The sequence below is a fragment of the Micropterus salmoides genome, unplaced genomic scaffold (assembly GCF_014851395.1).
Source record: "Micropterus salmoides isolate LMB-PRFRI ecotype aquatic unplaced genomic scaffold, ASM1485139v1 Ms_hic_scaffold_22, whole genome shotgun sequence".
NCBI classification, from domain to species: Eukaryota; Metazoa; Chordata; class Actinopteri; order Centrarchiformes; family Centrarchidae; genus Micropterus; species Micropterus salmoides.
Window position 1 is genome coordinate 23,973,937 of NW_024041373.1, and position 60,948 is coordinate 24,034,884.

The following is a 60,948-nucleotide window of genomic DNA, read 5'->3' on the forward strand; positions in this document are numbered from 1 at the left end:
CCCAGATTTTACCCGGGCTGTTTCTCCTCTCTCTCCCCCATTATTACCCCCCACCCCCCATCCCTGTGGCCGTTCCCCAGGCGGTTGGGTGCGGAGGGCGCTGGCTGGCGGGGTGATGGATGACCATTAAGGGAGCTTATTGGAAACAGTCTGATTTATGGGCAAGCGCTGCCTCGGCCTAATGGCTTCATTTCTTTCTGCCGCCACATGATGTCACAGCCAAGGTCACCGCGGCAACGGCCCCCCTTTGTTGTGGTTTCGCTCGCTGATGACCTGAGAGAGATGGAGGGATGGAGAAAGAGAGAGAGAGAGATGAAGGAGGGGACAGAAAGGGGGCTGTGAGGTTTGTTTGTGAAAGCACAGAGTTGATGAATGAGTGTGTGTAGGTGAAATAGGTTGCGTTTGCAGAAATGTTTTAGTACAAATTTTGTTAGGTATAGAAAATGTGTTTTTACTGCTTATCCTTCACCTTCTTTCCTAAAAGTCTCTCTTTCTCCTACTCGCTCACACTTCCTCTCCTTTTTCCCCTTGCTCTCCTGTGCTCAGTATATTAAAAACTCCATCTCTGCCCCTCTTCTCCTTCCTCTCTTTCTCCTTCATCTCTTCCTTTCCTTCCATACCCCCAATGACAGACTACGATAAAAAACACACACACACGCAGCTTTACGGTCTTCCCTCAGACAGCTATTACTCACTACTACTTTAAATGAGCGCCGTCAAATATATGGGGCCTGCCATTAAGAAGCCGATCAATAAAAATGCCATTAGGAGTTGAGTAAAAAACGCTGATATTAGTGAAGCTCAAAACAAAATATTTGATTTTCCCTCTGATACTTAGCAGAGGGTGCTCTTGAATGAGGCTTTGGGCAGAGGCTTGGAGGCATGTTTTGTGTTGCAGTCATTTATTTACCCAGGGATGTTTATTTGAAGCTCTGATCAAAATCGATCTCAAGAGTTGGCAGTCTGGTTGGCAGATGATACTTTTAGCAGCAGTTGTTTATTATACAATATTACATTTTTGAGCAATATCTTTGTTTAACCTACAAAAAGTCTTGTGGTGCAGTGCGGTGATATTTTTTATCTTTACTAGTGAACTGTAGAAGTTCTTTAATACAAGTAATAATCCAAAGTGTCATCTAATACATGCCCTAGTTGAAATCAAACGCCCAACCTAGGCTTGGTATAGATTCGGTTGAGTTGTCACAGGGAAGGGTTTACCACCTCCTCAAACTGAAATGTACCTCTACACATGGCTGCTGGAATTTAGAATAAATCAGAACTGAAGAGAAATGTACAAACTGTCTTCTCAACAGCAGTGAGACAGCTGGACTCACTGATGTCAGATCCACTCCCTCGCTGGTATCCTGTCATGTTACATGATTTCTGGGGTTAGCAGTTTTAAGGCTGCCACTACCGCAGCTGTTTGTGATTTGGCTTTGCCTGGATGAATCAGAAAGACAGCTACAGGTTGCTTGTGAAAGTTAATAATCTAATTTTAAAGTATGGCAAAGCTTGTGGCTGCTATGATTTCAGATAAAAACAGGATCATAACAACAGTCTTGTGCACATTTAGGGGCAGGGGACATGAAATGCATATTCCTAACCCTTAAACCTTTAAACTGATAAGACCAAAGAGTGCCAGACTTTGTGGTTGTTGCTGGGAACACCAGGGGCACAAATGTCCTGTGATCATGGGAGGGATTGCAGAAACTTCAAAAATCTTTCATAAATGTCATTCTATCTCCCGCAAGATGATAGATAAGTGTGTACAAAGAATCAAAGCTTTGATTTGATCTAAAATTGGTACCTTTATAGCCTAGAAAACAGCATTCCCCCACAGTCCACCAGCCCAAAGTGTGCACACTATAACTGTAATCATGATTGCTTGATCTTAGAAAATCTTATTTCATTACTTCAGCAGCGTAAAGTCATCACACCTGTATCAAACCAGATGGCTTCTCCTTTTCAAAAGGGTTAACTATTTCAGCATATGCAGTATATTAGCCTATTTTGTTGATTGCTTTTTGTGATTTTGTAATAATTTTCTTAAATTGTTTAAACAAAGTGAAAAGTTCAGTTTTAAGAGGACGTATTTGAGTTCTCTATGTGTTTATGCTTCTCAGTGCTCCGTAAATGCCTATGTGTGTGTGTGTGTGTGTGTTTTCTAAGAATAGTTTAGCGTTTGTCCATTTACCCGTGTGTACCTTCCAAGTACACATGTGTGTGGGAAACCTTTTGCACTCATTTGTTTTGTTTAGGTTCGTTTAAGCGCCTCGGCTCGTGAGTTTTAATCACTGTGTAAATACAGGAGTCTGACTTCATCTGTGATTTATTTATTGACAACAGACGTTCAGTGTGTACCACTGGGTGCTGGGAACCAGACATCCTCAGCCTGTCCAACATTCAGACTCTAGTGTGTGTGTGTCATCATAGATTCTTTGTTTTTGACTGACCATGGATGCAATGAAAACTCGCCTCAGCTTAGTTTATGTACCTTTTTATGTGCAGAATAGAGTTGGCTCAACTTGTGAAGTTGAAATACAGGATGATGAAGAGTATTCTTAAAATGTCAATGAATCATTTGTGGTGATGAATACATTAATTATTTCAATTGTTCAGTGTGCAGGCAGGTTTTTGTAATGTTTAACAGGAAAACTTTGGGTGAATCAATAGGGACATACCTTATGGTTTATGGTCAGGTCACCTTTTCTCTTTTATATCATAAAAATATATTTCTATGTTTTATGTTATTTGCATTTTACCACAGTTATTTCACACCATTTTACATTACTGGGTTGGCATAAGCAGATATAGTCTTATGCACATAAGAAAAATTACCTTTGATTTGAATCATACAAACTTAAAACATATCTACAGCCTGACACAGAACACCATGTTTTAACCCTCACACACACATTTGTAACCTTCTGCAACACAATCAGATCATGCAGGCATGACCATCACATACTCCCCATACACTCTTACTTTATCATTCACATTCACAGTAGGTGCAGGGATCACATACACAAACACACATGTATTAAACCATACAGTAAAACTTGGTTGTCATCTTTTCATAGTAGTCACATTCCCATCAGATGTGTGCATCCGCACACACACCTTACTCTGCTTTTTGTGCCCCGCCCCAAACCTTCTGCCCAGCTCATGTTTGTTTAGTTGCACTGATGGCTGGAGTCTGTCTTCCTCTGCTATGTTTTTGGCCACCTTTTTGTGAGCTTTACCCGCTTTTTGTCTGAAGGTCTGTCTGGCCTTAAGACCATGCTCAAGACATGAGAAACTTTCCAGAGTCTCTACAGCATTCCCAAAGCAAGAGCAGTTAGAATACCACTGGGAAAAAGACACCACTGTACATAGGCCTAAACTGCTGTGGTGTATGCGCAGAAGTAGCTTCTAGGATTTGTGACTCATGTTTTTTTTGTCCTGTGGGCTAAATGTTGTGTATGTACAAAGAAAGGATGTGCCACTTCAAAGGTTACAATACAGTGAGAAAACACTAAATCATCCTTTTTATAATGTTGTAATTTTAAAGACTTAAAATACCACCATTATGTAATTTTATTATCAATCCACCAGCTTTTGTTGAGCACACATGCACGTTGTCATTGTAGCTTGAAAAAATACTTTAAAACAAAACTGAGATGCTTTAGATACATTGCCAAACCACCTTTTGTGCTTTCTAAAGATGGGAAAGAAACAAAGTCCTAGTTTTATGGTCTCTTCCTCTGAAAAACTTTTGAAACAGTGCGCCAAAATGCAGAAATTTGGGGTTTCATGACTAATTTACCCCAGTTTACAGCTGGCTAACAATAAATAGACATTTGTGTTGACAGCTGTAATTTGAATCTGTTGTTGCCCTATTCAGCTTTAAGCTGTAACCTGAAGAGTAAAAAAAACTAAAAATACTAATATATAAAATATGTTCTGGCACATTTCAGAAATAAGTCTGGTATATAAGTAGCATATAACAACTCACCACAAGCAATGCACAATGTTTTAAAAGAATGCACATGTAAATACATTGCTTTGGTGACAAAAGAGAGCTACAGAAAAAAATAAGCAATAACAAAGACTTTTCCCCCTACACTGTCAGCTGATATGTGTTGAAAATAACATATACCTCACAGGAGAGTAGCTGGTCGAGGTGTGGCTGCAGGCTGGGGCTCCAGACTAGGCAACAACACACTCCTAAATCTCAGTCTGCTGCCCACCAAGCAATTCTCTTGGTAGGCAGCGCTGCATGCTTATGATTTATGACGAATCCCTCTCACAATTTGTCACTGATGACAGGAATGTATAATTCAAAACATTTTCTATTTTGCTGTGTCTTGGTTCCATCCCTCCCCCCCAACACCCCACCACTACCACACACACACACACACACACACACACACACACACCAATACCAGCACCTCTCTTGTTTTATTAATTTGCTTCGCAGGCACAAAAGGTAAATACGCAAAATGAGACATGTATGTTCTTGACTAAAGACATGCTAGAAAATGACACTGATATGCGATACATTGTTTTTGAAACATGACAACATTTCTCTTCTTGTTTATTGTGAAGTTAATTTGTCTTTTGCTGAAATGTTGCCTCACAGTGTTAGTGTGTGTGAATAAGCTGCATGCTCTGTCTTCTTGTTTTGCATGTCCATTTACAGGGACACATGTCTGTTCATGCTTATATGTGTGTGTCTGTATGAGAAAGAGAAACCCTGTCTCCTAGAAATTTTTTATATTCTTTATATTCTGCAAATTTGTAACAGCAAAGAAACTTAATGCTACCTGAATACATGTTTTATTGATGAAATAGTAAACTTTTTTAATGAATGTATCTACCAAGTTGCAAAATGTATCTAGAAAGTGTAACACTGACATGGTGTTTCATTCATTTCCCCTAAAATATCTCCTGGTGGAATTCAATATCTGCAACTCAAGCATGATTACTATTTTTCGCAGTTGTGTTTAGGTACTTCCAGCACTTTGTTAAAGTTAGCATAAGATTGTTATCTTGGTTTAATGCGGACAAAGTCAACAGTGACGTCAAACACAACATATTTATTTTATTAACAACGAACCACAGTCTTTGCTTAAGCAAAGTGCTTTTGTTGCCTTAACCTATTTATTGTTATATTCGCCCTCCCACCCCTGCTGATAGCAGCAGCCAGGCCTTATCCCAGTGGTGAGGTAAAGATTGATGCTGCTCATCTGCTGGAATGGGGCTGTAAAAGACAGCGCTGGACTGTACACTTGCCCTCCAACTCTTCCTCTTCTTCCCCACTCTTGCTCAGTGCTCATTCTTCCTGCCTTTTCCCACTGTGATGTACACATGTACACAGTCTCTATCTCTCTATCTATCTATTTATCTATCTATCTATCTCTCTATCTATGTATCTATCTATCTATCTATCTATCTATCTATCTATCTATCTATCTATCTATCTATCTATCTATCTATATATCTGTCCTCCCACCACCTTAGTTGCACTAAGAGCTGCAGTAAAACCAGACCCCGTCATGTTGCAAGGTGAGGCCTGATCTCATACTGACTTGCCCCCTTCGTTAACACTGTACACCCCCACAACCTGGGACATTCTCCTGCAGTGTTAAGTGCTCCTCCGACCTCAGCCTGTAATCACCCTCTAACCCCCCACCCTCTCTGTTCCTCATTACAGACTTGTAATACTTGTGTCTAATCCTTTCTAGCACTTGGTGTATTAGTTGTAATATTTATTTACTGAGGAAAAATTTACCAAATATTTATTGTCTTTTTTGTCAGAACTACAGATTGGAGACCTCAGACTTGGACTAAAGTCACAAAAATAAGGATTTTAGACTGAGATTTGATTTTCGATGGGACTTAACTTACTTAAGACTTGATTTCCTGGAACAAAAGCACTTTATGGCGACACACCTTGGATATTTAATGATATGACCTGGGCACTAAAACAATTTGGCCTCATAGAGCTATGTAAAACACTGTTGTAAATGTAACACATCTTTGAAAAAAATCAAATGCCAAGTCATTTAATCTAGTATAGATTTATAGTCAGTATTGGGAGACTTTAAAGACTTACATCTTGACTTGAAGTTTGCTTATGAAGAGTCAAGAACATGAGACTTGACATGGGCATGCGCGTGCCAGTGTAAACATGAAGCAGATGGTCTATTCCGTAGTTACAGAAGATTTGGCAAAAGAATAAAGTAATGCAGACGTAGAATCAGACCAGATTTTTTTTGCATGGACCAATAACGAGTTGGGACTGTTACTGAATGTAACACAGGACTGTGGCGACGGAAAACAGACTGGGAGTCGTTGCAAAGTAAACGGCGACATGCATGCATGTACAATTGTGGGCAGATAAGTGTTATTTGCACGGTACAGAATATTTTAATAAAAGTACCAAGTCAAAAACTCAGTAGCATTGTATTTCTGCTTTGCATGACTTATAAGACCCAATCAGAGAGCCGAGCATGAGTGTTGGCATCATCGTTTTTAAAGTCCTCCGTTTTTGCCCGTCTGCACTAAAACGCTCTCAGGAGTTTCAAAATGGAAAACGTGGTCGGCAGTGTTTTCAAACTTCTCCGTTTTAGGTCTTCGTTTTTGCCGCTTTAGCCTGAACGGAAGGTGCAAGCGTAGCAAAAGGTCTCCGTTTTAAAACGAAAACACACTAGTGTGGACGGGGCCTGTGTGTCGAAGTGTTCTTGGGCAAGACAATGAACCCCAAATTGCTACTGATGGCTGTTCCATCAGTGTGTGAATGAATATGAATGGTATATTTGTTCTGATGAGCAGTTGTCACCTTAGCCTCTGCTGAATGGGTGAATGAATGTGATGTAGCTTTGAATGGAAAGAAGACTAGAAAGGCACTATACAAGTACAGACCATTTATCATTCATGCCACTGAAATGTCAGCGTCCAAGAATATTTGTACCTTTATTATAAAAATGAGTCCCACGGTTGCCATTTTGAATGTGCATCACATTTGGGGTGGGAAACAAATGGTCAATGAAAACAAATGCTGAACCAAGATAGTTGGGATAAAATATCCAGCGGTTTTGCTGTTGTTCTGCTTCAGAATTGTGCTGCACTTTGATCATTAGTATTTTCTGAATTGCTAATTAGTACCTCAAATCCAAATTTCTGTTCAGGCTATTGTTTCACCACATTAAAGTAGTGACCATTTATTGTAAAACTCTTCCCAGAGTTTGATGAGATTGTAAATGGTTGCCATTGTAATATGGTCAATATGTCCACCGTCCCCTCTGGTTGTATAGGTATCCCCTGTGGATGGCTCATGGTCTAATGGAGAATTAACATGTTGTGGAGTAAGTGATGGATAGGTTAGGTATGAGAAACAATATCCAGTGGTCTGCGTTGCGTTATTTCCCATGGTGCCCTTGGTAGGTCAGTCACCAATGGTGCTCCAAGCGCGTCCTCACTCGCAAACTAATTTTGCATCCTTTAATATTGCATGGAGCTCATTTAGAGGATGTGTGGTTGGAGCACACGCACGTTCACATAAAAGCATGCAAACACACTTTCTCCATTGTAATTTTCCCTCTCACTAGCTCTCAAGGGTGTATTTTGGGATGTTACAGAGGGTTTTGGATTGATGTGGTTACACAAGTGTATGTGTGTGTTTGTGTGTGTGTGTGTGTGTATGATTGTTTTTGTATCATTTGTGTATGTACTGTATATATGTGCATGGTAATATATATGTGTGTTTGTTTACATGCATATTCCCTATCTACAAAAAAGGGAAACAGCCTTTCTGCTGTTCTCTGAGTCATCAATCATGCTGCCACTTTAATTTATGTGTGACTTCTGGTTGCATTGTTGTTCATTTTGGGGGAAAGAATATCACCCTTGCACAGCTCTGGGGAGAAGTGGCTTCTGTTTGCAGCATACGTTTAGTTTTTTGACCATTTATGGGCTAAGAGAGATTTACTGCATACTAGCAAAAAAGTAAAGTGATATATTCTGTAGAAATGCTTTTGAAACAATATACTGATTAAGTAATTGTAAAATCAAATCTTAACATATTTTTAAATTAATTTTCCAAAGCAGCGTATCGAGCAAGGCTTACAAGAGCTAATATGGCCAGTAGGTATTTTATAGATAAGTTGAAACAAAAAGATCTGAAATTAGAGATACTGTAAATGTCGGTAGCTTATTCTGAAAATAAATACCTAAAATCAGATGGAAGCTACATAAAGACAAATGCAGCTGTTTCATAAGAATTTTGACCCCCTTCTGTTTATGTATTGCAGAATCAGGCATCAGAGTTCAAGGGTTATAAGTTAAGGGGTCATGCAATTCATGACTGGATGAGGTCAATGTGAGGTTACTTCCGTTTGGGGATTCCAGACTATTCCTGTCCATCACATAAGGCAACCTATGAGACCTCTTCCAGCCGGTGCCTCTGCCCGAGTCCCTGCTGTCAGAGTGATGTACAGCAGAAGGCAATAGATGCTGAGGGTGCAAGAGATTGAAGTGAGCCTGTTGGGGGAAAATGTGCACACACATACACACACAAAGATGTACATGCTCACACACACATATATAGCTCTTTCTGCCCTTTTGAGATCACACATTCCACGCAAGGTTTGCAAGGTTATTTCCCAAATGTATGTTATTAGCTTAAACTATATTATATATATATATATAGCAATGAACTTTAATTATTTTTTCATCACTTCACAAATGTAAGAAATAGGATTAAATCGTCCCGTCAACAGACAACAGAGTGAAAAGTCCTGATGTGACTTATGATGTTAGTCAGCAATAATAAGTAATGTTAAATCTTGTTAATTCTTGTCTGTAGTTTACATTCTATTTGTCTTTTTTAATTTTGTTGTTGTAACTTATAATTGCTAAACTGAATGGTAATGATTGCATCAATTCTTCTTATGTTATATTCACATGTAAACTTTTAGATTTTTCTGCAAACTGCTTTGGCAACATTATTTAACCTACACATTCATGCCAATAAAGCATATTGAATTTTGTAAGTATAATTAAGTATTTTTAAAAAAATAACATTTGGAGTCAACATTTTTTCACAGCAGACATTTTTTCTTTTAATAACAATTCAACACATAGGTGAAACTATTAACATTAATGATGGGTCTGTTCCGTTTAGGTGTATCAGTAAGCCATGACCCTGATAAGATCATATTGATTCAATTATTTATAAGCATGTACATTAACATTAATATTTGTTTGGTACATAAAGGGGAGGTTGGGTTGGTGAAAGAAGCTGAGGCAGTAAACCGCAATGACATGAGAAGCAACAGGTTATAATGGCTGTACTATCATTGCTGGTAGCCGTGAGTGAGCCACTGATGGTGAAGCATGAATGAAGCAGCTGCTACCAGTCAGCAAATGCAAGTGCAGCTTCAGTCTTTGTCGCTCTGTTTTTATTATAACAATCAAGGTAAACTATTTGTAGCAACATTACAAATGTATAGATATTATGTGTGTCTACACATAATGAACCCCCACTACATCCCAAAAAATCCAGAGCCAAGGCTTTTAATATTGTATCTGTAATCTTCATAGTGACAGCAAAAAAGCAATGCGATAGCAGACATTCTATGGTAAGGAAACCACGAGTGCAGAATTCTTGTTGCTTACTCAATTAGCAGAGCTTTTACGGCTAAATCTAACTGTATAAACACGTTCTATAAATGGCCAATTCCTTGATGAAAGTGGCCATAGACAGTAGCAAGAATAAACTTTATTCATGACTTTCCCACACAAATGTTCAAACCGTGTGTATGTGTCAGACTTTATCACACAGACACAGTAAGCCATCCCAGCCTGGAAGGCACTCTTTATGAAAGCACTTGTGTTATATTGTGACAGTTTAACCTATGTGAACATCGTGATGCAATAAGCCAACCTGCTTTATTGACTATGTGAATCACAGTCAGCCTTGATTCAGTGTATCTACCAGCTAAACGCTACATGCTATGCGCTAATCTCCAGAGTATAACTTGATACAGGTGGAGCAGATATCTCCACCCTGCTCCAGGGATCTTTATCTTTGCAACACGATTGAATTATTTCTCCTTGCTCAGCAGGAGGAATTGAGTTACAGTGACTATAATGCACAAGAACAGACTGCCTGTGTCATAGACCTGTGTCAAGAAAATAAGCGCAGAGCATATAGCTAGATGCTAATTTAGCAACAAGTTAGGGCCTACACTCCTTCTGACTATTACAAGGAAATCAGAGTGACACAAAAAAAACAAGAAGAGAAGAAAAATATTCACCTTATTCTTTCAACAAAGATATTTTCACAATGGCTTCTAAAGTTAAAAGGATTGTGTACAGCCTTATTGATTTTTTTGTAGCAGTGTCCGGGAGATGGCGCCGAGAAAATGAGGTCTGGCTCGAAGGTTTATGTCCTGCCACAGTTAGGAGGAAACGTGAGCCGAGGATTCAGCTGGCCTTTTATTGTAAATGTGCTCCCTCTAGATGGACTTAAAGTGTCTGTTTTCCTGGCTATAGGAGGGGAATTAAATATGAAGGGTATCAGTAAATGGGCAGGAAGACTCCAAACGAGTGCTTAGGGACAGTTTCCCATTATTGTCATCTATTATCTTGGACAGATAGTGATGTCGGCCACTGAGTCGTCGATTGCAATCCACTGCGCATTGGTGGCAGGCAGACAGGTTATGGCTTATGTGAAAACAAAGTAGCTCAGTTAACTGTGAAAGAGATAATTTGGGCCTACTTTGCAATCAAATAGAAGACATTCATAATTAATGCAGGATGCTCGACAATATACCAGAACAGCACAACAGAGCTTCCAGTTCATGACTAAATAACCAGCTGATGTTAAACTGCTGTTGTATGCATACTGTTATACAGTGCATGAAACCATATTCTCAGTTATGGCAAACGTGACACATCATTGTAGCAGGGATAATTGGGTATTATTTCAAGCAAGTAGAAAACAGAATTCAAAACTGTGTTAAATCTGACATGTAAATCCCTGTCTAGTGCCATGAGATTATGTTGCTGAAACATAAATTAAAGCTATATGGCCGCATATTCTTGTCAGGCATTCACCACTTTAGCACCACGTGATATCTTACTGTAGTATTCTTATGGGATGTTCAACTTGTGTCTGATACTAGCTTAGTTTTGGACTCACCTCTGCATAGCCACTGTAAAATGCTGGTCTGTACACAGACAGTCACTCTGAATAATAGGCCTGCAAGCTATAAATGTCAGCCCTTTAAATCACACACAGGCCAGCGCTGTGTCCCAGAGAGAGAATGCTTCATCACCGCTTAAACTATAGCCTCCCATTTATTATGTGTATGTTTATAAATCACTAAGGAGACCTCGCATTCCTGAAGCCTGTAAAAAAGAGAGGCTGAGAGGAGAGGAAGATTGGAAAGAGAGGAAGAATAGGAAAGGGGGACTGAAGTTAAAGATGTGTGAAGAGTGAAGAGTGGTCAGAATGAGGAGATGCAGTCAACGTCATGTGTCATTGTTTCGTATTCTGAATAATGATGATGAATATTTTTGGTAAAGTTCAAAAACATGCCTGTTGTTGGTAGCAGAGCCAGAGGATTATTTCATTTTGTGTTGTGTGTGTATGAGGTCTCTCAATTCTTTGGTTACAAACACGTGACTACAATCAGTAGATACTAAAGCCTTGAGACTTACTACTAGTCAGTATATAAAAGATAAGGAGGCTCGATCATTCTCTTTCATAATGTTGCATGAGATATAACTTCATTCAGCTGTTTAAACAAAGCATATGCTAGCTTTGTTTTATCATAATACTGGACAGAAATCTTAATGTGCACTGTGGTATGAAGTTTGATTTGACAATCACATTTGAGCCCAGTCAGACCATATATGAGTGTAAATGAACTATAAAGTCCTGCACAGGGTCTATATAGTCAAAGTAAAAGACGTAACACATGTTTTACTGTGTGACCTATAACCGTAGACATACACAATGTACACTCCTTCAGCCGTGATATCATACCGGTGTCTGCGTAGTGTCAAGCTACGCCAGCTTTCTCCTCAGACTAACACTCTTTTGTTATGGACAGTTAATATTAACACTCGACTGACAGTGAATTCCCCAGGTTCTGCCAGAAATGTCTGTCCACAGGCAAGAATAACTCTTCTACAGAAGATCAGTCAAAATAAGCCAATCAGGTCTTTCATCCTGGCTCTTTTACAGTCTCAGCTCAGAGATTTACGAGTCACAGTGAGATGTACAGTTATCCAATATATGTATATACATGCTTTTTATGAAGCAGAGTGCTTTTACTCTCTCCATTCCCCCTCATAAAGGATGGCACATTCCTAGATTTTACTCAACCAGTGGTCCCTTTATGTTTGACTGGAGGGTTTGGATGAAGGCCGACTCTTCTTTTCTTTGTTTCTCTCTAACCTGGTCTGACTTCTGTGTCCACGTAAGACAGAAAAACTGGTAGTGCCAGGTAGATGCACAAAATACTTAAATCATATGATACATTGACATTTTTTCTTTATAATACACTTAAAAAAACACCTGTGCTTCACAATCTACCGACGTTTTTTGAGTTTTCTCTGTTTTTAAATTAAATTAATATTATGATTCATTGTACACAAGTGTAGTGGCAATATATGCTTTTTTAATTAATATACAGTGCACATTGTGTTTAAATTGATGGTTTATGTTTATCTTTCTGAACTGATATCAGTGAATTTTTAAATCTACAGTAAGTTTATCCTCTGACCACACCAAATGCTTCAGTTTGTGTTGGACTTTCACTGGCATTATGGACAATATCAATAAGATATATACAAAAAAACAGACAAATCTAGCATTTTATTTTAAAATAAGAATTGTCAAAGACTGTCTTAAAATCAAACTTGTACAGCCACACTAAACAGTATTCCATTCACACTCACTGTATAGTGCACCCCTCCTTTGAACACACAATCACTGGCCCACTTTCTCTTTTCCCAGGCTGCTCTGTTTTCCCTCAGGTGCTGTGGGGAGTTTGACAGCAGAGACTGAGGAAACCACATCTCATCAGCTGCTTGGATCCAGTGGGCTGCACTGGGACACACTTCTAGCTGTGCCCTCCTCAGATTCCAGATTCAGGTTATTCAAGTCTATTTTTGTCTAGAAGTTGTGGCTTTGACCCTTGAACTCGTTACCAATGGGTGCTTGTGAACTTGCCAATCTAGGACGTTTCCCTCTGTCTCTAAAGGAGCCTCTGGAGAAATGGCATAAAATTATTATGTTTGAATACAACCACAAATCCCCAGGTGCAGTTAAATATGGACCCATATTGAGTTTTGTCAGGATGGTGTTGTGTGCGCATTTCATACTGTATATGTTGATGTTGATAACGGAAATGCATTCTATTACTGTACTGGGAAGGGAAGAAATAGCATTAAACAGTCACTTGAATTAGGGCACCACTACATTTCACACGGACATGCAATCAGAAGGTGGAGAGTTCAGGTTAAGAGTGAGAAAAGAAATGGGATGCAGTATGAATATACTTTCTAAATGTTCATTGTTAAACTACTGAAAATGGGAAATGTTTAGCTACATACCATTTTAAAAGTGTTTTGTTTTTTCTAGAAACAGAAATTTAATGGATACATAGAAATAAACTATTTTAAATCTTCACCAGACATTCCTTTTGAATGTCAGCTTGTACTTTTTGACTGTTGCCTTCAGTGCTACTCGGCTACTCAGCCAGTCCACGTACAGAACATGTCAATACAGACCCTTGCCTGCACTTAATTGAGACATATCTGTATCGAGCAGCCAAATCTACAACTCACTGAATATGAAAAATGGAGTATGGGGGGAGAGGGAGAGGTGGGAGAGAGATCAATGATATGGATCTGCATGTGCAGACTGAGCCTCCATCCTGTGTGTGTGTGTATGTGTATTTTATGTGTGTTGGGGGTGCTGCAGCATTATTGGACATCTGAATGAATAATGATGTCCCAGACTGGGCAATTACCACCAGCGCTCGTTTATTAAAGAGGCGATGGAGAGATGGAGGAAGGAGGATAGTGGTTCTGGTGTTGAGGAAACAGAGGATGAATAGGTAGGAGAATAGGAGGAAATGACAGAAAGGAACAAACGCAGGAAATTCTACATTTATTCCATATCATTTATTGAATACTACACCCACGCCCATATGTATGTTTTAGCTAAAAGACATGGGGCCATATAATCTGTGTTTTTCTAAAAGGAACTGGAAAGATGTGGTTGATTTATGTACCTTTGTTGTTGGGGTACAGCTAGTAGCTAGATGCTGTATTCCCCCCAATACATTTTGATTGATTCTGAGTTTAGATCATTAAGCATGTTAGCTAACAGCTATTTATATCAATGTCTTGTTATAAATATATCCTATTAGCACAGAAGCTAACAGATCAAGAACCATTAATTAGCACTAGTAAATGCAAGCAGTCCCATGTTAACATCAGCAAAGGCAGCCCATTGTCATTCCCAGGACATAAAATACCTACACTTTGTCACATCCTTTGTTGTCTGGTTCCAATGCACATGGCAGCCTTTACCACCATATGCAACGCACTGGGGGAAGCCCTTTGGCGTCATTGTCCAACACTGAAGATAGGCCTAGTAACATAACAGAATAGTCCAAGTGAGTATGTAGTTGTGGTGGACGAGCCAGAAACTACATTTTCACCCAGGAGACCTAAGTTTGTTTGCTGTGTGACACAAAAAGTCAAAATTGATTCTTTTTAGTTATTACATAAGTAACAGTTTTACTTTGAAAGTGTAACCAGATGTTGCATATGTATTATTATGTGACCTGATATTACATATTTATTCTTGCTGACTGCGGAACCGTACACGTGCAGAAATTACACTAAAGGTTATTAGGGCATTAAAAATTAGTAATTTTTGAAACTTTTTTGAAAATGACCTATTTTGTAATTTTATTATAAAGACATATTGTCCATAATGGCTGCTTGAAGATGTGTGATGCCATTGCAAAGCCTACACTCATTCATTTTCATAGACCGATTTGGTTCAGAGATTCCTAACATTTTGGTCAAATATCTGCCAAAAAACTATCAAACTGTAGCTGTCCCCATGTTTCTGGATAGCACAGAGATCAATCCCCCCCTCCCACACACTCTTCCCCTGCCCTTTTCATTCCATTTTGACTTCTCTTTCCCACTTCTCACCTCCTCTCTTTTCTCACCCTGTCTGTCTGCATGTCTGAAATGCTAAGAAAACATTGTGGCTATGTTGGCTATGCTGCGAATCAGTCAGCAGCTGCTTGGTGATCAATGGGAACGAAAACAAATTGTGGCCAAAGGAATTTGGGTTTTGAACTTTCCCCACTCTGTTCAGAAACGGTGCCAGGGAGGGAAACCAGCATTTGACAAATGATAGTTGATGTAGATGGTGTGTGTGTGTGTGTGTGTGTGCACATGTACATTCACACACACACACACACACACGTACATGCATCCATCTATCCACACAAATGTGAGTATGCAATATATCTGTGTCTGCTACCTGTTTGTTGTGGACCTGTCTGCTTCTCTGTACCTGCCCGTAAGCTCAATTATGCTGCAATAAATATTTGAACTGTACCAGTAATCCTGTTTTGTCTGCGTTTGGGTCCAATCTTAGCTGTCCGGCATAACCCACTATGACAGTGTGTCTGTTTATGCACATTTATATAGTGTGTCTATGCACATTTTTTTTCTCAGAGAGAGAGAGAGAAATCATAAGGAGGGCCTCATTTGCCCTTGTCCATTTGAACCACATCCTGCCCCGAAATCATCCCCCCATCCTCACATGAGTAATCGCACAATAGTACACCCCTTCTGTTATGTATACACACATTCATAGATTGGCAAGGCGTGCTTGACTCATGACTCAACCCCAGACACTCGCCAATGCCACTGTGTAGGTCTAGTGGTGCCACAGCTCTCGGAGCGTCCTCGCTCTTTGCCTGCCATGTCACGAACTCACATAGAGGGTATATTGTTCATCAGGCTTGGGAAAGACCAGAGTTCAAGGACATTAATAGCTACAATGTGTAATTTCCCTCCTCCCTCCCTCCCTCCTGCTCCACATCCTCATTTGGTTTTAAGGAAATTTGGTTTTTGGAAATGGGGATATTTTATCTGGGAAAGTACCATTGCCAAAATGTGACTGTACTGCTGAGAAGATACTGTTAACTATTAAATTACTGAAATGCCAAGGTTTGTGTTTGTGCAGCTTCACCACTTGAAAATCCATCACTTAAATGTGAAATGAATAGGCCTAAAAGAATAAAAGAAAACTCTGCTTATGACACCGCTTTAAAATATATTTACGTAGCATGTTTGTCTTTTAAATAATTTGGCATGCAATAACCAGACTGACACAATCAAAGTTAAGCTTACATAAACACACTTAAATAAATAAACACAATTATTTTAGTACATTTGACTTCATACATAATGTTCCTCACCTGGATTTGTTTTATATGTTTGTCAATTTGGCAAACCTCTAGCCTCTACATTTAGAGAGATAACAACTTTTTATGTGCTGAAGAAGAAACCGAAAAGTAGTTCATTTCCAACAAGTTGCCCCCTCCCCCCACTGTGGTGGGTGTGCCACTATGTACGAGCATCACATCTTACGTGCTACCAAGGAGCAGGAGATGATTAGCCTGAGCTTGTCTCCTATGTGCTAATTGCCAAATGCAGCATCACCCTCGCTATGGTCTAATTAGTCTTAATAACACAACCGAACACCAATTAAAGTGACCAGATCAGGGCTTGTTCTCTGCTGTGTGGTTAAAATACCAAAACTTCCTTAGTGTGCACAGATGTTTTCTTACACTGTTACAAATTTACCTTATATCAGAAGAATATAAATGTTTGAAGTCTGTGGATAACGCAAATGTAAGCTGTACTGTAAAGAAATTAGAAAATCAATCAATTAAACTTTATTTGTATAGTACCTGTTCCTACTGACCAAATGTGACTGACAATCTAATAATAGACAGCAGTAATATAAATAGTAGACTCAAGACCAGTGCACACAAGATGAACGTCATGTGAAAATGTAAATAACGTGATACACATAAAAATGATGAAAGGAAAATTAAAAGAAAAATTAAATAACGACAAAACCTACAACTGAACACTCTAAAGTTTATGTTTAGATAAGATATCAAAATCATTCCTTTTCCTGCTGTTTTCCAGATTCTTAGTCACACTGAAATTTTAATTGGCCAAATACCACAAGTTCTTCAATGTAATTTTCTTAATGAAATAGTTTTCATTTTGAAACCATACCATTATTGTGAAAAACAGTATTTATTTCATTTGTTCAAGAGACATAGTAAGACATGAGAACACATGCAGATATCCTCATTTTCACAGGCCAATGTATGCACAGATACCAGAAATACATGTATCTACATGTCTATAAGCCTTGAACTCCCACATATAAAGACATAGACCAGTGGCCTCTGTTTCATTAGAGGTGTCACAAACATGAATTTTAAATCAGAATCCTCCTTCACCTCAGTCTTCAGGCTTTTACTACCCCCTTCTTCTTTTATTTTTATGTAAAACACGTTGTGAAAGGTCAGTGGAGAGAGGCAGCAGAGAAAAAGCGAGAGCATGAGAGAGTTGGGTGTGTGTTTCTGTGTATGTGTGCATGCATGCATGTATGTATATATGTATGTATGTATATATATGCGTGCATGTGTGCGTGCATGTGTGCCTATGACTGAGTGTCATTCCTGTGTGTGAGTGTGTGTGTTTTCAGCGTGGGGGAAGCTGTGTCTCTTATACACGCTGTGCTCATTGAGAAGTGGTGTCTTGCGCCGGGGGCCTGGGGGACAGGCGCCAATGAAAGAGGTCACATCCATATTCATCGCATTGGACATGCACATGTAAACCACTTTTAATATGCCGTGACAGGGGAAAGTTTTGTTGAGGCGGAAGGAGATAGAGAGGGTGAGGGAAAGGCAGTGATGGTGACAAATATGGAATGAAGAGTTGTGAGAATTGTCCACATGTGTGTCTTCATTGGACCCTGAGTGACTTTCTGGTGAGTATGAATGACCTACAAATTGCAATGATCAGAGATAGGCAATTCTTATAGTTGAAAGAGGAGAGAGCCGGTGAATCCCAAAACGTTTTAATTAAATTACCATTAATAGCAGTAAATGGTAACTTTTCTGGAGTATTACTGCATATAAGTCATTCAGAAAAAGTCAAGTGACTGACAACTACAGTAATTAAGTATTTTTCACTTACTTAAAAGACTGAACCCGGTTAGTATGCACATACAACTATTGTAAAATACTTTATTGAAGTATCTACAGTACATAGATATGCAGCTAATTCCAGCAAGCACTTGACATGCATAGAAAGACTGGGAAACAAAAGAATGCTTGCTATAATAGAGCACTTTGAGGTCAGTGAGGGAATATCGTCTTCACATCATAACGGGGGGCCCAGGTAGCTAGTTATGACAATGTGGCATTATGTGGCAGTGTTTGAAGTTGGTCAGTGACAGCGTCTCACTGTAACCGCCCGTCACAAGCCCCTGCTTTGAAGTCAGCAGTGGAATGAAAAAAGAGGGAAAAAGAATAAAAACAATTAATCAAATTAAGAGGTCAAAGCAGCATCTGACAGACTTGGAGAAGGTGGGATGATTTCTGTGTGTGGTGTATCTACAGAGGGAAGGACTCTGAAGGAGGACTGCAAATCTATTAAGTGGTGGGATGACAGTTTAGATAGAACTGGAAGAATAGGATCTCTTTGCAGGACACTTAACCTCCTGATACCCTGTTGGCTGGCCCTTTTGACAATGGCACCACTTACTGTCTCGCTGTCATGAAGCGCTGTGTTCCTTACCTGTATGGGCCTACACTGGACCATCCCTGGGGTGGAAAAGGGTCACGGTGGGGGTCGGACTCAAGGGATGGGATTTTCTGGTAACTCTACTCCTGACTTTTCAGACAACACCGGGGTCCCCTGGGCATCTCCACCCTCTATGGGCCTTAATTCTAACAAAGGTTTAGTGGCGACAGGAGCTTCCCTAAGCGGACAAATTATGCTATCGGTTTCCCCACTCTTGTTGGGGAATGAGAATGTCTGGGTTGCCTTAAACTGGAAGAGAAGTTCTCCATCTGGAAATGTGTTTGGAGTCAATCAAATCAAAGTTAACCTGCATTTGCGAGCAACATTTTTTTCTCTCATAAGTATTTAAATCAGCTTTGATCCATTGTGTTAAATGGATGATAGTCCGTTTTATTCCAAGTGTATAATACTGTACCCCTGGCATTGGTTTTTTTGGGGGGGGCTGGAAGACAGGTTTATCCTGTCCAGCAGAGCAGTGTGCAGTGAATCTTTCTGGGCTCTAACCTCCAGCTTGCCTTGAACAGTGGGGAATCCTCCTCAATCACTATGAGGAGGTCCTCTCAGCCCCACTCATATTTTAACCACCAGCCCCTCACCATGGGGCGCTGTGTAACGGCCCGTCAGTGGCTGTAACCTAAGCGCCAAAATTGCTTTTTGACGATGTACCTGGTGTTGTTTTAAGAGCCCTCGTCTGTCGTGCCCAGCCCCCACCCACACAAAATATGATTTAATCATTTTTCTCACTTACTCTTCCCAGCATGGGAGCAAAGAGAGGGAAAGTGAGAGGGGCTGGGGGAAGGCAGAAAAAGGCATTCCAAAGTGGTGAAGAAGGGGAGACGTTACAGCAGTTATTTCCGTAGCGAAGAGCAGAAAACCTCTTTGCAGTTCTTAATAGGATCTGGTCACCGAAGTTGAAGCCAAGCTACTCCTTGAGACGTCCTCAGGGTGAAAATCTGAGCAGGCTTTTAATCAAGAAGCAGCGGACGTTATACAAACAAGAGCCTGTGCTGATGTCATTCTGAAAATTCTCCTTAAAAGTCAGACCTCTACTCCATTATTTACATTGAGTTTTTTTCTGCAGTGTAAATTACAGATCATATCTCATACAAAATAACTTACCAATCTGAATTTACCCATTTGTGCCACTCAAAGTTTTCCCGAACTGGACACAAATTCACTTTAATTGTACTATATTATAATAGAGCATGACTGCAAAATATCACACTAAGGACGTACAACTCCATCACAAATCTAACCACTTTGAAGATGCCAGCATCCATAAGCTTACTATAAACAGGTAAGAGAAAGATAAGAAAGATTTCTTGCATACAGAGACATCAAACCAAGACACATTGTTGATATAAAATAAAGTTTCTCTCAATAAATGAATGAAATGAAAAAGTTTAAGGCAGATGTGGAAAAATGCTTTAAAGTGAAAATGCTCAGAAATAGAAATATTAATATATTATATTTTTTTCCATTAGCAAAATTGTGAGTGAACATAAGAAAAATCTAAATCAAATCATTATTTGTTGTGACCCATCATGCTTCCCTTCGCAATCAGAAGATGTCCAGGTGTCATCTGCTCAAAACTGGCAGAAAACAGTGGGACCCTGGAACACATATCTATTGTCCAGAGAAGTCTGGTCAGAAGTGGCCATCGTGAAGACTTGCAGCCAAAAAGCCATACATCCAACATGGAAACGAGGCCAAGTAACTCAACTATGCAACAGGTGCCTTGGATCGATATATTGAAAATCTGAAATATTTGGCTGTAGCAAGTTTGTTTGCCGAAGGACTGGAGAAAGATACATGAACAAGTGTCTGCAAGGCAACAGTGAAGCATAGTGGAGGTTCCTGCAAGTTTGCGCTGCTTTTCTGCAAACGGAGATTTGGTCAGAAGTAACGGTCTCCTGAATGCTGAAAAAGTACAGGCAGATACTTATCCATCATGCAATATCATCAGGGAGGCATCTGATTGGCCCCATTTGGTATGGTCCCCACAGAGCCCTGATCTCAACATCATTGGGTCTGTTTAGGATTACATGAAAAGAGAGAAGCCAACACAGTCTCACTCCCTACTCGTCAAATGTCGGACGCATGGTCAAGGCCCTTTGTCGTCGCTTTTTAAAGACTTGGGTAGCCCTTTTGCATCAATTATTGACGTTTAGGGATCCACAATCAAGTTAGCAACGCTTAGCAACAATAAATATGCAATATCCGGTTACACTTTCAAGATAAAACGTAACGTTTCGATACATTGCCATGTTGAAACGCGCATAATTAAAGTCGTGAAACGTTGCAGTTTCGTTAGGTTTAGGCACAGAAAGTCCTTGGTTGGGTTTAGGCAACAAAACTACTTGGTTAGGGTTAGGAAAAGATCATGGTTTGGGTTAAAATAGCTATGTATGTCAATTAAGACTTAAGTTAACTAACGTTAATGTCAATTTACCTCACTCGCCTAAATAAAAACATTTAATGTTTTGTTTCGCACGGGACACAAACCCTGTTCTCCTGCTTCAAGGTCCAGGTTCTGGCCCTCTATCCACCCCAATCACCTCCTTACTTCGTCTTTTCTCTTAAATATCATACTTGCCTTTACCATCAAAAACTGACACAACAGGGCTTCCCTCAATACGTCGAACTATGACATCAAAGGGATCCCTAGTGCGTCACAAACTGACGATTATGGCTCTTGACCAAGCGTCCATATGTGACGACTTGGGAGTGAGACCGGGTTGGAGAAGCAACTGAAGCTGTCCAAATCCACAAAAGAACTGTGAGTAGTTCTCCAAGATATTTGGTCCAACCCACCTGCCGAGTTCCTTCCAAAACTATGTGGGAGTGTACCTAGAGGAATTGATGCTGTTTTGAAGGAAAAGGGTGGTCACACCAAATAATACTTTTATTTAGATTTTTCTTCACTTTGCATTGTGTTAATTGATAAAAATTTCCAAAAATATCTGCCATTTTTGCTAGTTTGCTTGATGTCTGCCTTCATCCACTATAACCTGACCGCAACATATTAATTCTGTTCAGATGTTTTGTTTATAACATTTGGATTTATTTAAGAAAATAGTTTTTGCAGAGCTGAGAAGGAGTAGGGTCAACTAGAGCAGATGACAGTAATCTATTAAAATATGAATGAGTCAGCCTGAGCCCTACTTCAGTGAACAACCAACCACTCATATGTTTCAAAACCTCAAGTAACCTCAGACTGTTTAAAAGTTGGAATAGCAGCCATGCTTGCCAACACCCATGTCTCTCATCTCTCTGTACATTTATTCCCATCCTACTCTCCTCCTTAGGAACACATTGTTCTCATAACCTGCCGGCATCAGTGGTTGACACCCACTTTAGAGCTCTGAAGCACTGTGTACATATGACCACAAGTGGTGTTACTGTTACCAGGGATCACCTTACCCACTGCCATCAGTTATATATCTGACAGAAATCCAGTGTGGGTTAATGGGGGGATACTGTGGTGTATTCATCATCTTCACAATTGTCTGCTGTGTCTTGATATATGATTTCTGTCGCACAAGTAAAATAGACTGATAAGTTGCCTAGAAAGCAAACATGCTTACATTTTTGTAGATAGATCTAGAAATATTACATTTGTGCCCTCATTGTCTAACTTTACTGTACTCTGTAAGAGCTTTAATTAAATGTGTGTTAATCAGTTTTTGACTGTTAGGAGGGGAAAAGCATAAAAACATTGACAGAAACACCACTATATCAGCAGTTAATAAAGTTGTTTTGGCTTTGTGGTGCAGATTCTATTCCATCTCATGGTGCTGTTTGTGCAACATAGACAGATTCATCCATCTGCAGTTTGTGGGAGTTTTGGGAAGTCAGTTTGACTGAATGGTCGGTTTCTTCTTCTTCTTCTTCTTCTTCTTCTGTTTCTTCTTCTTCTTCTTCTTCTTCTTCTGTAGCTTTTAATGGCATACATTTGTATTACTGTCACCTGCTGGATTGAACAGTTTCTCCAGTGTGCCATATTTACATTATCCAGAGTAATCCCATTCACAATATTGCCTACTCTATAACTCAGAGTCAAAAGTCTGAGTAGGTGCAAATCCTTCCCTCAGTGTAATGTCTAGCTCTCTCTTCTGATATGTCCACAAAGTCCAAGAATCTCCTTGCAGCATCTAACACCATCCTAATACTTTTCTTTGTATTTTCATATCATCTAGTTTCCTATTTCACTGTCCAATTCCGCGTCTGACTCCAAATGCATGTGCGTTTTCCACTAGCTCCTCCCATTCCTTCCATCCAAAATTGAAGGGTCTGCTGATCTTGTGTTTGTGCATACCTCCTGGTTGCACCATGTTTGAGGAGAGGGGGGAGAGGAATTGTGTGTGTCTTTTGATGAAATGTGTTTTCCTGAAGTTGGTGGTTACATGGATACCTGTTGTAACTATAATCAACAAAAAAGGGCCAAATACAATGTGTTAGCAAACAGTTGCCTAGTTACACATAAAGTGGACAAACCACAACATTAGCATTCATTTTCACTTTAGTTGCTAAATACTTGACTGTGTCTACCAGCAAGCTGCTAACTTTGTCTGTAATGTACATAGTATGTTTGTCAGAATATTATTGCTCAAAACTACTTCCTACAGTATATTTGACTCAACTGCACAGTGAAACAATGTCCTAAACGTGGCTTAAAAGCCTGTTTAGCAACAGAGTTGGGTGTAATATTTGTTTAATCATAGCAAACCTCTCACATTAAGATTCAATATCAAAAATTTTGATTAATGCAAATTTAAGTTTCGCAACTTTGTACCTTACGTAATGTGTAGCATCCGTTGAACTCTTCTGTCTGTAACGATGTTAAATGAACAACAGGTAAAGGTCAACACATAATAAACTGTACTGTCTTTACATTAGTTTGCCTGACATTATCAAGAAGAGAAAAATGAATTTTCATTGATCTCCAACAATAGGTCACAGACTGATAGTTTGCCTCAACAGGCTCTGTTCTGTCTGAGGTGAACTGTTGCCATTTAGAAGAATAATATTCGTACTTTATTCGTCATTCACATCAGTGGTTGTTCCGGGACTGAGACCTGATATTGCCATTGCTTGCTTCTTGGAAACCTCATTTGGATGGAACACCACCACTCTCACTCTCTTCACATTGGAGAGACATGTATCCTTTTTACTTTTGTGGGTCATTGCAAGAAAAAGAAAAAAGAGCATTGGTGTCAGTGTCCTTTCAGCACGCCCTTGCCCCTTCAGCACGCCCTTGCCCCTTCACACTGCACAGTGTTTCACCCCTTTAGTGCATACCCAACCCGTGATAATAATGACGAACATCATTTATGCAAATGTAATTAGGCGGAGAAACATGATAGTGGAGCGCTGGGCGCCAATGGAAATTTATCACTGAACACTCAGGCTCTAAACATTCAATTAAAATATTGAATTTCACCGGATTTAATCTAAACGTAATAAATTAAGCAGTAGAAGAAGGGTTTGCAGTAGAGGAGTCTGACATTTGGCTGTCAGTATCACACTTGGAGTTGGTCATTGATTCCACTACCAGACTCCTAGATGCAGACTGGTAAACAGAGTACCACGAGAAAAAGTGATGCCCAGCCTTCACATCTGTCTCTGGGTCAGTGTTTTGTCTATAGCATTCTTGGCGAGGAAAAACAAACAAGTGCACCACTAAAAAGAATTCAATAAATGTGCAGTTAGGTGCAGTTAGAAATGTATGTGTCTTGTCACACAAACTTTGTGAGGCCACCAAGCTTGACTTGAGGTGAAGAAACAGACACTATAAATGAAGAAGAAAGTCTGGTTTTCAGGAAGGCATCCATCACGAGAGAGCAGAAGTGTCAGGGCAGTTATCAAACAAGGATCCCAAACAGGCTTGGATGAGATCAAATCACAGTTGGAGCTTTTGTTTGTACAAACATTTATCAGAGGAAGAAATAACTTAATTTTTCAATCTAAAGAGCGAAGTTTGTCTGCATGACAAAGTAATGTTAGACTGCAGGTGGAGGTTGACACCAAGTGCTCCTGTGCTAACAAAAAAGCAATCTCAACATTCTTAGCATAGAAGGCCTTCCATTTTTGAACCATGTGACCTCTCCTAATAGTGTGACACTAAGTCAGACAGTGATACTAAAACAACTAACTAACCTGTGTGCTACACAATCTGACAGTGACTGTAGCCATGTGCAATTGTCAAGCGAATATTAAGTGAAAATTTGAAATGTCGCAAAAAGAACAAAATAACAAAATGTGAATTAGGCACGTTTCCATCAGCTGGTTTAGAGCAATTAACCAGACTACGCCAAGTGAAGTTGCGTCAGAAGTAGACATTACTCATGGCTCTAATAAACAAAAAGTAGAGGATGCAAACCAGAAAAAAAAAACATTTGCATGATTTGGATGAACCTAAAGACCATGGATCTCAGAAAAATGGAGAGAGGTCTTCAGAAATGTTTTTTAATTGGGCAAGTTGCTACCAACCATGCTTCTGTACATTATGGGAATATCTGAGAAGACGGCGACAGCGACATTGAAAACATTTGTTAGAATTTTGCCAGTTCCACAAAATGTGCATAAAAAACGTTGATGGAAACACAACTTGTATCACAGCATCTGGAAACGAGGTTGAGATAAGATTGGCAAGAGTGAATCAAAACAGTAATGTTATGGTAATGGTTTAAAAGATTACAAAACATTTCCATAGAGCTGAGAGGAAATGCTGAGTCGGGTGGTAATTCTTTGTGGGTTTATTACTACGACTGACATTTTTCACATTACAATTATTTGATCCATTTTTGATGAAAAAAGTTAAATCCAAAGTCAGCTACGTTTTTGTACAGCTGACTTTGGTCTCTTTGCACTGCACTGCTTTTCTCATGGATTACCATGATAGTAACAGCTGTTTGGTAAATTAAGTTAAACCCACACTGAAAGGGCTTGACAATGGTCATATGTTGCAGTGAGCATGTGTTTGCTTTCATCTAATTGGCTATTCCTTTGTGGAGTGGGTAGACAGTAAGAACGTGAGATGTGTTGCTTCAGGATGTGTTTCCAAGGTGATAAAACTTTCACTCTGAAGGTGACGAGAGGTTGGTAAATTGTCAGAGTGGCTCACACTGCTTTGTGTAAGTTCATATCCACATTTAGACACACACAGTAATCTATACTAGAATTAAATGAGAAATGTTTGAAAAATATAACTTCTGTACTTTGCCACAGTATTTGCTGGTTGGACAGCTTCATACCTGCACAATAATAATAATAATATGTTTACATTTATAGACAAACAATGTCAGGTGAGGTGAACTGTGTAACCAGCTGGATACCCCCACCTCTCTGTCTCTGCTTAATGTAGCGTGAGTGCTTCTTGAGATCTGATCCTCACTCACTACTAAAGCTACAATGTCAGCCTCTGCTCATACAAACAAACTTACAAGCTGTGTGAATACAGATCCAAAGAATTGCTGCACTCTTGAGAGCTGCACTCTCAGTGCTGGCTGTGAGACGTCAGAGTTTGCATCTTTTAATGTGTTCTGCTCCGTTCGTGTTTACATACGGAGGACATGGCCGCCTGCCTGCCCTGGCCTCATGTTAATAAGCTGCCATTGTCCCAGTTCTCTTAATATCACATTAGAATTTCATCTCAAGGGGAGGATTGACTGCGAGTGTGAGAACTTTTTATGTTTAATGAATAAGACAGGGGGAAAGAGTCACTTAATCGTTGCATTAATGCTCTTTTTTGTCCCCCTTCCCTCTGTACATATTGTGCATAATATCAAACATGACCTGATTCTTCCTCCATTTCCATAATGCCCCTCTGGATCTTGGTGGTATTTTGTCTCATTTTGTGCTGCATTTGAAAGCAGATGACAATGTTAAATGAGGTCTGTCTATGAATCATTGCTACAAAAAACTATGGGATACAATGCAGAGATGTCCTTCAAAGATTCTTTTAACGCATACCACTAATAATGTAAATAAGCTTTTTAGAGTGGATATTTTCCACAAATAAAACGTGTTGATTTTCATCCAAAAAACATGTTTTTTAGGCTTGGCACACCAAGTCTAAATGTGTTTTTTTTTCTACCATAATGTTTAAAATGATGACAATAATGATAATGTTACCCATGCCAGCTTTTTACTGTTTGTCTAAATACTCTATGTGACCATGTATATGGACATTTTTAACCTGGCTGCAGTGATTTACTCCCCTTTAGCCATAAGAGCATTAGTGAGGTCAGCCACTGATGTTGGGTGATAAGGCCTGGCTCAAAGTTGGCGTTCCAGTTCATCCCAAAGGTGTCGTATGGTGTTGAGGTCAGGGCTTTGTGTTGGCTAGTCAAGTTCTTCCACACCAAAAAATGAAAGCTTTTTCTTTATGGACCTGGCATTGTGTACAGTGGACAGTACAACTGCAAAGGGCTCTGTTGTCACAAAGTTAGAAGCAGATGGTTTGTCTAAAATATCATTGTGTTCTGTGAGATTCCCCTTAATTGGAAGTAAGGGGCCAAGCAAGGGCAGCTGTGGCTCAGGAGGTAGAGCAGGTTGGCCGTTAATTGGAAGGTCGGCAGTTTAATCCCGGGTCCCCCAGGCTGCATGTCGAAGTGTCCTTGGGCAAGAAACTGAACCCCGAATTGCCCCTGGTAGCTGTTCCGCCAGCGTATGAATGTGTGTGAATGTTTGTTTCTGTTTGAGCATTTAGGCTCAGTTTGTGAATGATGAATGCAGATGTAGTGTAAAAGTGCTTTGAGTGGTCGAATAGACTAGAAAGGCGCTATACAAGTTCGGAGCCTTTAAGTAAAGTATATCAACAAACTCTTAAACTGTATTAAGATTCATGTAACCTTGTCATGCTAGCAAGCATTAACAAAGACTAGACGTGTTGTTAGCAATGTAGCTGGATATCTGCTGTGTGTACTATGAGCACTTGAACCAGTAGTCTTCCATTATTAACTTTAATTTGGACCTTGCTGTGTCTTAGATCTCCCATCCGACACCAAACACCAGCTCTACAGCCACCGATAGCCCACCATGATTTATTTATCACTAATTAGCTGCTTTTCATTCAAAATCATGAAACTATAGACTGGAATAGACATAACTCATTCCTGCATCTAGGCCAGTGTTTAGTCTGGGATACTGAGGTTGATCCACCTCTCTGTATTTGATAGTGCCACAATCCATTATTTACTAAAGATCAAGTTTTAAAGCAGGGCTGGTGTGCAGTTTAGTGGGCCAAGACAAAGATTTCCCGATAAGAGATTTTTTCATGCTCTCTTTCAACTAGTCTTACTTCATTTTAAGGAGTTTAATCCATGCACCGCAGAAGCAATTAAATTTTATTTCTTAATTCTTATTAGGTGGGCTCCTCCACAAATAATTATTTGGTGTTTCCACTAAAAAGCCAGTATTCCCTTCCTTGTATTTTGCATGACACCTTTTACAATGTGGTTTTTCCTTCCTAAACAGGACACAGGATTGGTTATTATAATATTTTCAGTTTTGTACATAGAGCCGTATACTCTTCCAGCCACATCCCCAAAATGTGAATCTGACAGCCTCTCTTCATGTGAGATCTACTCCCAGGAACAAAAAAAAAAATACTGTTCAATGTTGTTAAAATGTTTGGGAAATATCTTAAAATATGTAATAACATTTTGCACCCTTGTCACTTTTTAAGGATCACTACCATATTTATTTCCAGTAGGTACCGCTCTCTTTCTCGTTTCTTGCTTACCAGTGCACTCACCTTTTTGCTCTTTTTTGGTGTATATTCGCTCTTGGCTTTGTTTATGTGTGATACTGAATACTTATTTATCCTTTCACTCACTCATACTTGTTTTCCTCTCCTTGTTTGTAATCTGCATTTTCTTTGATCACCAAAAAACTAAAAAAACACAAATAAACCAAGTTAAATCATATGTTAAGGGGGAAATGTTCACAAAAAAAGAAAAAAATCAATCATAAAAACAAAATATGACAAACAATGGCTGTGAAAGTTAGTTGGAGAGATGATGGTTTGGAAGTTGCATGAAGCTGTTTCTGCATACAGTAAACCATATAATAGCATATCCTGCTAGAGAAATGAAATATTTTAATTGCCAAAATCTTGCACTGTCTAATACCCCTGCAGCTGTTTTCCACTTTATGAGTCACTATATAAATATTTTATCTGCATCATAAATACAGCTCCAGTATATGATGTTAGCTTTGGTCAAGTGTTTATTTTGGATCATCAAGAGAACCACAGAGACTGAATTGGTTTTGGCTCATCTATCTTTTTCACTTTTTACCTCTCAGTCTTTGTTGCTTTTCCTCAGCGGTATGAGGCTGGTGATACAAGCAATTTATTTTTGGCAACATGGAACGGAAACACTAATAGCAACGAGCGTCAATTTAAAAAAATAAGATGTGTATTCAATACAAAACGTTGCCACATCATGAAGTATGTAATTCTGGGCAATTTCTTACTGTCTAGATATCCTTTTTGGACTATTTTACCATTAATGCCACTGTTACGACCCTAAGGGTCATGTGTTTGGGTTCAATTGTGCAAACCTTAGATGCATACTAAAGTCTCCCGTCTTGATTAATGTTTTTGTAAAATTCTAAATTTCCCAGTGTTTATTTTGGATGATTGAAACTTGCAGAGGTTTGAGTGATGATTCTTAATTCACCTTTTTTTTTGCCATTTTGCAATTTTGCAACTCTGTCCAATACTAAACACTTTTCTCCAGTGTGTGTTCAGTCTTTAAATGATTCCTTTGCAGCTTTTGTTACTATACATTCCTCTACTTAATCCTAAAACATGCATTAATTACCCAGGTCTCTCATAATAGATGTCCTAATGTTTTATTTACTTTACCAGACTTTAATCAGCTCCCTGATTTCATCTGCTGTTACACAGCTTACCTTGAAACATAGCCTGTGGATACCCTCTTCACTGCCTACTGTGCTTGCCAGCCGGCTGCCAACAGGCGAGCTGGAGGTGGCAGACAGTGTTGGGGAGGATGGGTTTGTGTGTATTTAGGCAAGTGTGTAGATTAAAGTATTCTGGATGGTGCCTTTGTACAATATTCATTTATACACGCATGCCTTTGTGTATTTGCATGTGCAAGTGTTAATGTGTGTGACAGGTGCCGACTCCTATGTCAGGGGTGAGGTCACACCCTCCCTCCCGAGTCTAGGTGTCTGCAGAGGTTTGTATCAACTCAGTAAGTGATAGGGTGAACACCTTTTACCCCTCCACACACACACACCCATACCAGGCGTACACGCACCCAGCCCCCTGGATATCATTAGGCTTGACGCTAACAGCAGGCCCCAAGACAACTTGGGAAAATGGGGAGGGTCATACGCAATTCTTGAGCATGTTTTTAGCGATGCATACAAAAGTGAGCGTTGTGCATTTGCTGCTGGGATATCAATAATGTCAAGGAGGTTGAAATGCCAACGGAGATGACTCCTATTGGCAAAGATGTTTACAGAGTGGAACATTTGCGATACAGAGTGATGCGTATCAGCTGCTTAGAACCAAATGTGTCACCACTTCAATCAGCATAATCAACATCTGAAGGTGCAATCACACCTTTAGTGTGTTTTTGTGGGTCTGAGTGACTGTGTAGTAGAAAAGCTTTATTTTACTTCACTCTGTGTAGTTATAGATGAACAAATCATTTAAACAGAAGTGATGTAAACTCAATAGTACCTTTTTGTAAAAAGTGTTCATTCCTCAAGAAGAGAAAACTGTAGTGTGCCTTTGCTTTACAGACAGTAAAAAAAATCACACTCAATGAGCAAAGCTCTTTGGTATCAAGGGCCGAAACCAATGCAAACAAGAAAAAAATATCCAGGTTGCTTTCATTCAGTGGACTTATTTGGGATGCTGTCAGGCCTTTACACCAGTTAAGAAAACATGAAGAAATGTGGACATCAGTTCAGACTGTAGCTTGCCTTTCCAAGTGTGAGGAGTTGATGGCTGTCAGATGGTTAAAGCCACATCCATATAGCCATAAAGCCTTATGTGGACCTCACCACAGTTAACTCAGAAGAGTACAGCCGTTCATCATTATGTACTGTATCTCAGTGCAGCTATTTGGCTCAAATTGCACTATTTTCTTCTGCTCCCAAAGCTCCAAGGATGGTTGATGGTCTGAACGTCTGGTCGTCTCATATTTGACCCCTTTTCTTTTCTAATGTCCCAAAAAGATGCCACAATAATACCTAGGTATTTTTTACTCATCTGTTGTGATCTACTCTTACACACATCTCAGTTTTAACACCTTCTCTCTTTTCTTAATATAAACTCAACAGCAGCTTCACTATCCAGGTCACATGTGCAAAACTTGGGATTTGGCATTGACATTTAAAGTGTGTCACAGAAATCACGCTCCATGCAGAGTATGACAAATGATTTACACTAAAAGTTGGTATTTACATTACAAACAGTCAGAGAAGGAGGGTTCTTTTTGAATGACTTCCTATTGAACTACATGCGCATGACTGCTGCATCATTCATGACCTAATATGGTCACAAGGGGCTGGCATGTCCAGTTCAAGTATGCCATATCCTGATTTACTGTAGGTCTCATTCAGTTTAAGCTTTTATACACACACCATTGATACCCAAGGACTGAGTAGGCCTGACTAAGCCACTTAAGAAAAATACCCTGTCTGAAGAAATAGTGGTCCACCAGTAAAAGTTTGCGGTACTTGACCACCAGTGCAAAGACTTTTCAATGTCACTATAACCTGTTCAATATTAGAGCGAACATATATTTATTATATTCTCAGAACATACAGGTGCCTTAAGTAAGCTCTAACCGGACAAGCAAAAACGGAGGACTTTAAAAACGATGACGAAGTTGCTCACGTTTGGCTCTCTGATTGGGTCTTGTAAGTCATGCAAAGTAGAAACAGGATGCTACTGACAGAGTTTTTGACTTGGTATTTTTATTGAAATATTTTGTACCATGCAAATAACACTTACAGCCAATACTTGTACTGTGCAGGTTGTCATTTACTTTGCGACAACTCCCTGTCTACGGGTGCTGGTCATATAACTAGAATATCATCAAAAAGTTGATTTATTTCAGTAATTCCATTCAAAAAGTGAAGCTTGTATAATGTATACATTCATTCCACACAGACTAATATATTTCAAGTGTTCATTCCTTTTAATTTTGATGATTATAAATGACAACTAATGAAAACCCCAAAATCAGCATCTCAGCAAAGTCCTTTAAATGGTCTCTCAGTCTAGTTCTGTAGGCAACACAATCATGGGGCATTTTAATATAGACGGCGATCAGTTATGATATGCAGCTAAAACTCTGGTGTGGACAGAGGTCGTATTTGTTTTAAAACTCTGTTTTTAGACAAAATGGAGTAGTGTGGATGGGGCCTAAGACGTCATTAAGACACATTCTGTAAATTAAAAGGCAACCAACAATTCTGTTTCTTCTCAAAGCTTATGTTCAAAAAGGAAGCAAACAACAAAACAGCATAACTTAACTTTGTTTATCATTTATTACCGATTAATTTACATTTTAATAGGATTTGATTGGCTCTTTGTTCTTGCATACTCATGTGAAGTCAATTTCCCCATAAATGACATAGTTCCTGTTTAAATAGATCATTCTGATTCACTTATAATATTTACTTGGGTCATCTCAAACTGGGTTATTAAGTAGTGTGGTTGTTACCCTGGAGACCTTTTTGGCACTGAGAGATTACTTTCTGTTATTGCTTTTAGTAGATTTGAACAATTTTGGAAACTGCTTGTGTTTCTCTCTTGCAGTGCTGAACGTCACTATGTGGTCAAACAAAAGCATTATAATTGCTACAACTTCCTTCAGACTGCAGGAAGCCACTAGTTGTTGCTATTATCAATATTAAGTCTAGGGATGGGAAATTTGTGTATTTACATTTTTACTAATCGTTTTAATTTATGCACTAAAGTCGAAACCTGAAACACTAAGCCTGTAATTTGGAAAGAGATCTCTTGTCATTCTGATGATGTCTGTCTCATTTTCCATCTCTGCATGTCACCTTTCCAAAACAGGTAGAGAAAATGGTTTTCAGCTTGCTCTCAAGCCGCCATGATAATTTTTTCAAATTGTGTTTCTAACACTGGGGTCCCCTCTGGCTGTGGTGTCACTCTTCGACCCTACAGTATTTATTTACACTGTCTTTCTCTCACACATTCCTTCCCAGTGAGCCAGGCCCTGGGCTGCCAGCGGAAGACGTGAAGTCAAGCCAAGGAGCCAAGGCCACTGTCAGCTCTCAGTGGTTAGAATAACCCAGAACAACCTCCTGGGAACCTGGCTGGGATCGGACCAGCGCTGGATGGGTGAATAAGTGAGAGGTAAGATGGTAGATGGAGTTTTTCAAAGAAGTTGAAGGTGTAACTGAACCTACATTGAATATATGAAGGGGGGAAAAGCCACCCTGACAATCAGAGAACTTTCAGATTTAATAGCTACTCAAGTTGGGATATTACACACTCTATTCATGATTATCACTGTGTGAAGTTCAGAGCAGAATTTAACCTTTTACTTTCTGTGCTTGATATGTACAAAATAGAAGATCAGCATATAGGATTGAAAGCCCACACACCCTGTCAGTCATTTTCATTTTGGCAATGTCCCTGCAGTTTGTCTTCTATTTTCTTCTATTGGATGAAGTAAAATTCTGTAGGTTTATAGTTGTTATTTTTGAATATATTGAGTAAGAGTTATATGGCATTTTACATTATGTTACATTATGTTACATTAATCCATCGTCCTGCAGGCCACGATTGTTTGCAGAATGTAGCAGTTGGATTTGCATTATTTCATTTGTAAGTCCTCATGCAACATATAACAAACTATTTTGTTTTGACTACAGACACACCTTAGCCAGCTGTACTTAAAACCCCTTTATTTAGTGTTTGGATGTGATTTTGTGTCTTGACAAAATGATGAGAGATTTTACTCTTTGAAAAGAGAACAGAAATCAAAACATCGAAGGAATTTCAGTATCTCCACAAACATAATTAAACTTTAAAAAGTTTTTAGTGTAGCAAATGCTACATGCTACGTGTTGCCGCTTTCGACCTTCCATACATCAATATCAGTCTCCTACGAAAAGCTGGTCTGGACTTTCCTCTGCATTTGTTGTGCCATCTATGTTATGTACTACTACGGCAAGTAATGTGTCAGGCTGAGAGACTAATGGTTCATCACCACACCCTCAGAATTATATTCCATCAAACATTTTGGGCTTGGCCCACAGCATTTTAGTAGCTAATATTCTTAATCAGTTTCGGCTTAGAATTTGCAAAATATCATAGTATTTCCACATATATTGCATTGGTATAGTGTATATAATGTACAGAGAGTCATTTTCTGAGGCTGTTTCAAGACATTCTTTTCCAAATTCAACACATACACTGATATTAAATGTAACTTCAGGCCTTTCAAATATGTATAAAATCATATCACTTGTATAGGAATGAAACTGAACTGAAAACAAAATAGACTTATGTCTTATCTACTGCCTATACAACTACAGTAAAAGCAGCGGACATTACATAAGCAATAAAATGTCACACATTATCTCAAATCTCTCTCTTCTCACTCATTATTCTCAGGCTTGCTCGCCCCTCCTCAGTGCCCTATGACAGTGTGTGACTTTGCCACGTGTGGAGAAAGGACACACTATCAGTTTTTCTAATTGCTTATTGGTCATGATCAATTAGCAACATTTTAAGGCACTACGGTAACCTTGTATAAATACACTGGTGGAGTTCAACAGCCATCATGGTTGACAATTAAATTGGTCTGTCACTGCTGGGCCCTTCATTAATCTCAACTTGTCATTCTTGTTTATGCTGGTTATAGTGGCTGTGTGGGTGTGTGAGAGGAGTTGCCTCGTGTGTGTGTGTGTGTGTGTGTGTGTGTGTAGGTGTGCGCGTGTGTGTGTGTGTGTGTGTTTCTGTGCAGGAGAGGAGGTCAGATCAGATCTGTGATGTGAGAGAAGTTGAAAGTTGTGTGTATGTCTGTGTCATATGCACATGTGTGTTTATTTGCATAAATCTATAAGTGTACATGTGCAGGAAGTGTATATTTTCTGTGTGTGTGCATGGACGTGTGGTATGTGGAAATCTTTTTAATCACAACTGTCATGTTGAAGCCAGTTGGCACCCTGAAGCGATTACCTCATGTGTCCTTGAGTATTTTCTAAATTGCTCGGAGATGTTTAGAGCCTCTCCTAATGACTTTCATAATCGTGCGGTAACGTGGCCATTTACACCATGTGAGAAAATTCCTACTCACTTAAACCCATCTTTACATCGATTGAATTAGACAGAAAAGCTATTGCATGTTGCATTTAGGTTCAAATCCATAATCCCCTCGCTGTTTCCCCTCAGATTTTCCTGAGTGTATAATTCCCACAGTATACAAATTTACGAGTTAAGTTGACGCCTAACTATTTAATTTACTTTTGATTGTTGGTGATTTTATTGGCATTTTGGTTAATGGAGCACTAATGGGATCTCTTACCGAGTGATGTAAGTATTGGGAAACAAGATGCACACACATACACACACACTGGTGGGAAACAATAGTTAGATCACATACACACAAACACAGTCTTGTGCTGCTGACCTTTCACCCTCTTCAATGTCTTTTGACCCTCCTGGTAGGAGGGTGGCTTTCCCCCATTGGCAGGAGGGTGGGTTGGCATTGGTCACATACCCCTGACCCCCTGCCCCCCCCCCCCCCCCCACCCCCACCCACCCACCCTTCCCTTCTTTGTTTCGGGGTGAGTGTGTCTGACTGGAGACGAACAAAGGAGTGTGTTGGCGCCTGCAGACACAGGCTTGCCCTGGTTCATATTTACATATGAATGTCAAAACCTATTTTGTAACTTGTTTCCTATATACAGCTTTCAACAGTGATCTGATGATTGTGTAGATTTATAAATGTGTGTGCAGACACACGTGTGTGTGAGAGGGTAATGAGAGTTGGTGAGTGAACTTTTTGGCTTCATTAAATCGCAAGGAAGTGGTTTAAATGTATTGCTGACAAATATGTTTTGTAAAATAGTGCAATCAGTAAATATAAATTATTGATGATTAATTTTTCCTCACTAAATGTATTTTTTTTGTTTTGTGATCCTGTTGATGCTTAAGAAGGAGAATAGACTACTGGTGTAAACATGGTGATAGGTTTATGACCACTTAGCAGCCCAAAACGTGCCAGATTTCTGCTTTATTATGTTGGTGATTACAGTAATCAGTAGTGTTTACTAACTAATTAAGCATTGTTTGAATTGTAAGTCTTGATTTTTGGAGGTTTTACCTCAGGAAGCTCATATCTGGGAAGATTAAGTGAATTTCCCAAGTATTTTGAATATATCATTTCAATTTTAAAGGTATAGAAATAGTTGAATTCAAAATGTAAGCTGATTTTAAGACTATTATACAAAATTTTACGTGAATTAAATTAAATGATAGTTAGTTTATTGACGTAAATATCACAATACAACCAAACAAGTCTAAACAAAATGTTATATGACAACACATAATAAATACTTAATTTGTTGAAGACACACATGCATACTCAAATAGAGGCAAATAGATGTCAAAATTATTTTGAAGATGAATTATATACTAAAAAAGGCCAAAGATACCAATCAAAAGGTCTGAGTTTCACTATATTTCATTAATCAAGATACATAAATAGTAAAATAAACTACTTTATAATCCTTTGTCCTCAATTCCTGCCAAGAACAGACTGGAAAATGGTAATGAATTGAGAACATTTACACATGGCAGACTCTTAGTGTCAACCATCAAGTCATGTACCTTTTGCACACGCACACACACACACAAACACATTAAGCCATAATTGGCAGGGTGTCCATGCTTGAGTGGTCCTGTGTTGAGCAGTGGAGTGGACAGTAAGGAGGAGGAGGGAGGAGGGTCATGCTAATGTAGACAGACTCATCACAATCGTGGATGACTGGCATGTGGACCCAGAGGATGGAGACACACCTCGCTAATTAAGAACCCCTGCTATTAAGTGTCTGTGTGTGTTTATTTTAATGTGTCAGTGTATCTGCGGTGTGTGTAACCAGCCTGTTCCCAGGGCGTCAAATACCTACGCTTTGTCACGTCCTTCAGTGTCTGGTACCAATGCACATGGCAGCCTTTAGCGTCGTAGTTCAACACACTGGGGGAAGCCCTTTAGCTTCATTGTTCAAAGGTAAAAGTAGATCTGTTATAAATAACAGAAAAGTCCAAGTGAGGAGGGGGTTGGGGTGGATGGGTGGATTGATGGGTGGGTCAAAACTGGACTTTCACCCAGAAGGCTGGTGTTTGTTTCCTGTGTGAAACAAAAAGTAAACAGTGATTCTTCTTAGTTATGTTACATAACTAACATATTTATTTTAACCCAAACCATGATCTTTTCCTAAACCTAACAAAGTAGTTTTATTGCCTCAACCTAAACAAATTTTTCACAATGTTAACCACTAGTTTAATTTTGAAAGTGTAACTGGATGTTGCATATGTATTATTGGTAACTTGACCCCGGAGCCCTACACGTTCAACAACGAAACTAAAGGGTACCCAGGGCCTTATAAAAGCAATACCAAGGGTGTTAACCAAGCGTCCACACGTGACGAGTTGGGAATGGGAACATGTTGGTGTATCTGCACATGGGTAGTGATGTTTTTTGGTGGGTTGACATTTACATGAGTTCATCCACACCTCTTCTTAATCTGTGAAATATTACCAGTCTGAGATGTCCAGTGCACTCCAGGAGTGGTGATTTTTCTTTGTTTGTATTTTTTCTAGTTCTTAACTACATTGAGTAAGTTTAACGATGCCCAAGGCAGACCTTCACTTACGGTACATATAATTCCCACTTCCTCTTAGCAGACTCTATCAGTGACCATATTTTTTGTGTGTTCTCACAAGACTGCTAACAAAAATATCAAGCATGTCTGATAACAAACAGGTAACAAACCTTTTCACTTAAATAACCTCCAGAGAACAGGCGAGCATTTGTTTTAGTCAGATTCAAGACATCAGTAGAAAGGGGAGAGTCCTTCAGTAAAAACCTAACTTTTGTTGCGGCTACAATGCATTTTTCATAGCTGTGAAGCTGTAAGTAGAGCACTCTTTTCTGATCTTTTGTAATTGAAATTTGGTTCACAATGATGAATCTGAGAGGGACTCAGGTACCGTAGCTGCTAGAAATATTTCAACATGACATTAAATGTGCACTACATAAGGAACATAGGAAATTGCCCTACACCAAACATCAAAAAGGGCAGCTACTATACTATTAAGTTGCCAATAACTTAATTGTGATAGTCTTTTCATTCATTTCTGAGACTGAAGTTATTATACTTAAAAGTATACAGAATTCATGAAAATCATCATGGTGCAAATCACTGCACAAAAGCGTTGTATGTATTTATGTAATAATTAAAGAAAGCCAACATTTTGTATGTGTACGATGTCATTTCCCAATCCCAATTGCAGACAGATCCTTGTCAGGGTCACTGATTGGGGGGGAGGTGGCTGTAATTAAAATTCATATTTTACACCCCCCATCACATTTGCATAGCCACAGGACAGGCCTGCAGCTCTCAGTGTGCTTGGGACCGGGCTGGTGGTGTGTCTATTTTATGAAGGGTGGGATGTGTGAACACTACTCACACATCGGTGTATGTCTGAACACACGTAAACACATATGCATATGCACAACTACTAACAACACACACAGTCACCCTGTGCCTCCCACCTCTCTCTTGTTCCAGCTGAGTAAAACCAGGCCCGCGTCATTTCACCTCAGGGTGCCTGCTAGGGTCAGAGGTCATGTGTAATGGCCCAGTGCATCTCCTAGCACAGTAAGCCAACTCCAGGACCTGACACACTCCGCTACTCCCTTCCCCACCTCCCAGCCCTTTTATCAAAGCCAATACAAAGACAAGGAGCGTGTGTGCGAGCGAGTGTAAGCTAGTCAAAGATCACATTCAGAGTTTCAAGTTGCTGAACCACGAGGTGAGAAAGAGCTACTGTATGACCAGCCCAGTGCCCACCACTGAATCTCCAGTTTGAGCATAGACCATAGGCAACATTCAGTTAGTCTACTTAGCTTATTTAAAGTCCCTCTCAACTCGGAGTACTAAAAGTGTCTGTCATTTGAAAATGGTACAGTATAAAGAATTTACTTTTGAGGAAAAAATTTATTTTGTGCGTATTCATGTGCTTTGTGTGTTATTATAAGTCAAGGGCTTTATGAAATGCTCCTCTTTCTTTACATTCCATGGTACTCACAGCTGCTGTGTATCGAATGTGCTTCTAGGTAGAAAAAATCTTTTTCCTTGGGAAAGGTGACATAATAATGTAATAAAATAAGCCATAAATGGACTACGAGAATTTTAAAACTCTGCCAAACAAGGAGAGTTTAGAAAAAATTACTAATCTGCTTCATGTACCATACAATAAAGTGCATGCACTCTAATAATTGTATAATAATATAAAAGGTAAACACCTTAACAGAGTTATTTTCTTGCTTTCGGTCTTGAGCAGGATTACTTGTCAATCCTTATTGCTCAAATAGAGTTGTATAACTGTATAACTTTTTTATAATTGCATAACTCAACTTAAGAGTCACTTGAGTTGGTAGATCTCACACACAGTGGACGTTGTGTTTGTGAAAAAAGTGACTTTTCTTCTGTATCTCTCCCAGCATCTAGTCGTCAAAAGTCTTATCCAGCAGGATACACATGATGGTAAACTTGACCAAGCTTGACATGCATCTGGGTTGAGTCCCATCATCACATCTGCACCTTAAGTTTTGCAGGCATTTCACATTGATGTATCTATCCATGGAACTGATGATGAGTGAGAGGGTCTGGGGTTGCAAGATACTAACGGCGGTTTGTCTATTCCCTGCAGTATCTGTGTTTCTACAGCAGTGACAGGACACATTTCCAATGATAGTGGAAAAGTTCATGCTGCAGAGCTCCATGTGATATTTGCATTTGCTCAGTAATTTATTACTCTGTGTGTGTGCTTTTTAGGAAAGTGTGTGTTATTACACTGCGGTTGATAGTGGCAGTTAAAGAGTGAGGAAACTGTCAGTGTTAAGATGGAGACGGAATGAATAATGACCTCTGTAAGATTGTGAATTACAGTTTGATACAACATTTATTTAGCTTCCTCTTTAGTTTTACACAAGGTCATACCAGTATTATTCTAAATATATGATACTCCTGAAATGGGCCGCTGTGGTTGAGATGTGGGGAAAATTAGATGTTAATTTTATTGGGATCATCTTAACAAGTGTGCAGGATCCATGTTTTCTTTTTCTATTTAACCTTTTTATAAACACAAGTAACACAATATATTACATTGATTTCAAGGACTCTATCTCACACATTCACACAAGCATCAGAATTGAGTGAACATCATGCCTTGATGATTGTAACTAAGTGGTAAAACTTTAACCAAGACAGTATTATTATTATTTCACTGAGTACTGCTATGTATAAATGAGTTCATGAGAAAAATGGTATTTTACTGTTTACATAAATGAAAAAGAATAATGAATTTAATGTAGACATGTCCGCTGATCAATAGATGAGACCTCTACACCCTCTTTATTTCATTGTCTGTTTAATATATTAATGAATTTTCACTATTCAGTTTAGTTACTGTGAAGTGTTTCAGTTATTTTGTCCACTGCTGTGGTTGAGAAGTGTATAGTTTTGGGAGAGACTGACATGCTAGGCTGACATAGCTTACTTTTCAAATATATTGGGTAAAATTATGCCATGATAAAGCTCAGTAAATCCCTTATTTGAAGTAGTGTATACTATTAATGTACAATTTTGTGTTTTGTGAAATGGAAATTGTTGCTGCAGTATAAGTAATGGTTGTGGTTTCAATTATTATATTTTTTTATTTCACTAGAGAGATGTAATGTCACAATGTAGTCCACAGGCATTTGAACCTTGTAAAGGTTATAATTTCTGCTCAACATTTTCATTTTAGTGACATTTACTGTACCCAGATTTATTTTTTAGTGTGCATGGCGAAGCAAACCATTCTTTTTTCTGTAATGTATTTTGTTGGCATGTCCTGTACTGTATAGTAGAAGAGACAAGCGTTAATCAGGTCCCTTCACTTTTATGAAACTCAGTCTCACACCAAAGCAGAAGTATATCAATTGATCCCTGTTGTGTAAAAAACATCAAAATCCTGCTCTCATGAAAAACTCAAGTATTTTCTCATGAAACATTTTGAGTGTTAAGGCACCATTATGGTGACACATTTCAAAGGTACTGCAATTCCCAAACCCTCCTAGTTAGTTCAATAATGAAAGTCAGTGGAGAGACAGGCAGACAAACAGTCTGTGTAGGCCGCACATACGTGTGTGTGTGTGTGTGTGTGTGTGTGCGTGTATGCGTGTGTGTGTGTGTGTATGCGTGTGTGTGCGTGTGTGTGAGGTAGCTAAGTGACGCAGTGATGTCATAGTCCTTGTGTTTTCACACGGGAACCTGATAGCTCTGAACAATCCAAGGCGAGCAATTTTTGGCTCAAGCGCACTTGACATAACAGAGAGATAATTGTAGACTGTGTGTCCACAGACCCTTCAGAGATCCGGAGGATCAAACCCTCTAGGATTTCGGACACTTTGATGATGCGTTAATGCCTGCAAAAACATTTACCGCCTCAGAGATCACAGATGGAATGATGTAAATGTAATGCAGTTCAAGTTAACTGCCCCCTGATATCAGGAGATGATGTAAAGTTTAGATTTAGTTTTCGAGATATTTTGCTTTAACTGTTGCCAGGGTGTTGAATAGGAAATCCATTCATATTGTTCCACTCTCACACCTTTGATCCAGAGAGTTGCCATTATAAATTACATAATGAATATTATTTTGTGTAATTTAGTAATGGCGACTGCAACTGTAACTAACTCTGGTGAGGTCAAGTAGAACTCAGTTATTATCATTAACCACTGGATGATTGGAGTCTTTAGCTGATTTTCTGGACAGGAGTCTGACATTAATGTAAGTTCTGCAGTCTTGATATGGCACAAAGCTACATTGAGACTGTATGTCTCTTGATTATTCATATTTTCTGAGTCTCTTCAATAAACTTTTTTTGTTGATGATTATGACCAAGCACTCTTAACCTCTGCATGTTTCTACATTTTGCCCTTGAGAGACATGCAGAAAAAGGAGTGACAACTCAGTCTTTTACAAGAAGAATAAAAAAGTTTTTTTAAAGAGGCAGGTTGCCCTTAAGCGAAGCAGGAATACCTTCTGGATCATAAAACTCATTTGAAAAGTGACGCCTAATTTTAAAGCTATAAGGCAACAGTTATCTTTATATTGCTTGACACCTGGCATTAATAACACGGTCTGACAGTTAACTTTTACTTTAGGACTTTCCATGAACATGATCATCAATATTCTGCCATCCGATGTATCATTTTGTGGAAATATTTTGATTTATTTTATCTATGTTTTCGATCACACCCTCTCTGAGTAAATATAAGGAGAAAGACAATAAGGATACATTTATAAATGCCAAAGAGAGTTGATGTATTGGAACTTATCTTGGTGACAGTAAAGGTAAATTGATGTCATAGCATTGATAATGATAATAATACATTTTATTTGTCCGAGCCTTTTAAGTCACCCAAGGACACTTTACAAAAAACAGATAATGCAGTAAAAGATAGATGTGGAAAGAATAAGCCAGCAAATACACTGATAACATGCATAATATGAAACACAGAATACAAAAATAATACGCAAATTACGAAGCACCAGGAAAAGCCAATCTAACAGAGTTTTCAGTTTCATTTTTAAGGAACTAACAGATTTGCACTGGTGCAAACCCTGGAGGAGGCCATTCCAGACATTAGTGCTTAGCCACTCTGAATGCCCTGTACGTAGTGCCGGAGCCTGGACGTAGTGAGAATGTAGGTGTGTAGGGAGCCATGGGAAGATTTATAAACAAGAACTACTTTAAAGCATATAAGGATCGTGTGTGGCTATGTATACTATATGTATTGTGGATGTTTCTAATAATAACATAACCAAATAACTGATTGAAATCAGTACCGCTGTCGAGCTCCATAGACTCAAATCTTCTATCACACAATGTTCATGAGCTTTGGCTTGCATATTGGTCTGGTTGGACTATGTTTTGATTATTCAGCTTATGTACTGTTGAAAAAGTAGCCCAACATAGAGTTATTTTAAAGTATTGCTCGGATGAAGTTCACCAGAACTACAAGCAAGAACACCAGTAACATAAGGAGAAGACGTAATATCAACAGAAGCAGATTAATAGTAGCAGTAGAAGAGGCACTGATGGCAGATGTAATGGTGGTGGAGGTCAAGGCGTTTGTTAAAATTTTAGAAGTAGTGGTAGTAATGAGATTTAGCTTAGCCATTTGCATTTTATGCATTGCACTGCATTTTAATGTCTTTAACATTACAGTTGCTGCTGAAGATGCAGTTTAAAGTTCTGCAAAAAGCAAGTCAATTTGTCACACATTTGGCATATATCCTTTAGCTACATTTCAATGTATTTAATTCATTTAAATTCACTGAAATTCAAACAAATTTTATAATATAATTTGTTTTATAGAGGCTACTAAAAGTGTATGTAACAATTGTAGTCAGTCTAATGTGCACTGTATGTTGCAGTAACAATGTTTCATATACACTAAAATGTACCTTGTCATACATCTCATACAAATGCATTTGTATGAGATGCTGAGGCGTGACAAAGCATCGGTATTCGACAACCTGGAAAACAGAACAGGTCTCCATATACAACTTATATGTAACAGTAGTAGTAGTGTTAGTTATGTAGTATTAGTTATGTTAATATGATCTTTATCTTACTGTAAGCTGTGAATATGTGCTATTATTATTTATTCCAGCAGGCGTGTCATGTCTGTCTCGTGTTATCTGTCCATGTAGGAGTTCACGCTGTTGACTCTGATTTATGCCTCTGGGGTCTAACTGTGTATATTTACAGTCTTATGACCTGAGAATGACACCCACTGGGCTGAACAAGGAGGGGAGAAAAGGGTAGGGAGGGTCACTGACTGTAGCGCACGCATACACACATATATATCTATATATATATATATATATAGATATATATATATATATATATATACAAACACACATCAAATGTTTTGTCACAAAGGGGAATACACTTCGACTTTGACAACAAAGATACTGACACAACAAAATAATTCGACATGAGCTTAAAAACATGCAACAGCATGTACATGCCATCTTCATGCTCATTTTTGCATCAGTTATCTGTCTAAATAATTAGACTTTTCCCCTTACTTACTGTACATGGACGGCAAGAAAAAACTTATGCACAAACGATCTTTTTAAAGCCACAATCTGTAGCATTTTGCATATGTTGTGATAATGATTGTTATTTACTGTATTTTTTAAAATATTCTGGGAAATGTAGGCATTTGCAGACAATACTGCATATTACAACACTTCGACACATCAACATAATGACTTTGGCGAACATTGCAGATTGAGTGGAGTGCTGGGTAAGAAAATGGCTTAGTGTTAAACAAGGTGACAGCTGCTTGTTTACAGATCCCAGCACCCCGGGGTTACTGCGGCGTGGATTGACACCCCAGCTTTAGATTGTCACAGGCCCGTTTCCAGTGAGGCAAATGGTGCTTGGCAAAAAGTACAGTTCACATGGGTTTGATTAAACCGCTGGTGATAGTTTGTACCTTTGCAGTGTTGTGCTAAAAAGGTTGAGGGTCAGTGTGTGTGTGTGTGTGTGATTTACATGCCGGTGTGAAACTCTACCAGGTTAAATAGCACGGTCTCGTCTTCCTCTCTGTTGTTTCTTAACCTGCTCTCTCATTTTCTGTTTCTCCTGTTCTACCTCCACTGTCCTAAATTAAATCGTCCTCTTTTATCTGTAACTCCAATCCCATTTTCTCCTGGTGTCTCTAAGTTTGTTCATCCTCTCTTTGCTACATCTGCCCTGCCTTCTTACCCCTTTTCTCTTGCACCTTTTACCATGAATGAGCAGTTAAAAGTTTTTGGAAATATTCATATTAGCTTTCTTTCAAAGAGTGATGTCAGAAGAATGTTATAAATCTCATGTCAGTGTGTTAATTACCTGGATCGCCTGGCTCTGTCCAAAAGTACGCCTAACAACACCTCTAAAGCTCACTATAATCTTATTTGTTTAACCTCAACACAAACGAATGAAAATGAAAATAGGTTTAGTGGAAGGTACATTTTGGAACGATATCTTTGGTAAACAAGCTCAGTATCGTGAAGACTTTACAGTGAGGATGCCAGGTTTGCTGCCATCTAGCCTGTACAGACACCAAAACTGAAAGTTGTGCTCACTGACCATTTTTAGCAACCGACGCAGCAGCCAGAGATGCTGCTGAGAATCACAAATATTGAAATTTGAAATCTGTTAAGGTGTTAATTAGTCCTAACTTCATACACTTAACACCCAGACATGAGAGTGATTTCGATCTTCTGATGTCATTCTAGGAAAGGCTAATTTTGAACTTCAAAATTTTGAACTATTCCTTTAATTCTCCTCTGTTTTTCCTCCCTCTCTCTCTCCCTCTCTGTGTTTGGAGATACAAGCAATCTGATTGGCTGACCCAGTAGGGATAAACGCTGCAAAGCTGAGCTCCGAGAAGGGGTCGCTGTGTTTTATGAGCCATTAAAGTTTTATTCATCCCTGCACCAAGGCAGCCTACGGCCACGGGGTCACCATGCTTTAAATAAACTCTCATCATTCCTCTACCCCATCCTCCCCAATATCTGCCTTCCCACCCCCGCACCCTTCCACCCACAGACTTAATGGACTGTTTATTGTTTGATGTTCAAGTCCGACTTCATCATTTTTTCCCTCTCTCGCTCTCTCTCTGTTTTTCTCCCTCCACTTGTGTTCGGTGGTATGGAGGTTTGAGTGATGTGGTTTCTCCGCATGTTTGTACTATGTGTTGATTCATTTTGCGTGTGAGTTCCTGCCTGTGCTAGCACTACATACATGCAGTATGTCTATAAATTCCTTTGGTGTGTCATGCTTTTGACTTCCATCAACTCTTCCCTCTGCTCTACTGTTTCATGGGTGCATACCAAACTTTTAAAGGATAAGGCTGGTGAATTTGTCTGTATAACCAACGCTAGATATATCTTATTCCTCTGTGCCATAGATGTCGAATGTGGCTACTATTAAACCCATTTTAAACTATTAAAAACACATTAATGAGCCACATTATTGCACTGGGTGACATGTTTCCTTCATTACCGTGAACAAGGCAACCATAGTTTATTTTGAGTCTGCTGGCTCAGTTTGTACGGTTGCCGTATATACTCACCAAATATGTATTACGGTTGAAAGTAGTCCATGACAAATGCTCTACTTAGTCCTGTTTGAGTAATGTTTTCCAAAAACCACCCAGCCTTTTAAAGAAATTATTTAGCCATTTCAAAAATGTTCTTAAATATTTGTGACCTCTTTTAAAATGTACGTCTTCAGTTGGAAGGGATGGGTTTGGAATTAGGTGGAATGTATTGAGAGTCGCACTTAGGCCGTGTTCAGACCTACATTAGTACAGTGTGAAAAGCATGTTTTCACACTGTACGACACACACATTTATTTCTGTGTAACAAAAATATTGAGCTTCGCTCAGCATTTACGCAATGCAGCACCATGCGGCAAGGTGTCACAGTGACAGATTTCTTTGTAACGTGAACACTGGATTTCTTCTTTCTACCTTGCGACTATTGAAATTATTGTCACTTTGATAACTTTCCATACTTACAAGAGACACTCTGACACTCTCTACAATCTGGTCTCATAGAACCGTGAAGTGCTTTAGGGTCTGATAAACCTTCTAACTTGTGGATCTATTAATCAAAGGGGACTTCCTGGATCGTACCTGAAGCAACACGCCCGACCACTGCATGTTGTTTAATGCAGTCCTCTTTCAGCCTTTAAAGCTGCAATAGTTTATCACCTTGAAGCTTATGAAGCGCATTTTGGCAGAGCTGAGGAGAGTTTGCAGAGATCCTTTGCATGTTGTGTTACAGCTGACCCTATCCTCAACTTTGACCCTTGATCCCACCACAGATCTGTCATGAGAGGGTGCTGCTTAACACAAAATGGAGCCTGGTTCAAGAGTCAGAAAGGGAGAGAGAGACAAACAGAGTGGGGGAGAGAACGGGAGAGCGAGCTCCACTGCACACAGAGGACTCATTTATCCTCTCTCGCTCTTGACTGCAGTTTTTTTCTTCCTCTCCTTTGCTTTCTCTTTTGTTTTTGCTGCACAGAAACTGTTGCCCTTTCTTCCTATACATCTCTTTCTCTCATCCCACCCCATCCCCCTTCCATCCTCTCACCCTTGTCTGGTTGCTTTGGGACAACAGCATGCCATCATCAGCGGCCACCACCACCACAGGTACGGATTCATGGCAGCAAGGACCAGCAGGATTCTGGGAGGGAATTTGTGAGATGAGGCTTTAATAAGAGCGCGGCCTCGTCAGCCAGCAAGAAATGTATGCAAATGATATGCGCACTCCAAAAGGACCCTGGGTAGGCGAGGCGAGCGCCGGCCGAGCTCCTGCTGAGCTCTGAGGAAGATGAGCGACTCAGGTCAGAAGAATGACAACAAAACACCCCCTCCTCCTTTTCTCCTTCTTTCTTTTTCTTCATCCTGCATCTAGGAGAGAAGAGAAAGACAGAAGCTGAGCGATGAGTTTGGTTGTTGATGTGTTTTAGTTTCTGGACTGCTGTTGCTAGGTATAGCCTTTGGGGTTTTTTTTCTTTGTAAGCACACTGACATTTGCGGGAGAAATTATCTGGAGATTGAACACATCTGTGTTTTACATCCAGACTTTCCAGACTTTAAATTGTCATAAATTATTACTGTAAAAATAAAAATAAAAAATCAAGCTCAGCAGAGAACTCACGTTGTGCCCTCTTACTCTGCTTTTAGAAGTCATTTTTGTTAATAGAGTAATTTGAGAGTAACTTCTTTTGACACTTCATTGGAAATTTAAACTCACACCATGGCTACTTAATCATCAGTGCAATAGGCCAAGATGTCAGTGAAATTACCTGTTTTACCCTCTTTGTTCTGTAATAAAATGCATTTTTTTCTACAATTATAAAAGGTAGTTGAGTTTATTTACACGTGTATTTACACACATGTATGTACTTATTTTTTAAGTAGCCTATGTGAAATGCTTCTCATTTTGTGGCCTTAAATTATTTGAATTTAATAAATGAAACAGAACAATTTATTTTTTGGACATAACCTGTTTTTAAAAATAAACTAAATGAAAATATATTTTAACTTACGTTTTTCTTTTAAGATATACAAAATTTTTTCCCAATTTATATTTACTTTATAATTATTATCTTTTATTTGTTGAACTTTAGTCACCTAATTGCGGGTTTCAATCACAGTATTTGTACAAAACCATGCTCCAAAATAGGGGACAATGAATATAAACATTATTCCTGTTGCACAACTTTAAAAAAACAAGTCGTGTTTAATCATATTTTTTTAATTTATAATTTTAAAATTATATAGTTTTCCAGTTGTTAGTCTGAAATAATAATTTAACCTGATTTTTTTTAAACCATGCAAATTCACATCAGCATCCACGTTGTCGCCGCAGCCCCTGCTCTCCTCTCCGCTCCTCGCCTGCCTCTTTGCTCGGAGCATCGCTCCTGCAGGAATTATGCACCGTTAACTGGCCTGTCTGATCTGACTGCTGCGGCGAAAAAAAAAAGAAAAGAAAGAAAACGAATAAAGGCGAGACGTCGGCGTGACAATTTCGATGGCGTTATCTAGTGATCGTTAAATGCGCCACAGTCCAGCCGCATCAGAAATGGAAACCTCTTTTTCCACCGTCGCCTTCGGGTGGGAATAAACAAGAGGAAACGGCAGGAGAAGAAAAAAAAACACCCATTGAGTCTTGAGAAGAAAATCAGAGTGGCACCTGATGATGTCGACTTTGACATGTGTTAATTGCTGCTCAGCTCTCCTCATTAGGGAGTCTCAAATTATTTTAACGCTCCAGGCCACAACGCCTTGTTTGCTTTGCTGAGGAGAGGAAGCAATCTGGCCCAAACTTCAATTGGTAAGGCACAACGCGTTAGGGAAGAGTTATTTGGTGTAAAAAAAAATAAATGCGTGGAATTATTAACGAACTAAGAAAATATAGTGCAGTTAATTAAAATAAAATAAAATGTTGTAAATAAAAATATATTATGGCTACATATCTATGGTGCAGTGAAATATTGAAACACAGAAATGTTTGTCTTAATTTCCCATCAGTTCTTTCTTAAAATCTGTTTGATTAATAATACATTATAATACCATTGTTTAGTTTCCAATTAGGATTTTTGCCCCTCTGTCAATATTCAAGACAGGAAGATATTTATTTGATGCATTTGAGTGCCTCCTCTTTCTCTCTCATAATCAAAGATTTACAGTGAAGTATTGCCTGTATTGCTAAATCAATAACATGCTCAAAATCAATAACATTCTCAGATAAAATGTTCTCATCAATAGCCTGACAAAACCGCTTCACAGCACTCAGCTGCATTTAAACATCAAGCGAATGTGACTTGCACCCAATCAAATATATTCACACACTAAAATCCTTTTCCTTATTTGATTATATTCAAATGTGTGTCTGCAGCCTCAACGCCAATCTGCTCCTGCATCTTCACCCTTTATCCACATAGCTCTTTGCAGCAAACACACACACACACACACACACACACACACACACAGATTCAGTCCAGTCCCTGGGAGCACCGGCCCTCATCCTCTCTGTTAGATTACTTGTTACCTGTTGGCTTGTATTTATATGGTCTTGCATGGTGAATTATAAAGCCTTTGTTATTGCCCTGGCTTGGGGTCGGCCACTTGTTTATGACACCAGTAATGGCGGTAATTGTTACTGTTGAGATTACCTGTCAAGAGGACCCGGGCGGAGAGCTTGGAGAAGGCGTCCCTCTCTTGACAAGGGGCGACAGGGGGACGGGAAAGAGGACAGGGGGGAGCAGAAAGATTGGGGATTGGAGGGTTTGGGGGGAGGCTTGGACGCCCTGATGACTTTTCTGCTGATAATCAGCCACCGCGGCCTGTGGGATAATTCAGCTGTCAGTGCCACCTAGCAGGGCCCAGCATCAGCCAGTCGACCCCAGCTGGCTTCATTCATTTGGACCAAAGATGGGGATGAAGGCGAGAGGAGGGGTGAAAGGATGCAGGAGCAGAAGGAGACAGAGGAGTAGAGACAGTGTCTCCATCTCATGTCTGAGTTGGCCTTCAAATGCATTAAATCAAAGCCATCATGAAACATTTTGCAGTTCAGAGGAGAAATATCTCAGCTTTCAAACTATCTACCAGTTTCTCTGCAAACCACTGGTGTTAGATTTTCAACATTACACAAGGAAATCATGAGGATTTGCCCCTACATGTCTTTGTTTATACACCAAAAAAACACTGACTATTCCTGCTTAAATTAACAATTAGCTTTTCAGTGGTTAGCAGTTTAAACCTTCCTGTGGTAATTGTTTGCAGATGCTGATATCAGACACTAGGTATTTCAGAGCAATAGTGTATATCTGTAACTTCAACCTCCACTAAAACTGTGTGTAAATTGTGCTATCACTTCATGATATGTCATGTGTTATCAATTCTAATTCCAAGATCAAGAATGTAATATCAATGAAATGGTATTTATTGAATGAATTTACAGACTGAGTCCTCACAATCTTGGGCCCTGATTGGCTATCAGTGTGCAGCTGCTCCTTTATGTCAAATGATCTGTACGCTGAGTGAAGGATTTCTTCAAACAGGACCAACTAGAAAGATTCAAGTAATTCTTGAGATATTCCCTTGCATCTAAACATGACATGACATTGTAAAAGAGCGGATTATTTCAAATGCATTTACTTTAAATTGATCATTCAAACAAATTCAGAGTTTTATGATGTAAACTTTAATTGCATTTATTGAAAAATTTTAATACCTATTTGTGGCTGTTTACTGCCCCACTTAATTTTTTCTGTATAAGCAATCTCGTTGTCTTTCTGGACACGTGTGCATCATAAAGAGGGCAGAAAGAGCTAAAATGGCAGGCAAATCACTTTTCGAATGGTTTTGGAGCAGCTATCAGTGTCATTCCTGAATGGCTGTCTTTATCAATGATTCTGCCTGATATGGAGGGGTGGGGGAGTAGGTGGGTTCCCTATCTGTCGCTGGAATCTTTCACAGTTTAAGGGCCGGTAGCTGCTAAGAAACTGTCAAAGATTTGGACAGCTAAAGTCCCCAGGTAGTGCATGCCGAGCTGTTCTCTATCTGTATTCTACTGTGGCAACACGCAGGGTTGTAACACCGCGCCACTGCTATTCCAGTGGGATAATGTCACTGAGGAAATAGTGCCAGGAATTTGTCTGCAGTGGATTTTTTTGCCCTTCATCTTATGGGATCTGTTGTGCTGGGGGATATTTTCGTTACTATTTGTGAAAATAATCCTCAGATTCTAGCAGCTTTTGTCACCTTTAACAGCAGCTTTATAACTACTGTTTTATGTCTCTAGTCATGAAAGAAAAATAATACTTTTATTATTTTGTCAGACACCTCACGCAGTGTAAATATTAACACATTTTGGGTTTTCACTCTCATTTTGTTTAAGAATTATAGAAATAAAATTTTGTAATATTTGGTATTTAGTTGATTCAATTGTACTGGAATATTGAGTTATTATGTAGTAGTCACTGTTAAAAAAAAACAACAGATTTGTGGTCATTTACATCAATTCAGTGAGTGCCACTGAACCTTTGTAGTCCATTTAGTTATCAACATATGCAATTTTTCATCTAAACCAAACGTGATATTATTTTTACAACACCACCTGTGTAATTTTAATGTTTGAACTAGACTTGCTTTCCCTCCACCACTTTACAACTATAAAGGGCACAGAGGATCCTGTGTTAGATGGCAAGGCAGTTTTGCTAAATGTGTTGGAATGAAAAATAAACACGACAAGAGCTTTTGCACATACATCAACGCTCATTTGATAGAGGAGTTCTTTTCAGTGGATTTAGTGAGACCTGTTTCACAGTCTGAGTAATGCTCACAAAGCATTTTGTTTGTTTGGGGTTTTTTTGTAAATTTGTAACTCAATAAATCTATTTTCCACTTGAATGCAATTCCCTTTGTTTTTAACCACTCCTCTTTATATCTTATTGTCACAGGCCATGAATCAAAAACAATTGCTTTATAACTTCATTTTGTATCTTCACAGTTTTATTGCCATGGCTTAATCCTTTGGCTGGTTAACAAAATGGAACATCATCATCATCACCATCATCATCACAACTTTACCAAGAAATTTATATTAAGACAATCTCCTCGATATTAAAATAAAGCGCAATCTCATTTTTTATTCAAATGATAGCATTAGGCGTGTATGCATTTATCACCCGATACAGGAGTGAGGTTATAAACAATGCCATTCATTATCTGGCCCAGATGCAGCGATTGTTGATTAAAGGGCTTTGAATATAGCAGCCACACACACTTGCACACTTACACACACGCTTACACACACACACAGATGGGTGGACATTAGGAAAAGAGAGAGGCCATCTGAATAGGCTGGAGGGACATTAACGGCAACAATGATTGATATTTGCCGCACAGGCTTTTTAATGGTATTGTTATTCCTCAGAGTTATACCCCGTCCTCCCTACGTCTCGTCTCGCAGATAAATGGAGGTGTAATAATGAATAGAAATTATCCTGATTATTTTGGTGGAGGTGGTGGGAGAGCCAGTGAGGAGCGGTTGATTCATAATCTAACATGAAGCTTGAAGCTTAGTCAACAGTGTCTTATGGATTTCCTTTTATGTTTGGAAACTTCTGTTGTAGGGGAAATATCTGTAGAATACAGCTTTAAAATGCTGCTTATATTTTTCTAAGCAAGATTTATATTGATTGCTCAATATTAAAAAAGTAAAAACAAAGATGCATGCTTTGCATCATCCTTATGTTCTGTAGGTAAAAAATACTAGCTTCAAAGATGTGTAATAATAAGATTTTAAATAATTCTGTTTTAAAGACTGCGATTGTGATTACCTGTTGTTATTTTAAAACGGTTTAATCAGCCAACCAGAGACCATCACCAACCAAAACTTGAAATTACTATAATGTTTTCACAAAATAGCACATATAATCTTTCATGCTAATAAGTAATTAATCTGACAAGATGCTGATACTGTGCATTTAAAGATGTCTGCCCCTAAACTTTGTTAACTTCATCTTCCAAATGTCTGTATATACGGAAGGAAAGTATAAAATACTGAAATTACTTTTCTGTATTTTGTATAATTATGTCAGATCATCAAATGATGGAAATGTCATTTTGAAATAAAAGTATCAAAGTGAATACCATAAAGGCACTATACCAAACTAACACAATCATATCTAAACCAAAACTAAACTTGTGTTTTCTTGTGTGGCCTTGCCTCACTGTTAGAAACTGTAATTTTAATTAGGTGTGTTTTTTTGAGAGCCTTCACTGCTGCTGAGTGTTGATCATGTGAACAGCTGAGGTGGACATAGCCAAAACACATTATTTGATGTGAGAGGCCAGCTTGTCCAAAGCAGTTGTGTTTATTACACACTCCTCTGGCACCTGCTGCATTGAGTTGTCCTGCCAACCCCCTCCACACACACACACACACACACGAACACAGAGACACGGTCTTCCAAAATCTCTTTTTCATTTAGCCACTTTCTACCCACATTATGGCCATTATCACTTTTCAATTACATTTGCAGGACTCAGTTGTTTTTTCAGTGGTGTGTTTAACTGTACTGTGAAACTTGAAAATATGCCACTAAAAACGTTTTAAAAAAGTAAAAAGTCAAAATGCATTTTTTTATAATACGATTTTATTTGTTTCTCACAAAACATTTTGCAGTTTTACAACTTTGAATGCAAATGATGGAGGCAAGAAAAGTGCCAAAAATGCCCCTCAGCATGCATATCATCCTATGTTAATATTATCTCTTGTGGGCTGTAGCTGTATTGGAGATTACACACCATGAACAGCGAGGGTGTTGGCTCTGCTTGCACATTTATTTAACCCTTGTCTCGTTGTTTGTTGCCTATGGCTGTCCACATGTTCTCTATTTTTCTCTTCCTCTTTTATTTCTTGTTCATCATGAAGGAATAATTCTATCTTCTTGGTTTCAGCCTCACTTTATAGTCACAGTAAGAACATGACAGTATTTTTTATCATTTCACATACTTTACAGTTACTTCAGCTTTTGCTCTCTCAGGTCATCATATTTCTTATCTAGAGACTTTTGAAAAGCATATTTCTTTCACTGCTTTTTAACCGGTAGCTACTAAATTTTGTCTAATAAATTTCAAGTCTTTTGAACTAGCATTTACTTCAATCAGAGCAAAGATAGCTACCCATTAAAAAATTATTGGATGTACTCAAAAACACAAAATAAATTAGTTTCCTTCTGCTGCTCTTTTCCTTTCCACTGCTCTTCATCTAGACCAACAAGACCTCACTTGTCTTCCTCATGTGTCCTTTTTTTGGTTTTACATACACCTTATTCTCTCCTTTTCCCCCTCTGGTGTTCTTCCCCACTCTCCTCCTCCTCTTCATCTTCCTTCTCCTCTATACCAACATGTTGTGCATCATCCATTCCCACCACCCCTCCTTCCTTTTTCCCTTTTCCTCTCCTAGGGTGTAATGGTGTGATGCCTCCCTCCAACATCTCCCCCACCCCGCCATCCTTCCACTCTCTCAGTAATCAGGGCCAGATGGAGGCAGATATGGAGTGATGGAGGGAGGGAGGATTGGGTTTGGTCGTAGCAGTGTCTTAGAACGTGGGGAGCTGTCAGCCCTGCAGGGAGAGAGGAATTCTCCAGCAATAAAATAGGGATTTATCACCACTCTACCACAGAGAGAGAGGAGAGAGATGAAGGGAGAGGGTGTGAGGCAGAGAAAAGGACGAAGAGATTAAGAAAGTCAGAAAGAGAAGGTTGATGTGGGAGAGAAAAGAATAGAGAGGGGCAAAAAGAGAAAACCACAGAGGGATCAAGAGAGAGGGGGAAAAAACTGATAGATGACTTTTCATCATCGTAAAGCTTCAGACAGATGAGAGAGATTGAAGGAAGGAACATGCAGGATGATGGACTGAGTTTGCCGTTGAAAAAGACCTGGAAGGAGGACAACGCCAAAAGAAAAGAGGAGAGCAGAAATTAAGAGAGACAGTTGTATGATGACACCCGTGGCTCATCTGCTCAGATTCTAGCAGCCTGACAATTTCTTGCCATCTGTAGCATGCAGGAAGGCCAGTGTCTGTCCTGAAAGTAATGCCCAGTTGCATTCAGCAAAAAGACTCACCCTCCCCTACTGGGCCAAATGAACCTGCTAAAATAACCACTCTCCACAATCGGCTGTGTAATTGAAACCAGAATGTGCAGGATTTGATAAATTGCTTGACCCTGCAGGAATGTTAAGGTCGTAAATTTTTAGTGCATTTTGGCCATGCTGAGGTGTGCAGAGGTGTATGTTAAGAACATGTCCACTGGTGTGTATGTGTGTGTGTGTGAGAGTCACAGAGAAAGGCTGTCTATTTATTACTTCAAAATATTATGGTCTTTCAAAGTTGAAAGGTGGCAAAACAAATACTAGTACATGTACAATGTGTATGCACCCACAGCACATGTAGACACATCAGCATTCAAGCACACGTACCTACAAATTAAATTGCACATTCCCACTCAATGACTAAATAGACTATAAATTGTGCTTCTCCTCCAACTCTTCAGTGGTTTACATCAAAGGAGTAAAATAAAAGCAATGGAGCTCTGAAAAAGTTGTGCACACCAACACATTCTCACTCTCAACTCGTCAAATACTGCCACTTAGTTAGTGGCCCTCCTCTTCAAAATATGATGCTGCAGGGACCCCTCTAGCAACATTTCTGGACATGCAGGGTGGGACTAACGCTGTCAAGTTACCAACAATAAATATGCCATGTCCGGTCAAGTTAGCAATAGTAAATGTGCTACGTCTGGTTAGACTTTTAAATAAAGCTTGCTTTGTTAACGCACTTTGGTTAGGTTTAGGTCTTGAACATCAATGGTATTGAAAATGTGCGTGTGAGGTAATATTTGGATTTTAATAAACTGTCGCATGACAGCTGTTCTCATCTCACAGTTGAGCTGTTTATGTCAGTGTTTCATAGTTGATTGGTGGTGGCACAGAAGCTGGTTTAGAGACAGTAAAAAACAACAAACACTGTAGTATTTTCATGCAGTCCTGTGTGCTTCAGTTGTTATTTTCTGTGCTCAAGTTTGTAACTGTTCAACAGATAAGATGCTCACGGCAGACAAGTCCAGTTTGCACCAGTTTACATAAATATCAGGGTAAGAAAGCATTTTTAACTTGGAGTGTTAGCCTTGACCTTGACCCCTTTTCTTCATGTGCTGCACTCAAGACTTTAGCACTGAGGCATAAAACTAACCAGTTCATACAAAGTGTTGACCATCTCTGAAGGCAAAACTGTTTTTACCTGTTCCAAATGGCCACACTCAAAGCACTCAAGCTGGAAAGAAGACTGCTTGGCATACTTTCTCACCTCCTCATACCTGGTCAGTTACTGTGTGAAATGCTCATCAGATTGCCGGTTTCAGAAAGTTACAGAAATTGCCAGATGCTGTTCAACAATCCCAGCACCACTCATTTGTCTTCCTTCTCGGCTCGGCAAAAACCTTGAGATTTGTGAAAAAACAAAGCTGATCATCCATTGGTCAGACCATAGCTGCCACACCCAACCTATCTTAGCTGCTGAGCTTCAGGTGGTGGACACTAAACACCATTGGTCCACAAGCCAAAGTCTGTAGGTTACAGGTTCTTCTATATGCCTCAAATCCATGCAGCAACCTGGGCCAGCCCAGACCACAACAAGACCATGAGTACTTCTCTTAAATGCTGATGAAGGAGGGGATCACACAAGGGTGAGAGGAGCAGAGTCTGGCAGAGACCAAGGACAAACCCATCCGTCACAGTTAAAACATGAAGATGAGAAGTATGAGCACAAACAGCCCTGTTACAAGCATGGGCTAACCCTGATTAGTTGAGCACATGAAAAAGTTCAGTGAACAGACACGCTAAGTTGTTCGAAAGCCCCATGACAAAGCTTGGGAGGGAGTGGAATATACCTGTATATACCGTATGTCACAGATATGACGCATTCTTCACTGTTTTTTTAAAAGTCGAGGGATTAAAGATTGCAATAAATTAAAATTAAAATCGACTAAATGCAGACAAAAAAACCTCATATATAAAGTTCATGTATATATAAACTAGCCACCATCTGTATGTATGTCAACAGTGTTGAGGGCATGTAGAGCCCAGCCAGGACCAGAGGGCATAGAGAGGTCAACACAGTGTAAACATAGACCACCACACGATTTACGATGTTTGCTGGCTGCTAAGACGAGGGGTCTGCACATTCTCACAATCATAATTGCTTTTAGCAGCTTTTCAATCAACCTGACTTGGTGGACATTGTTTTTGTATTTTTTTCACCTCTCATTTTTCCCCCTTGTCATCAGGGAGGCTGCTCTGTGTGTCAGTAGCTGCCCTTGCGTAGCTGTGACTTCAGTCTAAACGTAAGCAAACGTCGAAAACTCCAAGATTCTTTCTTTTTTTTCCTTCTCTTTTTGTAATTAGGAGCAGACATTTCTTTCTCTCCCTCTATTTCTGGCACTTTCGAAACCCCGACATTGGCCACTCTGGCCAACTGAAAAGGGAAAACCCAGTCACACATGTGGACATCTGGTTGTACACAGAGAGCATGCAGCCCCAGAGCATTTTACCCCCCCTCCCTCGCCTGTTGACAGTTGTTACCTGTGCCCCGGCAGGCCCTCACTGCCCCAAGATAAAACCACCTCTATCCAGAGCCAGACACATAAATATTTCTCTTTCTATTTTCCAAAATAGCTTTTAATTTTACAAGTTTTATGGCCCTAATATTAAGTGCATATGTTTTACAAGACACTGTGTCCTCTGCCTCACCCCTCGGGTTCAGGTTTTTTTCTTTAGTCTTCTAAAAAAAGAAGAAGAAAAAAAACATAAGTGGTAGGGAAAGGTACTCCAGAGATGGATTTTTCTGCATGTTTTTCCAAGGATTCACATGTTCCACCTGAACCCTTGTGGGGTATAGTTAATTAGTAGCCACGCCACAATTGTCTTGTCTCACCTGTTAGCAGTTCCAAGTGTAGCAATGCTAATGAATTTACACCATGCAGACAGCAGAGACAGGGAAATAAATAACATGCTCAGCATCATGACAAGGGGATGAACATATAAAAAATGGTGTTTATCTACCATCACAAACTATAACTCCAACATGCTAGTGGGGAACTGAGTAGCCAGCATGTTGGTTGTGAGGTTTGCTTTTCCATGTGCATCTGTATTCTTAGCCTCCCAATGACCTCTTTCTCTCCCTACATCTCCTCAACATCATGCACATGTGTTTCAGTGACTAGTTACACCATAAAGCTCTGATTCATCTTTCATGCAACAGATTTTTTAATTCCATCAGCATATGCGACCAAACTGCATGAACCTAAACTCATTTAACTTGAAAAGAGAGCCATCTGAAAAAACAATTTTTAATGAAAAGCTTTTTTATTGTCCTTATATAATATAAACATCTGAGTACAAAGATCATCATATAAAGAAAACAGCTTTCTGCTTTCCAGTAATGCTTTACAGATTTATCACTCTAAACACAGAATAACTTTGCCTAACATGAATAACAGTTTCAAGTGATAGTTATAAAAACTGTAAATTATAAACATAGGAAAAATGCTACAACTGTGAATTCAAGTCAATGTGAGTCCTCAAGTCCTCAAGTTTAAAGAATGCTCAAAGCAAAATTCACTGTGTGGGAGCTTTTCATTTACCATGTAATCCAGTGTACTTGGGACTTTCATTTTTATTTTCTCGTGGCACACAAGTATAGATTATCACAAGTTTCAGATAGTGCTGCAAAATATAACTTTGAAATACAGAATATATAGAGACAATAGTGATAATATTACAGCAAATGAAATAATAGAAAGCTTGAAATTGAAGGGGTTTTCTTATGCTGTACCTCTTACTGTTTATCATTACACTGACAGTAAACAGCATTGTCCATGTCCCTCTCTGCAAGACATCCCAATTCACAAGTGCAAAACAGACATCAGAACAGGCCCAACATTGCTTCAGATGAAATACGCCACAATAAATCCCCCTGCATATATCTCCAGCATACTTGCATCATGCTGTCCGCTGTGCTCAGATTTAGCTCTGGTGGTGACATGAGTTACAGCACTCTGTCTGAAACCACCTTGTGGGGATTTATTACTGTGGCATACAACTCTGACTGGAGGAATATTTGGATGGGGGAGAGAGGAGAAATGGGGAAAGTATTTTGCTTTGGGTTGAGACAGAAGCATTTGGATGAAGGACAGAGCCAGGACTGTGGCAAAGAAAAAAATGGCACAAATATGGTTTTGTTCCAACGGGATAGTAAATAACTGGATGTCTGTGATAATGATAAAATTTTAATGGCATCAATCCTCTAATTTTTTAGATACATTTACTAAAAAACTTCAGGATGTTTTCCAAAACAGATGTTTTCAAATGTTTTTGATAAATGGGAAATGTTTAGGAGGGAGCAATGGAAAAGTCATTGGTTTTGTTTTATTGCTTCCATTCTACAGATGGTGGAGACAAAGAATGATGAGAGAAAGAAGAATCAGTCAGAAAAAGTCCGCTCATCCTCTACATTATTTGTCGCTTTTGCTACTTTCCACGACCAGCTGATGCAAAAACAAACGTGATTCATGTGAGTTTCTACATCTGCTGTTCCAACCACCAGATGCTTCGTTGTTCTTTTCTGAGAAGAATTCCCTGGCAAACAGGAAGTGAGCCATTTTTCTACAATAACAAATTATTTGGGATAAACAAATGAAGGTCTGTGTATGTAGTTTGAGCCATGATAGCAAAGAGCACTACCTGCAAAAACTTTATCAACAGAAAATCCAAGGATACCTATATACATAACACCCTTTGGCACGTGAAGTTTCCAGGAATCCTGGAACCTTTTTAGGAACTCAGGGACTATTCCTGTATTGTGACAGGAGCTACCAGGACTGTAATTCCTGGCTACGAAAGGTCCCTGCTACAGGTGTTTAACTGATTTCTAAAGCAAAATTTCTTTTCACCCATTCGTGATCCTATTTCGGTGCTGGCCAAGCATCAGAGGGGTTCAATTTCTTACCTAAAGACACTTCGTACTGTGGACAGTATGAGGTAGGGATCAGACCTCCAGCCCTGTGATCAGTGGATGACCTGCTCTGTCTCGTGAGGCACAGCAGCCCCTGGGTGCAGAATGCTGTGCTGAGGGTTGCAGATTTGTCAAACACAGAGACTGAGGCTGCTACATGTTCTATGTAGCATTCATTCACACAGCAAGCAAGCACTGGTTGCTCGTAGTATCTGTATTAGGGCTTACAACGGGAATTTGTTGTAATTTTTAAATAAAGTTATGTGGTTGACGTCCCAACTACTGTAAAAAGGTTTGAGATAAAGAGAGCAACTGGGCAAATGAGAGCATCAATAAAATTAACTTTTTTTTTACTAAAAATGTTACGATTACATATGAAAACAGAAAAATAACAAGACAATTAGAAAATACAGAAGATTGTAGACAGCCACATATCTTCTTTTCCACTTTCATTTAAATGTCATATTCTTGCAGAAATTAATTACAAATTCAATTTTATTCAGTTTTATGTATTTTCTGCCAACTAAGTTTAAGTGTTTTTGAGCATCTTC

General features: G+C 39.2%; 1 long non-coding RNA gene across 1 annotated transcript; it reads left to right on the forward strand.

The window, feature by feature from the left end:
* The first annotated feature begins 47,073 nt into the window (after positions 1 to 47,073).
* LOC119916891 lies at positions 47,074 to 60,676 on the forward strand. Its single transcript, XR_005447182.1, has 2 exons — positions 47,074 to 47,650; positions 59,832 to 60,676. It is a non-coding gene; the product is annotated as an uncharacterized LOC119916891 (long non-coding RNA).
* The last annotated feature ends 272 nt before the right edge of the window (positions 60,677 to 60,948 follow it).